At 35.7% G+C, this 72,089-nt stretch overlaps 4 protein-coding genes and 2 long non-coding RNA genes across 6 annotated transcripts in view; 2 read left to right on the forward strand and 4 right to left on the reverse strand.

Moving 5' to 3' along the window:
* Positions 1–1,632: 1,632 nt before the first annotated feature.
* LOC136800929 (carnitine O-palmitoyltransferase 2, mitochondrial-like) lies at positions 1,633–14,298 on the reverse strand. Its single transcript, XM_067057541.1, has 12 exons — positions 14,212–14,298; positions 13,673–13,719; positions 13,295–13,494; positions 12,573–12,632; positions 11,962–12,059; positions 11,129–11,262; positions 10,462–10,664; positions 8,179–8,449; positions 7,355–7,581; positions 4,134–4,261; positions 3,076–3,301; positions 1,633–1,966 (listed from the first exon to the last, which is right to left on the reverse strand). Exons 1-12 carry the CDS (start codon positions 14,266–14,268, stop codon positions 1,635–1,637), a joined length of 1,983 nt encoding a protein of 660 aa, XP_066913642.1. The 5' UTR covers positions 14,269–14,298; the 3' UTR covers positions 1,633–1,634.
* Positions 14,299–27,883: 13,585 nt separating this feature from the next.
* On the forward strand, positions 27,884–28,723 carry LOC136800930 (uncharacterized). The gene is made up of 2 exons (XR_010845776.1): positions 27,884–28,143; positions 28,510–28,723. It is a non-coding gene; the product is annotated as an uncharacterized lncRNA (long non-coding RNA).
* A 1-nt stretch (position 28,724) lies between these two features.
* Positions 28,725–29,573, reverse strand: LOC136800931 (uncharacterized). The gene is made up of 2 exons (XR_010845777.1): positions 29,462–29,573; positions 28,725–29,157 (listed from the first exon to the last, which is right to left on the reverse strand). It is a non-coding gene; the product is annotated as an uncharacterized lncRNA (long non-coding RNA).
* A 4,480-nt stretch (positions 29,574–34,053) lies between these two features.
* Positions 34,054–48,074, forward strand: LOC136800932 (uncharacterized). The gene is made up of 5 exons (XM_067057542.1): positions 34,054–35,052; positions 35,987–36,121; positions 43,135–43,230; positions 43,754–43,915; positions 47,125–48,074. Exons 1-5 carry the CDS (start codon positions 34,125–34,127, stop codon positions 47,877–47,879), a joined length of 2,076 nt encoding a protein of 691 aa, XP_066913643.1. The 5' UTR covers positions 34,054–34,124; the 3' UTR covers positions 47,880–48,074.
* A 2,481-nt stretch (positions 48,075–50,555) lies between these two features.
* LOC136800891 (putative ascorbate peroxidase) lies at positions 50,556–55,887 on the reverse strand. The gene is made up of 7 exons (XM_067057502.1): positions 55,864–55,887; positions 55,645–55,726; positions 54,926–54,976; positions 54,162–54,266; positions 53,099–53,211; positions 51,744–51,935; positions 50,556–51,314 (listed from the first exon to the last, which is right to left on the reverse strand). Exons 1-7 carry the CDS (start codon positions 55,885–55,887, stop codon positions 51,150–51,152), a joined length of 732 nt encoding a protein of 243 aa, XP_066913603.1. The 3' UTR covers positions 50,556–51,149.
* A 4,154-nt stretch (positions 55,888–60,041) lies between these two features.
* LOC136800933 (uncharacterized) overlaps positions 60,042–72,089 on the reverse strand; it is an 18,432-nt gene continuing 6,384 nt past the window's right edge. Inside the window, exons 3-6 of the mRNA XM_067057543.1 lie at positions 71,301–71,618; positions 69,654–69,830; positions 64,852–65,106; positions 60,042–62,472 (exon numbers count right to left, since the gene is read on the reverse strand). Of these exons, the coding sequence (XP_066913644.1) occupies positions 61,952–62,472; positions 64,852–65,106; positions 69,654–69,830; positions 71,301–71,618 (1,271 nt within the window). The 3' untranslated portion in view covers positions 60,042–61,951. The remainder of the gene's footprint in view (positions 62,473–64,851; positions 65,107–69,653; positions 69,831–71,300; positions 71,619–72,089) is intronic.

Raw genomic sequence — 72,089 nt, forward strand, 5'->3', positions numbered from 1 at the left:
AGAATGTCTGGTAAAAAGTAATAACTTAAGCTATGAAGCTTGTCAAATAGAGATTGTCTCACGTGGGGATTATGTAGAACAGTGCATTTTAAAGTGAAAACCTTGCCTAAATTTAAGTTCGTTGAGAGAACTGAAACCCTCCCCCCAAAGTGGATTATAATAATAAAGACCACCCTGGGGATTATAATAAAGACCACCCTGGGGATTAATTGCAGAATAGAGAATGCAGCTAAAATGTAGACCCCCCTGAGAAAGGATACGGTAAAAATATTCCATTATTTAAAAAAAAAATTTGAAAGTTTGTTTTTGTATCTTTGAATCTATATACAAGTAAAGCACAATTAACCATGTAAAAAATAAAAGTTGAATTTCTTAAATTATCTGAAAATGCTACGTCGAAAATTATAATTTTACTTGTGTAGAGAGGCAAGGGGGTACCTTAGCAAATTAAGGTAATGGGTGTCTCTTGCTCCGGGAGATCTTTTCTGAGATCATGAAGCTCTCCAAGTGTCGGAAAAAATCGACAAATTAAATTTCACTTTCTTTTCAAATAGCGCCATGGTCCTTTAGAGCCACAGAAAGTAAAAACTTGGATCACTAGAGATTGTTTGAAAGTATTCAATGGAAGAACGTATATTATATTGGACGGATTTTAAAACACCAAACTTCACTTCACACTTTCCTAAACTTAACTACACGCTTTTTTATAAGAATATCTTCTATAAGAATATTAGGGTGAAAGTTGGCCAAATCGTAAGAATACCCTAAAAATACCCTCTAGGGTGAGTTTCACAGAATATGATAAGAATACAGTGATTTTGTATTTGGTTAACAGAAAAAAGCTGCTTTCTTTGTTAGACTTGAACTTAAACTTAGAGGCAGAAATGCAATTTTAGCTCCAAAAGTTCATTCAAAAGTCCAAAACTCTCAAATTGATTATTTCTCATGTTTGTAAAAATTCAAGTCTAAAAAAGTAAGAATACGTTAAGAATATTTCACCCTCAATTTTAGCAATTTATTAAGAATACTTGACCCTCATCCAAAGTACACTATTCTTATAAAAAAAGCGTGTATTTTGCTTGGAGCAACGATGTAAAAACCGAAAGACTTCGATATAGCTGCGACTACCTTAAGGGAATAAATTAATGTAGAATTAATTAATGTGGAATGAATTAATGCGAATTTGGCCCTTTTCAGCACAATTAAATTCAGCAAAACTTGAAAATTGATAAGCATTAATAAGTTCCCCAAAATATTGCTGATTTTGACTCTGGAAACTGTAAACACCCTTTTCGGGCACTCAAAGTCAATCTTAATGTAATTTATACCGTAACTTGGTCTAATGTCGACACCCCTCCTCTAATTCCGACACCCTTTTTATCAGCTGAAATTTATAGGAAGGTTGAAACTGTTTTTCTTTGCTTAGTGGTCAGAGAGGAATAATCCTTTTTCAATCAGTGATTCAAGCTTTCATATTATCCCTTTCTCTAAAAAAGGGTGTCGGAATTAGACGAGGGATGTCGATATTAGACCAACTTACGGTAGGTACTGGATTACTTATCTAAATTGTGTGTAGAAGGGGCCCATAAAAATACTAAAACCTCTATAAAATAAATAAAAAAAGTTCATCAATTTTATGATTTGAAATTTCTGCCTTCCAGTACTGCTTTAATATCCAAAATACTTTGATGTACGAGTTCTACAAATTCACCGGCATTCGGGCTACCCGGATATGAGCTCGCATTACACCCGACCCAATCATCATTGACCATGTAACCGACACCTAGACCGTCGGGGACGACCGGTGCGAAACCGCCCATTTGAATATTAGGTGAGAATACGGTACTTGTAGAAAGAATGATATGGTTTATGTTAGCGTATGCAGGATCCTGGAAGAAGGGTACTGATTGGCCAGTTTGTTGCGAAATGTAACGCATAGCAAACAAATGACGATCGAAGCCTTGACCTGAAACGTAGGGCGAAGAAATGATGATCAATTAACATATCCTGTTTTATATAAAAAATATGGTTTGCGTTTATCAACCCAGCGATATTCATATTGGAAGTTTATCGTGGCTTGGATCACGAGATTTACGTTTGGCTACGTTTTGTAAGGAAATTTCTCTTGATAATTATGGGCAATCAGAAGATTCAGATTAGTACAAATAGTGGGGAAAACATCCTCCACATTGCCCGATGATGGGAGAAGAATTTCTTGTAGCCAAAACGTAAATCTCGTGATCCAAGCCACGATAAACTTCCAATATACCTTATCGGGGAAAACTTCGTCGGGGAAAAGTGACGAAATTTCGGCCAAGTGACGAAAATTTTCCCCGGCCTTAATGCGTTTACCAAAACCAGCATATTTTTCCCCGACGAAAATTTTCCCCGACGAAAATTTTCTCCGACGAAGTTTTCCCCGATAAGGCTTTACATTACTACGAATCGCCGTTCACATGACAAACAATTTAAAATCTCAAAACAAGTGTCTTGGTGATCTTGCACTTCTATTCTGCTTGCTAGATTGGCCTTTTTGTCGCATAAAAAACATTTCTTATACCTCTATATACGAAAAGTGATAAATCTCAATGTCAAATTAAAAAGTCGAAGTAAAAACCTTTGATTTTTTAAGTCTAATTTTTAGATTAAGCTATTAGTCATGTGAAAAAACGAAACGAGAATTCTTTAAGAAAACTTCAATACGCGTAGGCCTTTCTTAAGAAAATGATAGGATGCGGAGAGCGTCCCCAGTAAAATTCACGACAGTTTTACTTAGTTGTTGTATCCCTTTTTCACAGAGTCAGTAGGATTTATTCAAACGTAGGGGTAAATATGGGGATTGATATTCCAATATCTTTCTTGGCTGGAGGTTTGAATTCCATTCATTTCAAGCCAGAAAATTCAATCGGGATGGGAAAATAGCATAACATTTTGCAGTGAGGATTTGTTTAAAAATTGATTATTTTCAGCGGGGACAAAAAATTCCAGTATAGTTTTCCACCGGGACGATATTTCGGTCTACTTTTCCCAGTGGGAGGAGGTCCTACCGGGTCTGTAAGAAGGGGTTGTACTTACCCATGGCTGCATTTTTTGTCAATTCACCGTGGACGTTTGAAGTCTCTTGCAACAAACCAACCATCGTCTCAACGTTCGCATTGTTTCCTTTCTCAAACGCCTCACAAACAGCCGCCGTGGCGGTCGTACAAGGGCGCATCGTTTCTGTCCGCCCGTGTTTGAAGGCGGCTGTTGAACAACTTTCATACGTGGCCGCGTGTTTACCGTGCTGGCGATAATGTGCGAGCTACAAGCACGTGGAAATTATGAAAAATATTTTAAAACGAAAAAAATTAGAAACAAAATGTTTAATAAACTTCTCCCAAGGTAGGAATCTGGGACAACAAGATTTCTATGTCGGTGTTAAAGCTCAATCCAAAAGTGGCATCTAAACCTTGAAATAACCCATCGAACACGTAATTGTCACCAACTGGGGTGATATTGAAAAGCTAAGCTTTATTATCAAGTTTTTTTTTCAATTTCAAATCTATTTGAATCCAGATTTTAAATGGAAAAAGCTAAAGAGATTTAGCTTACAGTAGAAACTCCGGCATGGAAGTATACAAATTAAACAGCTAAAAGTTTGTAGCACGGGTCAAAACAAAAGGTTTCTGTTAAATGTATTACTGGTGTTAACAATTTCTATAAGTCGAACTTGTTGCTAGTCCCCGTCATTGAGAAACCCTCTTAATTTACTTTCTATAATTCTATTCACAGTTAAAATCACCAAAAAAATCACGATCTGTTTCTTATGTGCGTCATACTTTGGCCGTACAAACTTTCGCGAGCAGAAACTTTCACGAGGACGAAAAATCGCGAAATTCACGACATTTACTTTCGCAAATTTAACGGAAAAATATTTTTCGCGAATCAAGACGTAAAATTGAGAATTCTCACATGAAAAAATGGGTTAGAGGGACAAATACTTCTTGGATTGGCTTGAAACATTTGTTCTTTGACTTATTAGTCTTTTAGCAGGCAAAAAAGTGCTTTAAAAGTTACATTTTATTCTAAGATTTTCTTATTTTGTCAAGAATTTTTCTTTCGAACTTTCGCGAGCAAGTTGATAAATCACATACCTGGAATGATAACTGCATCATTGCGTCAGGACTCATTTTTTTGGTCTTCAAGAATGATTTGCCAAAGCCTTCAATTCTAACAGCATTTATACCAACTTTTGAGGTTCGATCTTTGAATGTATCCATAGCTGAGGAAAAAGAAAATTATAAATCGCTCAGTGATGGTCAACAACAAAGACAGTACATGTGCAATGGTCACAGGTAAAGTTTTTTGTATCAGACGGAGCTACATAATAATAATAATAAGCCTTAACTCGTGAACGAGCATAAATTAGTAATAATACATGATTATGGATTTAAATAAATATTAAAAATAGATATTCTATCTTTTTCTTCTGTCTTTCTTCTTTTGATATCGTTCCAATCTCAGAGCATTTAAACTTTCACAAACAGCTTGAATCTTTCACCGCCATAATGGGCAATCCATTGCAATAACAGTCCAATCGAGTAAATCGATTTTCTTTAAGAGTTGTTTACAGTTGTCTTTGTATCTCAATTTTGGTCGTCCAATAGAACGTGAACCATGTTCAAGCTCTCCAAACTAAATCATTTTTGCTGCTCTAACATTTTGCATTCTCCAAACGTGACCAAGCCATCTCAAACGACTTTTTGCCAGTAAAACTTCAATATCTTCAACATGAGCTCTGATCAATACCTGTTCATTATTTACATAATCATCCCATTTGATTTTCATTATGGAACGGAGGTGACGTTGTTGGAAGGTACGGAGTTGTCGAATTTCATAAGAGTAAAGAGTCCAAGTCTCACTCCCGTACAGAAGAATTGGTAGTAAGCATTGCTTATACACTGCGATTTTAGTCGAGATTGTCAAATTGTGGTTGTCAAAGACTCTGTGTCTAAGCCTACCAAAAGCACTGGATGTTGCTTGGATGCGTGAAGTGAGTTCGACTTGAAGTTTACAATCTTTGGTGACAAAACTGCCAAGGTACTTGAAACGATCGACATTTTGTAAGGGGACTTCATCGACGTAGAAGATTGCTTCTGGACCCATACATAGAACTTCAGTTTTGCCTGCATTGATCTTTAATCCAAAACGTTTGGATGCAGCATTGTAAGCATCGAGTAGTTCTTGTAGACCTTCGGCCGAGTCACTTAGCACTGCGATGTCATCTGCATATTGAGCCTCACGAATAAATTCATACATTACTTTGGTTTTGGCCTTCGAACGCCTCAAGTCAAAGAATTTTCCATCGGTGCGAAATCTTATCAGGATTGAACATCGGTGTTTGACATCTTTGAAACAAGGAGAAGAACTGCTGCATATATACCAAACAGGGTTGGGGCAAGCTTGCAACCCTGTTTCACACCGCTGTTGTATTCAAACAGTTTCGATAACTTACCATCGACGATTAAACGAGCTTTGACATCAGTATATAGGAGTTTGATGAGCTTTATCAACCCAGGTGGACAACCGATCTTTCCCAAGATTGAAAAAAGCAATTGACGATTGACCGTGTCAAAAGCCTTGGTGAAGTCTATAAAAGCAATGTATAAATCTCGATGTTGTTCCCTACTTTTCTCCATAATTTGCCTCACTGTGAAAATTCCATCGATCGTACCACGACCTTCACGATAGCCTTGTTGTGAATCAGGGTAAACTCTACGTGCAAGAGAAATCAGTCTTTGCAAAATCATATCGGCAAGAAACTTTCCGACGACACTTAGAAGCGAGATCCCTCGATAATTCCCACATTGACTACGGTCTCCTTTCTTAAACAGAATCGTGATGTTTGGGTTAACGAGGTCTGACGGTAGAAGTTCTGTAATCCAGAATAGGTTGAAGAAAGTTAGAAGGTAGTTTTTCAAAGCATTGCCTCCATACTTGATGGTTTCTGGTAGGATACCGTCTGGTCCTGGACTTTTTCCTGACTTCATGTTTTCAATCGCTTTATCAAACTCTATCTCCTTGAACGGTTCATCGAGTGATTCGTCAATTGGCATTTGATCGATTTCATTTAGAACGTCTATGTCTGCATCAGTTTCGATATTCAAGAGATCCGAGAAGTGTTCAGTCCAACAGTGATTGATCTCCTTGTCGGTGGTTAAGAGCGTACCGTTTTTCAGACGGAGCTACAATCAGCGCCATAATATGTTGGCAATTTTGGGTACTTTAACAAATTCAGAATCTAAAGCTCGGGCAAGGATTTCCAGTACTTCCACTTTGTTTCATTGTTTTTTTTCGATTTGGTAGGGGTATAGCTATATATTGTCAGCCTTTTTTGAACATTTTTGAGGTCTAATGTTAAAACTCTACTTTCCAACCGTACTTTAAAGCACTTAAAAATCACTTGCAGTTTTAAGGTTTTGAGGGAATTCACCTTTCGTTCCAAATATAATGGCGCTGATTGTTTACTACAAAACGAATTGCCATGAATATTTTTCATTTTTGCAGAATTTTGCTGACGATTTTGCTGAAATATTGGCAGATTAACACTGTCTATACGCGAATTTTAGCGGAAAAATAATTTTCGCGAGCATAAACTTTCGCGAATCAAGACGTAAAATTGAGAATTTATACATGAAAAACATGGCTTAAGGCGTGGTTACATTACATTAATTTATTTCTAAATTTCTGAAAATTTTTAATCAAGTCTTTATGATTAAAAAATTTACCCTCTTTTAAAGAAAATAAAGACGTATAAATTCTTGAAAAAGAAATTATTTTTTGCGATTCTTTACCATTTTTTTGGTAAAGAGTTTAAAGTTTTTTTCTTCACTTCTCTCGAGATCAAAGCCACCGACATGATAGTTCTGTACATTTTTTTCGATGTATGGATTTTCTAACGTTTGGAATTTTTAAAAGGTAATATGAGATAGGGGTGGAAGATAGGATAAGTTCTAAATAAGATCTAAATTCTTCTTGGTCACGTAGACGAAGTTCAGCAAATATGTTGTTGTAGGCACTTTTTTCGTCCCTAAACTTTAACCACTAGGCGTACCCAGCAAGACCTTTTAGCTCGACTTTTCTTTTTCGAATACTTCCTCTCAAATTTCCATTTCAAAGGAATTAGCACAATACGTGCTGCTGCCTTCCTCCTTCCACTCAAGTCATGTCGTTTGTTGAGTGAGAAAATGAGTTGAGAAAAAACTATTCCAGATTTGATACAACATACAAAAATTTCAAAAAGACTTCCAAGGGCAAATTTTGTCCAGGGAGTATCCATATCATTTTTACCCAATAAGTATCAACAAAAACATACCAGTCTTAATACTTGTCTTTGTGCTTTCATCCAAATCGAAATTCAATTTCTGTGCTGACATGGCACCGTCACTTGATTGCGCGGGCGTGTACGTATCTTTGGCGGACGTTTCACACACTTCGTTCAAGAAACGGACCACGGCAACCCCATCACCCCACGCATGCTCGAAATTGATCGCCATGCGTGCGTTAGATGATAAAGCCATGTGAAATGATTTATCAAACCAACTGAAAATGAAAATTCAGTACAAATTTTCGAGACGACACAAAGCACAGTTGAAAAATTGATCCGGGACATCTAGGATCGGTCCTAAATTCGTAAAAACTAAAGCCCAGTTGTTCAAAAATCAATTACATTAAATCCCGATTAGTACTAATCGCGATTAACTAAATCCCAGCGATTAATTTCCGTTGTTCGAGCGTCAGGTTAGCTAATCGTGGACATTTTGCCTGTGTTTTTAAAAATCCGAATCTTCGAATTTCTCACTTTAATGTAGCGACTTCACTTTTTTTGTAGAAAAAAGCTACTTAACCCTCGCTAATCCTAGGTCAGAGCAGGATTAAAATTTGGCCATTTTAATCGGGATTTAGTCCAGATCTTTAAGCCTAATTCTTTCGACCAACCGACGGTCCTGTGCTAATCGACGCTAATCGAAATTTAATCAAAAGTTAATCTAATCGGTCACTGATCCACTTTTGAACAACCGGGTCCAAGAGTCTTTTGATGAGACTCTATCCAACCATTAGAGACTGTTCAAGGTGGGTCTTTAATTTTGCTTATCCCAACCTTCAGAAAAAAAGACTTATACGGAAAAGGAAACTTACCGGCTATCACCTTCACCGTATAAGAACATTTCCGTAGCATCATTCTCGTCATTACAAACTCGGTCATCCAAAAATATTCCAAAGATGGCGGAATCAATTTTATCCAATAATTCCGCGTTGTTAGGATTGCTTATAAGATGTGACCGTGCGGCCGCCCAAGTGTCTCGATGTTCGCTTGTTAGAACAGCGAGCGGGTGATCGGCTTTAGTATGACTCTGCTCGATGATCGAGTTCAAGTTGGTATGAATTTCATCTCGGGTAAGGAAAGATCCTATAGACGAGAAACAGAAAACTTAGATTATCTTTTTAATAGATTTTGATTTTGAATTTGGTTACATTTGCAATATGACAAGCTATAATAAAATTGAGTTCAAAGCCTCGAAAGGGCTAGTAAGAAAACTCTTAGATAGGAAATAAAGACCGTGATTTTCACAGGAATGTTGAATTTAAAGTAAAGCCTATCATAAGATTTCGAAAAATATGTTGCTTAAAAATAAAGATAAGGGTTAGATTCAATCCGTCATTCTAAATGAGGCGCAAATCTTGAGGCATTACTTTTTTGTTTAAAAAAGGTTGATGATTCCTCTTTAGCCTTCGGCTTTAAACTCGATGATTCGACAATTACTTTTTACAGAAATTCCGAGGCGATTACTAAACATTTAGTTATTTTAAGTTGGAAGCCTAAGTAAGGAGGGAGCACACAAAAGATTCAACCTCTTCAGCTAGGACATACAGTGCTTTTTTCAAAAAGAATTCCAAGATTCAAACTCTATTATTCATTGTTGCTTGACCGCAGACGTGACACAATGAATGGATTCAATCGACTGGCTATGGCCAGGAGTCAAGACGACAGATATCTCGTATAAAACACTAGATAGACCTACTCTGTCTAAAGTCACGGCAGTTAAACAAAATAATCAACCATCTTTGCTTAGTAGACCACTTCACAGTAGTAGACCACAGTTCGGTACCGGCAATTCATTCAATCACAAAAAAAAAATGACATGGCGGGAAAGAGGAGAAAAACTTTTTGATAAATAACGAGATTGCTCACGGGAATTTTTTGACCCGCATCCCACGCGATCGTATTTAATCGCCCGTGCGTGTACGCTCTGTCTGCTGTATGGGTACTGTATGCAAGAACAAGCTCCTGGCTTCAGTCTTTTGAGACTTTAAAGGAAATTGGAGAGTGTCCTAACCCCATTAGATGGAAAATTTCTAATTTCATAGGCACTAGCAGGGTTTACAGCCCGTTTGCTGAGTCCCCTTACTGACTTGGAATAAGAGTCACTCTTCAACTAAAGAGTCCTGAAAATCTCGATGATTGATCGGCTCTCGCACGTTGGAAGTAATCTAAAATCATTTCTTTAATAAGTTAATACCTTTACAGGGTAAAATTATATAGGTCATATGGGAAATAAAGATATGGTATGACTAATCATTTTTGCTTATATTTTCACGGCTGTGTGGCCGAGTAGATAAGGCGTTGAACTGCCATCTGTCAAGGTAACATTTTTGAGAGTTCGAATCCTAAACGGTGCGTTATAGTATGTGTTATTTTGTCAGCATTGACCAATCTTTTTCTGGTTTTATGAGCTCTTATTGATATTTTTGAAAATTCCTGTTAGAATTTTAAGAAACAAAAATTTTCAAAGTAGTGTCACCTCAGTTTGACTTTGTTATCAAGTACTGTATTTCAAAATGGATCAGGTTGGTTAGCGGGTTGGAGAGGCAAGAGTCATGACTTTCCCTTCTCTTGAAAATCCAGTATTCCAAAACTTTCAACTAAAAGAAATACATAAAATCGACTTTCGTCTTTTTTTGCTATCTTACAAATACCTTTTTCAGAACCACAAGTGACTGAATCCGACTGAATGTGCTGCTAAAAAATGATTGACAGGCGCGGGTTTGCTCGCGCGGGTTAGAAATTCCCGTGAGCAATCTCGTTATTTATCAGAATGTGGAGAGAATGGTATTGATCTATTCAGTAAAGATGGCCTATTTTGCTTCAACCAAAGAAAGAATATATAGCTCTATCTTGTGTTTTATGTAAGATATCTGTGGTTGAGATTGCACATTGAAATGACCTTGTCATTAGATTTCACACTTACCGTTAGACTGGCGACGTTTATAATGCGTGTAATACAGTAGTATAGACGTTATTATGATAATACGATTATTGTTACGGGATTTAGTTTGTATAAAAAAATTGACCCCTCCATTACTTTTTGCTTTATTTCTACTATGTCTGAATTAGTCGTCTAGCTTGCTAGACTAACTTACCGTCCGCCTTGATAGCGTCAAAGGTGAAAATGTTTCCATTACGAATCACCAAGATATGTCTGCCATCTTTATTCGTCTTCAATATATCTTTCTCCGGTGCAGGTACACGCGTCGAGTTGAAAAGTCGTCCATACTGCGACATATCAAGTGGGAAAGCCTTCTGGAGATAAGCAGTGTACCACGATAGAGCACTCGGAGTCATTCTGAAAATAAAAGTCAATCTCTGATATTAAGGAGATAAAATTAAGGCTTGGTCAACCATATCATACCCTGTGGATAAGACCTTTAAGAGATAAACGGGTGTACCAAGATAAAGTCAGCTGTGGGAAAGTGGAAAGCAGTCTCATAATTTAAAGGAGTTGCGTGATTTACAACATTAAATCCTTCATCATTCATCTCAACCCAGACTCGAGATATATTTTTTCCTATTTTGGTCAAGTCATCGGGTCTAAAAAGGCGAACAAAAGAAGTCAACAGAAAGCCTCATAGCTCCCCTACATCAGATTTCTGATCCAATGAGAGGTCAAGGTCCTCTCAAATCTTTTCAAATTGACATATCATTTACCCATAGGTCAACAGTTAATTCGCAAATTTCCAAAATTTTGCTGTCTAAAAACCATACAGGGTTTTTAGTAGACGGCGTGCACATTTAACAAATCTTTCTCACCTGCACAGCGTGCGGAATCGATCCGTATCACTTTTCTTTGGGTTCAAATGGTAAACGTCAGGTTCCAGGTTACCTGCTTCTAAACTCTTCTTGAAACGTAGCGCCGCGTGAATAAGTTTGGTAGCTCGCGTCAACTGTAAAATACAACACAATCAATTTATGAAACTAAAAAATTCTAGCTGAGTACTATATAATGCTTTATCAAATTTTGAAATCGAAAGTTTAAAAATCTCCGAATAAATTACATTTGAGTCCAGCCATTTGAGTCGACATTCGGCTATATTGCCAACTCTAATGCTGAAGAACACAGGAGTCGAATCGAACTAGAAACGACTCAATTTATTCATAGTCATAAGAGGAGTCATAAAAACCCCAGTCCTTTATCAAAAATCATAAAATAAAGGGACCCATCTTTAGAAAAAAAATTGTAAAAGGAAGGGTAAAAGGTTATCTACAAAAAAGCATGTAACCATTTCAGATAAAATAATGTTTTACCTTGAAGGTCTAGTCTTATTGATCAGTAATGAAAAATTTTTTAGTACGTGCAACCATATGATTTCAGGTTATGACATTTGCTTTTGCATGTGTATAACATTTTACTAAGAGGCTGTTTATTATGGAGGCGGGCTGGCCCAGCTAGTCGAGGTAGGATGGATTTTCTAACGTTACGTCAAAGTTTTTGACGGATTAAAGTGGCTAAAAATAGATCACGTGACGTTCGAAAATCTATCCCACCTCACGTCCTAGCCGAACCATCCGTATGAACAACCCCTAACAGTTTGAAAATAGACAGTTTGATTTGGGATGTATTCAGCTTTTCTGAGAAGATGTACCTGGTCTGTAGTGTGGGGATCATCAGCAGTCAGAATGAAAGGGTTGTGGTTCAACACGATGGAATCTCTGTATTTCAAATACATATCAAACCAAGGTCCTGAATTGGAAAACATAATTCTAAGTTAATAGAGCTCGCAATAGTAAGGACTATGAAACAATTTTCCAGCCTCATTTTTGTCTTTTCTGCTCATCTTTTTAGTTCTTGTAACATACTTTAAATACAATTGTATTATAGCAGTTGAACTCATAAGCATGAATTTTCAAGGAATATTTCCGAAAATATTATTTTCAGGTCATTGGAATAGTAGGATACTTTTTTTTTAGCAATTTTGAATCAATGCAATGTTCTTTAGTAAATTCTTTGTTATACAGTGGAATCTCTGTAATTCAAAGCCCATGGGACAGCATATAAATTTGATACAAATTTGTTTGAGTTAAGAAAATCTCAAGTATAAGGCATTATTAACTGAAGGGACCAGAAAAACTTGTTCGTGTTAAGGACAATTATAGAGGTTTGAGTTAAAAAGAGACTCAACTGTAATAGAACGAGACCTTTCGAAAGACAAGAGAAGAAGAAAAAATTCTTTTCATGGAAAAAATCTTAAAATACCTGAGATATAACTAGTGTGTTTGTTCTGTTTGTCCATGGCAACCAGTTCGTCATGAAGAGCTGAAGAAGAAGAAGAAAAAGAAAAGAAAATCTAAAATTCATTTTCTGATAAAATATTGGTAGCATACATATTGGTATAATAGCATTTTCAGCATCAGGTAAATAAACCTGTCAGGAAATTCTGAGCAATTATCTTTTTCAATAATTTTTTTTTCTCCAGTAAGACTAGCTGGTTCGATTGTTTCGATCTGGTCTGAACTTAATTCTATTCTAATTTGATTTTAAATAGTAGGGGGCAAACCTTCAGGACCCGTGATATGTTTTATGCGATGCAACCAAACCTGGCCCATTTCAAAGAATGAAGTATTTAAAGAGTTTTTTGCGCGGGGGTTTCTGCTAAGGCCTAGGAAACTTTTTAGGACTCACAGGCAAAACCCCTTGACACAAAAAGTTTGACGGTTTGATGGTCTAGACCATGAAGACTGGTGCAGATAAAAAATTCACTCTATTAAGAATTTAATCTTAATAGTTTAAATACTACACTTTAAATTTCCGACTCTCCATTTTAACGATCTACTCTAGCCTTGAACTAGTTTTAATCTAATCTAGCTTAAATTAAATTCAGAACCATGAATAGAGTATCAAGATTTTGAATGAAGGTAGTGTTGCATTTTGAGAGAGGTTGTGGAAAAAAGCCTACTTTCAATTTTCATTGTTAATACCTTTTCCATCTCCCTTCATAAAATCATCAGCAATTTTCTGAGTCTTTGCAAATTCATCTTGATTTAAAAGTGGTTTTTGAGATTCCATGTACCGTGTCATTGTATCCTCGAGTTTAGGGATTGCAAGCCTTGGTAAACTTTTTTGGAAATGCATTGTGGGTATCTTACTGTTTTGTAAGTATTCAGAGTCGCTGTGTGCCCTAGATAGAGAAAATGATTTTACAATGTATAATATAGTATTTTGGCCAATCACGGAATTTTTGTCTACATTTTGTAATTCTTGAAGAAAAAAAAAAATACTACTTTTAAGGATTGCACTATCTTCTCACACAGGGCTTAGAAAACCTCTAAAAACTATTTAAAGTATGTCTTTCTTACCATCTCAAGGCTGTAGTAGTTACTCTATTATGATGATTGACTGCTGCCTGTAAAAAAGAAAGAATGGTTTCAAGAAGTAGACATAAAAACAGAAAGTGGGGACATGATTTTTCTAACATGTTCGAGAAGACTTTTATTTCCAAAAGTAAATGTAAATGAGGGTTGAAGTTTGATAAACATGCCTAACCTGTATCTAAGTGAGGCAAAATGTTTATGAGAATTAATGGGTGTCCCAGAATGAAGTCCTCTTGAATTCTATGAACTTTTAAGGAAGCAATCCTTTTGCATTGGAAAGAGGAAGGATTGAACTTAGGGATAGGTATTTAGGGGAGAAACAATTTTGGCGAATTCAGCAAATTATAACAAAATAAACTAAAATTAATTCCCAATTAAAGATAGATTTGGCTTATTACCAGTTGCTCCCAGACTATATATTATTATCAAACCCTTATTGATTAAAATCGAGATCGTACCTGATTCTAATGCTGTATTTAGCCTAAGGTAATTGTTTTGAAATGAAATAAAGGCTAAAGGATTACCTTAACATTCTTGGTAGAATTCAATATCAATTGAGTACTGCCCTTCAATTTAAACATGGTTATGCGAAATGTTTATATCATAGATAATCTAAAGGTTATGAACAGATTATAAAGATTTTAAGTAGATAAATTCAGCAATTTAGATAACTTTTTAATTTTTTTTTAACATAAACGGTATAAATAAAATCCACAGAATTCCAGCAAAAGAAGGTAACTGAAAGACTTTTTAATTGAATTTTACTACAAAACTCATGAATTTTTAACAATATGACAGAAGAAAGAAGGGGCTTTTTAGCTTTTCTCACTCAAACCCTAAGAAAAAAGAAAAAGCTATGTTTTGAGTAATCAAACTTGGATCTTATTTATTTTAATTTTCATTAATTTTGTGTTTTTATTAACACTTCATTTTAGTGACTTTGTTGATTATTTTGTTTCATAAATTTAATAAAGCACAATAACATATTATCGGCTATTTTCATTAACTCCCCCCTACCTGGCAAAAAAAAAGATTTTTAGGCTGGAAATTTCATTTCTAGCTTACTTTTCCCAATTTCAAAGATTATCAATCGGAAAATTTTATACAAAGAAAAAAAGCCATATCCATTTTTTCCCTCAGCCTCTGTTGAAGAGGAATACCTCAGAAAATCTGGTTCAATCCAATCTGTTATAGCAAAGATTTGCGTTTCTATGGGTGTTTCTATTTGGTTGAGTCGCAGGAGGAATTCAATTGTTGAAATGGTCAAACACCGGACCCCACGGGTTGAGTGAGCAGAGAATTTGCTGAAACACGTCAAAGGTAATCAAAGGTAATGAATCAACGGATCCTGCACTAATGTACTTCCCAGTTTTCTCAAAGGTAACGAATCGAGTGGGAATTGAACCTACGACCTCTCGCTTGCCGGGCGATTGCTCTCCCAACTGTGCTATTGGTTCGTTGCTATTACACTAGTTCGTAGTAGACGAGGGGAGCGACGTGCTCAATGTTCACCATACGGTACCTGAATTCTATGAATCAATGGAATTGCCACGAACTGAGACACAGCTAGTGTCCAATCTCCAACCAACCCGCTAACTTTGAGAGAACTGTTAAGCTATGTACATTGGGGAGAGGTAATCAAAGGTAGGTAGGAGGTTTTTAAGGCCCATTTTCGCAACTATAGACACTTTCAATGATCGCCCGTCAGCACCTTGAACTGACTACCCAGTTCCCCTCATATGGCATGGGTTGACCAGGGCGAAGGTTCATTCACTTGCCGCTGCGAGTGAGAATTATTGAACCTCGGTTGCCTGTGTAGCAATCAAGGTCAATGACCACTATGAAAGTCAGAAGACCGATCTAAAACAAAAATTTGACTTCAACTAGACCCTTGTATATAATACCTTACCAAGATAAATACAATTTTCAGGTATTTTATAAAATCGCTTGGGAAGTCACATATTAATTATTGCATGTTACAAAATAGAAATTTTATCACTCTCTATTTTATAAAGCTGTAGAGTTTACAAAAAGTGTCAATAATCTTATTAATTCTGAAGGCGCTGCGGTATAGTGGTCATTGACCTTGGTTGCTGCACAGGCGACTGAGGTTCGATTCCCACTCGCAGTGGTTCACTTGGCAAGTGATGAACCTTCGCCCGGGTCAACCCATGCCATGTGAGGAGAATTGGGTAGTCAGTCCAATGTGCTGACGGGGCGCTCATTGAAAGCGTCTATAGTTGCGAAAATAGGCCTCAAAGCCTGCAACTCCTGCAACTCAACCAAATAGAAAAAAAAATAGAAGTATACATTTTATTATAGACCTTTTTCTACACAGTGTCATGTTGAACAATAAACTGGAACAGTGCTCACATCACTGGATAACGACCTCCTTAAATTTGATGAAGAATTCATCGGTTTAGACAACGATCCACTTCGACACTCTCGTTTGCGTGATTTAACTTGAAAATATGGATATTTTTTACAAGCATTGCACTTATATTGCTGGAATTTTGTGGATTTTCAGTATTTCCAAAATTTGTGTTTTAGATTTAAGCATCCCCTCAAGCATTTTTCAGCCTTATTAAGCTTTGAACCTAAGCATTTCTGAGCCTGTTTTCGGATTTTTGTATGCTTATAATTATAAAAAAAAAACATGTATAAGCTAAACCACTGTGGCAGTTCTGCTATGTTGCTTGACGAGATCAGTGATTTTGATGACCTAGTATATTTTGAGTCGTTTAATCACTTGTGGTTTGAATCAGAAGCTGATAAATACTTTAATAAGTTTTTTTATTTACTTAACATTTATCTCCCTAGCGGGGCGCCACAGCATGTTTTTCATCTATTCATGATTAACATTGTTATCTCCGAAAAAATGCTTTTTTTATCTCCGTAGTAAAACGCCACACATTTCAGAAAACCAGCGATTCTACAAATACCTCAAATTTGTCTCAGCTGCTCAAACCTTTAACCGACAAAATTCTGCAAAACGTGCAAAATAGGCATGAATGGGCGAGTCAAATTTTAGAATATTCAAAAGGATAGCACAGTTGTGACAAATTTTGAATCCAACTTTTTTACCCGTATACAGCTCGGAAGATTAACTGCCTTCGGCGGTCGGAAACTCCATCATACAATAATGAAAGTCTTTTTTTGCAAAACAAGCAAACACATAAAGAACACAAATAATACTGATAAATTAATTTGAAACTGCCGGGAGGGGGGAGACAACGTAATTACGTGTGTAGTAGCGCTATAAACTTTGCAAAGAACCTAGGGGAAAGTTGAAAATTGTACAAAGATTTTAAACTCATGAAATAAGCTGCCATTCACATTTACAAACTTTGGAAGCCCTACAACTTGCTATCATAATTACAATTGCAATTGAAGTTATGGTGAATTTCTTTGATCTTTGACTATAATAGTTGCTTTTGTTCTATGCTGTAATTTTTTTTAATTGAGCTTTGAATTGCACTCACAGTAACTACTGTTACCATTACCAAGGGACAAGATAATTTATCCGGCTTGTATTGGCTGAGTATAATGTGTGTTGGAGCTATTTGTTTTTCAATAGATCGTCACGTTCTTCTATTAGCTACTACACTGTGAGATCGGGTAACTTGTAATCAGTTGGATGGAAACTTGTATAGCCATCAAATGCCTGACCAACCAAAGCAGCAAAATTAAAAAATACTCCCACGGCAAATACAAGATTCTAAAATGGTAGAGTAGAGCTGCAAGCAAATGGCAGAGCTGCTAAGCTGCCTAATTCTTGCACTGTTGCGTTTGTTTTGAAATTTTACTGCTTTGGTTGCGGTCTAGCATTGCTATTGGACGGTTCCAGTTATAGTCCGTTACCCCCCTGCCTGTGGATGGTGGATGACATGAATTTCTGTAACAATTTACTTTTGATTTTGACCTTTGAGGATTTCCATAACATTCAAGAATTCTTTAAGGAAAAATCTTAGATTTTCCGATACTTATATACAATAGCAAGAAAGTAGGGCAAATTTTATGATACTGTACAGATGACCAAAAAATTAGGAAAATCCTGAATTTTCCAGACAGTGTAGCTCTAAAGCTCTAAAACAGCATCTAATAACATGAAAACCAGAATATGATTCTTCAATGGGAATCAAAACTATAAAGTGCACTTACAAACATCAATTTGTCAGATCTAACAAAATTTATAACAGCACTGTCATCATTGACAATAAAACAAACAATATTCTGTCAAGAGCCTTGTATCTTGTAAACATTCCAACAACTTCCATCGAAATGATCTATCACAGCTCAGTCTACCATTTTAGCGCGGTCCGAGGATTGAGCCGAGAACTCTCGCAGAGCGCCCGAGCTCCCGCGGGGATGAAAAACTTCAATCTGTCAATCATTTTCTCAAGCGAAGAGTACGCGAAGCGATTCTAGCTTTACGATAGTGCCGCGGATCATCAATGGATAGTATTCAATTATCATTATCCCTTTATTTTCATTCCTATAACTTTTGCAAAAAAAAGGAAAAATAGAAAAGTTGTATTTTTTACTGCTCTATTCACATACTGAATTTGAAAGATTTTCTATTTGGCGTTTTTTTGCAAACTTCAAAAAACTGATTTTTGTCCCGTCTTTGCGGGATTTTGGCCCAAGTGCTTGAGTGCAGCATAGGGTACAAAGTCCAAATATGCGTTTCCCGTAATTTTTGTATGGAGAGTTAGGTCTACACTGCCAGAACCTTTTTCAAAATTTCTCAAGAATTCCAGTGAAAAAATTCCAAAAAACAGTGTTGTCCACAGGGGGGGGTAAAGTTTTTTTTCTGGAACTGCCCATTTATTTGATGGCTATGCAAGTTTCCCTCCATTGATGTAAGTTAGGTATATCCAGACGATCTCAATCGAACGGAATCGACAATCGAACCAATCGAACCAAATCGAACGCAATCAACCGATTGAAATTCGATTGTCGAACGCAATCGAATCTCAATCGAACGTCAAAATTCTGGGTAATATTCGATTGATTCGATTGTTGTTCGACTGGTTTGATTGACTGGTTCGATCGTCGATTCCGTTCGATTGAGATTGTCTGGCTTTATTCTTGCAGCTTCCCATAAACATTCAAGCTGTCAAACATCACAGCCGAATGATATGAAATAACTTTCGATTTCCCGTAGAAATTATGCGATGAACAATCCGGGGGTCAATGAATCGACGATCGAACGCTATCGAACGCAATCGAACACAATCGAACATCAATCGAACGCAATCGAAATATCAATCAAATCTGAAAATTGCGGTAATATTCGATTGAGATTCGATTGCGTTCGATAATTGAATTTCAATCGGTCGATTGCGTTCGATTTGGTTCGACTGGTTCGATCGAAGATTCCGTTTGTTTGAGATCGTCTGGGTATATACCCAATTTCACAGTTAAACAATGATGACAATGAAAAAATTAGTAGTGATATATATAAACTCAAAATAATTTGAACTGAAGTGAAACTGATATAAAAAAGTCTAGAAAGTATGAAACCTTTAACTATTCATTCCCACGTCCCCGTTCTCAATTTTGCCTGATCTGATTGTGCCTCCATCCCCAAAGCAAAAGAATCACAAACAAAATAAAAATAAATGAACAGCCAAAACTTCTATCAAAATAATGCCTTTACTAAGTCCAGCATTCAACACAAACTTTGAGCCTACTCTGCTACTATACTGGGTCTTTCTGGACCATGAAGACTCAATTCTATATAAACATAAAGTAATGAATTGACTGGTTATATGCTATAAAAGTCTATAAGTCTGGGTGCACTATACGACTACAGACACAGAAAGTCGAACTTTGAACTTTTTGCGAAGCGAATGTACATGAGCGAAGCAGTTTTGCTATCGTGTGTGCGTACCTTTAACTATCTATCCTTTCGACTCTCTATAAGGCAGGGAGAGGGGAAAAACGTTTCGTATCCCCGAGTCGCGCGACACCAAAATATTTAGGGGATAAAATATGAAGGATAATGGGGGAAATTTGATATAAATTACCTCCGTCATATCAAATTTGACGTATACGTCAGAATGATACGAAGAACGAGTCAACCCTCCGTGACCCGTGACGTCAATATTAAGGAGATAACAAACGTGAAGAACATCCCGGGAAATGATGAAACAAATTACCTCCGTTATAGTAAATTGTTATATTTGAATTTATTGCAAAGCGAAAGTGATGCCATTATGCTCCCTATCCTGTTTGACGTCACGGCGATAGAGTTATCTTGACACTGATTGGTTCTACAGATTCGTTGTCATGGTTTCAGTTTATCATCAAAATGGTTATTTTCTTTTTTTTTCTCCGAATTTGGCTGAATCGCAATTCTGAGAAACTGCTTTGGCTGTTTTTTTGAATTTTTATTGAGTCATTACTTTCTGTTATCATCATTACAATTTACTATAATTTGTCCTGTTTTTCTTGGCTTCGATCCTTGATTGGCATCGTTCTTTTTTGGTCATGGGTTTGGTTTCGACTTTCATTTCAATCAAATCGACAGCAAAGAAAGAAGGCACTGGCCGGTTATTGTTCATTGTTGTTTGGTTGGTCTTCAGATCAGGGAAGTCAATTTTAAAATTTATTGTGCTACAAATTACTTCTCATTTTTTACATTTGGTCTTCGAGTATATTCTCCTTGCTTGCCTTTCTGTTTAAAGATACCGTATATTGAAGCAACTTTTGTTTGCCATTCAACCAAATTAATTATTTTTTGCTAGCCGTGTTTACTGTAACGACCCTGGCGGTGCACCCGACAGTCTGGTGCTGTTGCCGGGTGTTTGAAGTTAGAAATTTAAACACCCGACAGTCGGGTGCACTTTTGTCGGGTGCTACTTTTAAAAACATACTACTAAACCATATAATATACTTTTCTGCTGAAAGCCTATGATGATCAGGGCTACATGATGAGCTGGTCGACGTTTTAATTTTTTACTGTCATTAATAATGCTGACGTCATGGAAATCACCATTTTTCGGACTTTTTTATCTTGGGCGCTTTTAAAACAGCACCCGACATGTAATAAAGTTAGGAATTTTAGCACCTGACTGTTGGGTGCGCTATTGTCGGGTGTTTTTGCAAATTTAAAAATTTCAGCACCCGACAAAACACCCGACAGCACCTGACTGTCGGGTGCACCGGCAGGGTCGTTTACTGTACTGCAAAATTGATTATTTTAATAATATGTCAGCTTCTCCAGACAGAATTTGTTTTTTCTGGAAAGAAAACTTTAACAATGTAGTCACTAAAAACTAATTAGCATGCTTTTATTCAACGGAACGAAGATATCCAAATCAAAACAACATTTTGCACGCGAGGAATTTTTTAGTAGACCTTTTTACCGTGAACCGAAAATAATAAAAAGAGCCCGGTTTCCTTTTGAATTTAATGTGACCGCCATACTGGCCATCACGGCGTGCGGCCTCTTAGCACCTAGAGCGTGTGTTTTCGATAAATAAGGAAGGGGAAACCAGGCTAAGCGCCCAAATTATTTTTATCATGTGACTTGAAGCGTAATAAAGTTGTAAGATCTTAATGATGGACACGAGAAAGTTACGAGGAAGTTTGTTTTTTTAATTGAATGAAAGGATTGCATTGTTTATTGAACTTCTAGTTTGATGGATGAACTTGTTTGATAAGAATGATACCAAGAATTTCATGCAAGGTCTGTTTTGATTATTTTACAGATCCGGTGTCGACTTTAGAAGACGCATGTTGATATTAGACGATTCTACGGTAGATCATCTAATCCTTCCAGCTCACCCAAATAGAGACTTATACGTATGCATAATTTTGCGTTCTTTTAAACCACATGTAGTAGTTAATTCCTGTGACAAACAATGATGAATGAATCTGTAGGGGTGGTACAGTCACTTTCGATCGAGGTTGTGGGACGACAAAATATGTTGTTTTTTGATAGTTAGGGTTTGTCGTTCTTTTTTTTTTGTTGCTTTTAAATAGTTATTTGTTGTTCTTTTTAGATAGTCTGGAAACGTTAGATTAAAACAGTCTCTTTTCTCATTTTTGTTTGCATACTTTTCAAATGTGGAAAACTTGTCATGAACTTGGTACCGTGAAGTCTGGTAACTTGCATCAGTGGAGGGAAACTTACATAGCCATCAAATGACTGACCAATCAAAGCAGCAGAATTTCAAAACAAATGAACTCCACCATTTTTGTTTTGATTTAACTTTGTATATTAATGACCAGACAGGTCATTCATTTGAGGGCTATGCATGTTTGCCTCTACTGATGCAAGTTACCTGATCTCACGGTATATCATTGCATTTTAAATGTGGAAAGCTTTTTTTGTCAATTTGGAAACGTTTTGTCTCATATGGAAAACTTTTGTTGTCGCCTTGAAGTTTTCTTCCGCATACGTTTTTCTTCCCTTTGGGCATTCTTTCAGATTACAAAAATGTTTCCCAAAAGATTTTTTTCCCTCCTTGCAAATTGTTGGAAATTATATCCTTATTTAACATTAGTTATATGCAAAATGACTCTTTTTTTTAAATTATGAAATTTTCCTTGGTTCATTTTATGATATCCTCCTTTTTGTAAAGGTGAAGCGTGACGCTACAGATCAAATCTGTGTTTTGACTGGACTCACCAACCTTTATGATTATAAGGGTACAGTTTGTTTTTATTTTCTAAATTCAAAATGCCCTGAGTTTGTTAATGTTTTCATCTTACTTCTTATATTGTTGTTTCTTTAAACTTTTTGCTATTTATTTTAGAAAATGAAAAATAGAACGGTTGAAGCTTCATTTTTCATCAATGAGAGATAATACTACACTGACTACAGATGTCATTTTTATAGAGAGGGACTATAAAAAATTTGCAAATGATAGGATATTCGGAAAGACTAGAGCGAATGTAGGAAAACTGCAAAAATGTTGTTGAATATACAGTGTTTGTGTGACTAAAATGTTTTGCTTGCAACTTGCGAATTGAGGGAGGCTCTGGATCGCTTCGCAACTTTTATACATATACGGCTTGTTGCGAAGCGAATATACATGAGCGAAGCAGTTTTGCTATAGTGTGCATGTACCTTTAAATTCTATATACCCAGGGGAGCGCAAGACGAAAACGAAAATTTAGTTCCCATCTGTTAAATGTGGGTTAAGTATTCAGATCCCGGTTGTTTTCGTCCAGGTAAGAGGCGTTACAATATCGGTTTGGTAGATTGTATTTAGGATGGCTTCGTCGAGAAAAAGAACCACTCTACGGCGCCGAAAATCTCCGAGTCAGGGCAACTCCCATAAAAGATATTCCGTCGTTCCCGTACATTTTTAGCTTCTTTACTCCCGCTTCATATCAGAAAGCTGATTGGTTCGGAAAACCAGCGCGCGGTCGAAGCGTTCAAAAAACTCAAACTCTCTCTCTGCTCTCATGGTGCTCCCTTTTAAGAAGTCGCTGCATTGACTCGAGCATTGAAAACACAGACACTTTCGAACCTTCGAATCTTTCCAATTTCGAATGTTTACTTTTTTGTGAGAAATAAAAATGAAACGTTGAATGTTTTGAAAAAATTGAAGAGGTGTAAGATGTTGGTTGAAAAGAAGAAGCTGAAACTGTAGCAAAGAGAAAGAACAGAGGAAAATAAAGACTAGATTTGATATCAACATTTACATGTAAAAATCTTCGAAACCATTGATACTATCATCGAGTCACCAATCATTTACTGAGGAAAGTCTGTCTACCCTTGAATTTTAACAAATAAAAAACTATTTATGGCAGGGGGGATTCGAATGTTTGTTTTTCTTGAAACATTCGAAATTCGAAAGATTCAAAAGTTCGATTTTCGAACACGAGGAATTTAAAACCGGAAGTAAAACGAGTCAAAATAAAAACCAAAATTAAAAATAATTTACTTTTTAGTTGTTTAGGCGGAAAAGCTTTCCCGAACAAAAGACGCGATTTTAAAATTTTCTTCGAATATTTTTTACTTACCTTACATGAGTATTAGGAGACGTGTAATTAAGTGGGAAAAGCTGGAGTTTTTACAAGCTCTTATTTGATTTGGTTGGTCGTTAAGATGTAATAAAAGAATCTTATTACTTTTTTCTAAAGAACGCGTCATCTCTATCACTTTAAATGACCAATTATTGAAGTATCTTGTAAAAACTCCAAGGCATCTCAATTAAGTGAATTAACACACGAATTGTGAAATTTCATGTTAATTTCAAGGCCGTTAAATTCCATACTTACATTCATTGAATAAGGTATAAATTATTTTTGTTTCGTGAGACCACTACAGGGTGTCCCTAATAAAAGTATCGAGTTTGAACATGCGATTGAGTAAAAAAGTTTGTGTGTGTTATCGCTAAAATATAAGAACGTTCTCCATCACATAGGCTCATTACAAAAGGTAGTTACAACGTATAAATTAATCAATAGCCCTTTTTACTATTCCCCTGTTGCATAAATGTACGTCTTTAAAAATCAAAATTAATAAAAATTCAAATTCTCTCGGGGTAGTAAAAATTAGTTAATTGTTGCGTTTTTCTCATGATCGTGATTTCGTTGCATTTAAACAGGCAGAGTATGTTTTTATTGTTACGTAATGACAAAGAAAAAAGAGGGAGAGCTTAAAATACAATTTTGTGAATACACACTTAAAACTTTTTACTCAATCGCATGTTCAAACTCGATACTTTTATTAGGGACACCCTGTATAACGTTAGAAAAAAGAACTTATCGGGCTCATTCAATACTAATTCAATACAATAACCCTGACTTCTATCTTTTTGCTTGCAACTTGCGAATTTAGTGACCTGCCTCGATCGCTTCGCAACTTTTATATATATACGGCTTGTTTTGTTCCAAAGTCTAGTCTAGAACCTAAGAGTAACACTCTTCCATTTAAAAACAGCCGACGGAAAATTTCACTTAATTTTTCCCATACATTCAAACCGCTTCACAGAGACCTTAAAGATGAAACGGATCTGAAAAAGTCTAGAGAGCTCTCCGCAACAACCAAGGAAGATGATAAAAATTGACCGTCAGTCGAACATGGTTTTTTTTCCGATCTACGATTTTGTGTTTCCGGGGGTTTTGTTGTTTCGAATTGATTAACTAACAGTTAGGTAGGGTCAGGGTTGGTAGTAACGGCTTGTCACTGTGCCGGGTGCATACTCGGCGCCTTGGGCCCCGCAGGGTTGCTAGTAACGGCTCGAATTTCAGTCAGGTTAAAAAAGGGGCAATTTTACCCATATTATAATAACATTACCCCCATCTTTTTAGTGATTCTGTAAGTATTTACAAATTGTGTGTTTTGCTGTGCGAGTGTGGCTTAACGGATAGCGCGCTGGGTTTCTGATCAGAGATTCCTTCATTTGGTGGGTTCGAATCCCGGCCGGGTCGATATTTGGAGAAAGTTTGAAATAGGTATCAAATTCATAGAAAAGTCAGTAGAAATCAGAAAACAAGTCTCAGAAAGTCAGAAAATAGAAAAGGAGATAGAGAGATAGGAAGTAGAAAAACAGAAGAGTGATGTTCGATTGACGGTCAATTTCTATCACCTTCCAACAACCAATGGCCTCAAAGACGAATGTGTCCTTGATAGTCCGCAATGAAATTTCTAAGCGTCCATGCAGTTGGAAATTTGAAACAGGTGCAATGCAACAACATGGTCATAAAAGACGAAAGACATATCTGGACTTATTTCGTATTTTCCTGTCTCTTGTTCGTAGTTTTTCTGACTTTCTGGGACTTTATGAATTTTTTCTATGTTTTTCAACTGGTTGAATGACTTACCGAAAGATTGCCACCAATAGACCAGACAGTACTAATTAATGTGTAATTGAACGTTCAATTGTGATCGAAGTAATCAATACCAGACCCCCGCGCTCGATAGGATCGATCATCGGAACGGCTCGATGACGGATCGATATGTGATCGATGGATTACTTATCGATCAGTCAGGATTAACCGCCTAAATAGGAACAAATTTTTCGATTTCACAAATATTCTTATCTAGGATATAGGTACTTATCTAGGAATATTTTTTATTCTAAGATTAGAATATTTTAGAAATTTTTATTTTACACTAAAACTAAAAAAAGTCGCATGTATCAATTATCATCTATGTTTTCATTTAGGTATTTTCTAACTGTGTTCCAAATTTCAGAAAGATTCATCAATGCAGTATTGAGTTATTGCATTTTAAAGTTTCCAGGCAGATTCCACTGCTTATTAATGGTCTATTTACACATCAAATCCCGTTTTTTGGTAAAGAGAGCCTTAAAATGTTCCTATTTAAGTATTTTTTAACAAAAGCTAAGATTTTCCACCCTTCCACCCACCAAAAGTGCTGATTTTTGGAAGAAGAAACCACTTTGTATTATTACATCTATTAGTCATAACTTGAACATGCGACTTTGTTTTGAAAGGAAAAATTTGGAGAAGAAAGAAAATGTTCCTAGCTTAGAATAAAAATTATTCCTAGATAAGTACCTATATCCTAGATAGGAATATTTGTGAAATCGAAAAATTTGTTCCTACTTAGGCGGTTAATCCTGACTGTCGATCCGGATAGGAGATCGATAGAAGATTCAACCATTAAAAAGTCTTGAGTATCGATCCTTCGTTGATCCATTATCGAGCTAGTATTTCAATCGAGTATATCGATTCGTCATCGATCGTTAATCGATTCGTCATCGATCGTTAATCGATTCGTCATCGATCGTTAATCGATTCGTCATCGATTATGCATATTGTTAATCGATTCGTCATCGATCGTTAATCGATTCTTCATCGATCGTTAATCGATTCTTCATCGATCGTTGATCGATTCGTCATCGATCGTTAATCGATTCGTCATCGATTATAAATCGATTATGCATCGATTTTAAATCGATAGGTGTCGATAGGTAATCGATAGGTGTCGATAGGTAATCGATAGCGAGAAAGATCGATTAATATTAGAGCTCGATTTTTAGAAAGAGTCGATAGGGTCGATAAGATCGATAAAAGATCGATGATAGATCGATGATAGATCGATGATAGATCGATAACTAATCATAAGCTTAAAAAATATTGAGTATCGATCCTCTATCGATCTCCTATCCGGATCGATAAGTAATCCATCGATCACATATCGATCCGTCATCGAGCCGTTCCGATGATCGATCCTATCGAGCGCGGGGGTCTGGTCAATAATGATCAATAATTCTATCGGTGATCGAATACTCACTCAACTCCAAATCATATTGAATACCTTCAATTTTATCAAATATGTTTTTAGTAGCAGCGCGTCAAAATAATCTGAAACCAAGTTTATTTCAGCCAATTAAAACATGTGATTCATGCGCGAAAACCACTTTCTTTTTCTCCAACACTGATAGCTTCCTGGTGCTCCACGAGGACCCTCGAACACGCCCGGATGCCGCCCGGAATATTCCGGGCGTAATCCGGGTGTTCCGGGCGCTAAGATCTATTTATCAAAAACGCCTGGATAGTTTATCTGGGCGGCATTTTTCGAAAACTTTATTTTCGATGTCTCAGCCCTCTAATTCACTTTAAAAGTCATCTGGGACATCTCTTATGGACCTCCTTATTTTACCTTGATTCTTAACCAGTCTCTATACTTAGTATAAATCCTTGCAATCATTAGCACGAGGTTTTGGCGCCCCGCGATTCGTTGCAATTGCACAGGGTGTTGAATACGAAAATGACGTAAGATTTTACTGAAAACAACCGATATTCAAGTGTATTTACAAGACCATAAAGTATTTAAAGATTACCATCCAGATCAATTATTTACCTAAAATACATTTATTTAATTACACAGAAATTACTAGCAGTCAGTCAAATCCTACATTTGAACGACGGGGTGTGCATTTGCAACGGGTTTCCCGACCCTAGAACGCGTCAGGCAAATACGCCAATTTTAACTTTAAAAAAGTAAAAACGGGGGAAATGAAGATGAACAGGGCTTTCATTTTTTCTATACGAGATTCTTCATTCGTTAATAAAGGATTGTGTCCATTGAAAAAAAATTCCACCCATTCAATCTTTTTTAATCAAGCAAAATATTTTTGATAAATTTGAGCATTTCTAAACGCCCGCGTCTTACTCGATAAATTTGCATACGGAACCCACCCTTACCGCTTTCTTTATGCGAACGGCCTATTGCGTTAGGTCCATATAGAATACTATTCAGTGATACTTGACAATTCTAAATACACCCCTGCATCAAATTCATATTCATATATTCTCTTCCCAAAGATTAGACTTACTAAGCAGCTTCACTGCTAACCAAAACGACTGATCCGATTATTTCAATACTTTGAAAGATCCAAGTTTAAATAATGTTTTTACTTTCTTTTTATTCAGGAAAAATGGATCAAACAAAGCGGAGTCAATTTGTCAACATCACAATCAATACGGACTGCTTTCACTAAACTCAAGAAGTGTGCAGCGTAAGTTACATTGTTTGTATGGAACAATTATCTCATATGTTGAAATCTAGATCGATTTTGTGCTTCCCATCAATTAGTGTGCGTTACTTGTCACTGTAACTTTGGCAATTTATCTACCGTCTCTTGAGCGACAGTAATTTTGTCTAGTTTCAAGCTTTACAAAATCTACCGTACCACTAGCCTCGATCCCTGCGTATTATCATCGTTTTGATTCTGACTGGGAGCGCTAGATAATACATCAGGGTATTCTCTTGCCTCGATCAACAAGAACGTAAATAAAGCCTGGGATACACAGGGACGAGGTTGCCGTACCCACGGATCTTTACACTCATATAATAGTAACTTTAATTTTCATTATTTATTTAGTGTGCCACCGACAATGTTACCGATTGTTATCATTATGAGCTGCTCAGGGAGAGCGTGTTGCTTGAGAGTCACGGAGAAGAAAATAAGAGCCACTTTTTTATTAAATTTAGCAATGTATAAAATAATATACGCTACGAAATACATACATTAAAAAATGTGGCCAAAAGTAAAAATGAGGCCATTGATCATTAAAATCAAATTAATAAAATATAGAGTTGGTCTTTCTTTTTGGTTTCTCTTTCATTCTGGGCGTTGTTTTCATTCTCTCAAACACACACACCACTGTCAATGCCACCCCGGTGGAGCTTTTTCCTTCAGTGTAGATGGAAATTTCTATCTAATCGTAGTGTCCTGATTAAGATAGAAACTCTATATTCCAGCTCGAAGTTTACAGTGGGAATGGTTTTGCGGTGCAATTTTTCCACCATACTGAGGGTAAAATCATTTGGTTCTTTTCAAGTGGGCGGGTTAAACTTTCAGGTTATTTTCTCCACTGACGACGATTTTTTTGCTAAATTTTCCAGTGGGGCGGGGGGCTCTACTGGATCTCTAGAGGGCTTCCGAATTCTCGCCCTCGCCAATGATAATGAATGTGTATCATCATTACGATATTACGACGGTGGAAAATGTAGAAAATACACGTCTCACCTGGATATGATCGCAATTGTGTTCCATGAAAAATGAAAAAAGAAAAAGAAGAAATAGCGAGAGAAGAATTGTTGTGGTTCATCTAATCTAGACCACCGGTGAACTAGAAATAAGCACGGAGTTCGGAAACACCGTTTATCTCAAGATGCCCGTATTCTAAGTTTTATGTTCAGCATCCGAAAATCGAAAGTATGGCCGCGCGAACGAATTCCTTTGCCACAACCTTGCGGCTGTTACATCAAAGCATAAGAAGAACGATTCTTGTTTTCCAAATTAGAATACAAAGACAATAAAAAAGGATTACCTGGTACATCTTATTGAATTTGATTCATCTTCTTAATATTGATTCTAAACAAAAAGAATGGTGTTAATTGATTGTAAAACCATATTGAAAAATCTTAAATTTTCTGATTTTCCACCCCATGCAAATGCACAGAGTTCCAAAAAGACAGTGTATTTACACCGGGTTTTCGCCCTACTTTCGATTTCAACCCGTTGTAAATGCAACGTAGCGGACCCCGTGCAAATGCAAGGATTTACCTGACTGACTAAAATGTTGAATTTTACCTAAAATGCAGTTTTACTATTAAAATAATTATGTTTAAGCATCAAAATATTTCAAGTTTGCAAATTGCCTTTTTTAGGCGCCCGAATTTTAGCCGCCCGGACGCGCCCGGAGAAATCCGGGCGTGTTCGAGGGTCCTGCTTCACGGTGCTCCTTAGCAGCTGTTTATAAAATTTCCACCAATGAGGTTGCTGCATTTCAAATTGCCCTTCCTTTTGGCACATGTGGCCTCTCAGTTTCTTGCACTAAGGGCAGCTGTAAAATCCCACCCTTCGTATATTTTTTTGAATCTGTGATTCTACTGTAACTGTAGTAAGGCTTACTGTAAGTTTTCTCTCATCTTCAATTTACTGAAAAAAGCGGGAATTTGATGCGAGAGTTCTATTGCCAACAAAGTACCGTAAAAAACCATTGAATAAAAGATTAAGAACTTTAAATCTTAAATATTTTCATTTTGAAAAATTGGTGCAAAAAAGTGTAACATGGAAAAGTTTCATTTTTTATTGGTTTAGTTTCATTTTTTATTGGTTTAATTGAAATAGGGGATTTGGAAAACTTTCTATGTTTGGTTTTTGCACAATTCCCTGTAACTATAGGCAAAGCACCCGATTGCTAAGATGTTGGCTTGAAATCGAAAGTGAGCTATTATAAGCAAAAAGCTCGTACTGTACCCAAAAATTTTAAAAAATGTCAAAAAATGAAGGTCTTCAAATCTCTCTAAAACCTATTTTTATGGGAAGCTATGGTATTTTGTAGCAAAAAGCAAAAAGAAATAGAGCTTGACCTCGCTTTAGAAATTTTTTATCGCATTTTTTAGGTTTCTGTAAAATCGCAGGCCAAAATAGGAGAAAAAATCATCAAGTTTTGCATTTTCTTCTCATTGACTTCATTTTTAACCCCTACTTTTAACCATTTTTGAAATCTACATAAAATTTCTGACAATTTGATATTTAACATGCATATGATCCCGAAAAATCAACATAGGCTAAATCTGAGCCTGCTGCTACGGTACTGAAAAAACTGCTTTGGAATGATGTCCTTATTACAGGGTTTTTTTTTCAGGTATAGATTCAAAAAACTAACCAAAAGGCCTCTTTTGCAAGCTGAGTCAACTTTCTATAGGACTTGGACTGGTTAATCTAAGATTTGAGGCTTTCAAATCCATTTTTTCACTGACTAGTACTAGGTCAAAGTTTTTGTCACGCCGTGACGGAAAATTTTCAATAGCCTGTAAAAATCTATGAGAGTGGAATCAGGTCTTAATTTTCTCCATGAAACATCAACCATATAGTGTTAATCAGAAACCTGAAATAGAAATTCAAAAATCAACCCTCAAGATTTTCTGTAGCCCTTTTTAGTTTTTGTCACGCCGTGACGGAAAATTTGGGCCTATGTCAAAATTCCCCTATCTTTTCGTCAATTATTGTACTTGAATTGAGATTTCTTTGCTTGAAGATTCTTCAAATAGGTAGAGTATATCAGAATATGCAAAAAATGGAGTCAAAAATGCAGAATTACAATGAACTAGAGGTCCTGCAAGGTGGATTTTCTCATTTTTGATCAAAATGTTTCGTAGGTTAATTTTGGAAAAACCCGGGTTTTTTTAGGATTTAGCTCATGTTTTAACTTTCTAAGTTTATTTTTCTCATTCTAGTATGTATTTCTGACAACTTTACATTAAAATTATAATATTTCTTACAAATTCAGGAAAATAATCACCTATTTTTCATTTATATGATTTTTACTGTTTCATCACTTTTTTGGCCAAAACTGGGTCATTTTTAGGCCGAAATCCAAAAAAAACGGAATATTAACTTGAAAATAACCCTATCATGTTATATATCAGTGGAAGCGGAATTTTGAGTAGATTTTGAATATCCAAGTTTCATGTCCTGAAAAAGAACTCAACTCAAATTGTTATGCTTTAACAGCTAGAAATAGACATGGGTACGAGCTTTTTGCTTATGGCTAGTGAAACCATTGAAAACGAAAGTAAAATCGGCCCGTACTCAAAATCCTGTAATCTTGATATACAAGTTTAAGTCTATACTGTTTTAGAACAATAAAAGATGGAATTTCTTAATCCAAAAAGAAATATTTACAGAACAACAAAAACGTTTTAGAAATTTGTTCTTAAAGACATAGCATATTCTGTTTTCATGCCATAAGAAATTCCACAAAGACGGAGTACACACATCAACTTTCAAAACAAGCAAACTGAAAGCAGTAATTATGACGTCACACATTCAGCGGCTTCAGATCAATGTTTTGACTGTTAGCCAAGTAAGGATTATTTTTGCATACTTTCTAAGGGAATTTCACCATGGCAATTCGGCCACCATAATTTTTGCATACAATTCAATATAGATAGGACCCTCCGCTCCCGGCGCTCCGGAAACTTCCAGAGTTTTCCAGAGCAGCTAAAAAAACACCATTTTTCTCTCCGGAAAGTTTCGGAGTTCTTCCGGTGCTTCCAGAGCAAGTGATTCTTAACATAGTTTCCGGAGTTCTGGTGCAGACCAATCGCCAAAAATCGTGCTTCGGAACACCAGAAGTGCTCCGGAATCTTCTGGTGTTTTGAAGCATGAAAAAAACCGGCAATTTGTGCTCCGAACGCTTCCGGAGCGCCGAGAGGGTCCTATGGCAATATGTACATCATGAGGGTGGCGTGGACGGCGGTGGATTTCCAAAGTAAAATGTTTTCTTTTGAAATTCCTGGGATTTCCAATACAAAAGCAACTATTAAACTTGAGATTTCAATCTTTTTCTCAATTGAAAGGCATTCACTGAAAGTGCTGTAGCTTCGTGTAATGTCAACATACCTTGTCTAATTCCGCCATAGCAACTATCTGGTCTGCAAAGTAGTTAAGAGTAGTATAATACGAAAAAAAACAACAAAAAACGTTATAACAAAATGGAACATAAACTGGAACATAAAATGGAGTTTTGAGCACTAAAGGATAAAGAGTTGATTTTTTTCTTTTTCATTTTTCACTTTCATTTTCATAAGTTTTTAGAATGATTTTTCTCAAAAATAATAGTGCCCTGAATTGTCCTTTAAATGGTATATAATATCTTATACGTTTAAAGCATTTAATTGTAAAGTTTGAAAATGGCAAGCAAATAAAAGATTAGTGCAAAAGCAAACAGACTTTAATAGAATTTTCAGAGCAAACTTGAGTTTTACTAAGTCTTACTTGATGTCCCAGAAAAAAGACCCCTCTTTGAAGTGGATTTATTCAAGTTCTATGAATTTAGAAAGATGAATTCTTTTGCATTGGAAAGATGGACTTAAATTTAATGGATCATTTGTCAAATTTTACTGAACCCTGAGTGTGTTTCTTCAAGTAAAAACGCATCTACCAAATTTAGGAGGCTAGAATCAAGGTTTTATAGGAAGAAAGGGGACACAATATTTAGTGACTAAGTAGTGCCATAGGAACCATTTTGATATTAGAGGGGACTTTGCAAGGGCCATGGTTTGGTCCAAGGGGGTAAAGGTAAATTTTTGAATTTTGTAAATTGCTCCTAATTCGATGCTTATATATTATTTTATTTATCATGATAATGTGATGTTTTTGACTCTTGTCATTGAGACATTTTCTTTTATTATGGTCAAAATTAGGCGAGGCAAATTTAATTTGTTGTTTTACGGGTCGATGGATAAAATTAAAAATTGAACATAAAATTCTCAAAACTTTGGAAAAACTACCGAAATTTTGAAAATTTGGCAGTCTGTAAAGCAATGAAAATAGAGGTGTATATACTGCCAAAATCAATTTTATTTTTATTTGATTTTTGGAATGCCCAGGTATGCCAGGGTTGGTCGGCCCCTATTTATTCTTCTATTTGCAAAGAAATTCCTAGAGATAGAATAAAACTGCTAAAACTACTTTACGAATAAGTCAGATTAGAATTAAAACTTAACCGTTACCTTCAGAACACTGTCATTTGTGGAGTCAGCTATGAATGACTGCAAAGAGTTAAAATCTTCAAAAAGAGAACCTGTATACATTTTTCAGGAAAATTTAAGAATTCTTTCAGAAAACCTAGTTATAAAATTAAAATGAAAGCTTTTTTTTTTAAATGAAAATTGACAATGACTTAGGGGTATTCCTTTTTTTTGAAATTTTGAAAAGGCCAATTTCTAAGTTTTGATTTTTATTTCATCTAAGTTGAAATAACATGTCTCCTTAACTCGAACAAGTTTATTGGTCCCTAATAATGCCATATTAACCATAGCTCAAAACTTCCTTAACTCAAACAAATTTATATTTACCGTGTGGCTTCGAGTTATGAGGACTCAATCATTTATATACATTTTAATTGTTTGAATTTTTTTTATTTCAGAAAAGAAGAAAGCAAAGACCATTATCAAAATATATTGTTAAATTATTTAGGTATGAACGCAATGTTAAGAAATATGAGGACAGGCAATTACATTCAAGTTCAAATGAAAAAATTGTTCATTGTTTGCCTTTTGGTGATTTTCATAATTGGTGTCACATTGAACAACTATCTTAATAACATAGAAATGGAGCACGCCATACGTACTATGATTATACAACGTTATTACCAGCGGTTCCAAATGCGACATCATTCTTCATCGCCAGTATCGGAGAGCCGTGAGAAACCTGGATCAATGTGTAAGATACCCGATGTAAATCCTTTTGGAGTTGAAAGATTGAAAGCATGGGTCTTAAAAGAGAAACAATATTGTACCGTGCAGAAATTTGGTAAAATTGTTGATAGTTGCTTTGAAGTTGATAACAATGCTGGGGAAATTAAAAATGTCGAAATAAGTTATGTCATTAGAGGTCGGAAAAGAACAAAAGATGGTAAATTAGATCCTCCAAAAGTATTTACAAGACACATGGACAAACAGTTTGACTATTACAAAGTATTAAATGATGATTTTCACATCCATTTTTCAACAAATCATATATTGGAATATTCAGAGAAATTGAAAAAGTTTAAATCTAATCGGTTGGAAGGAGATTTCTTTCAAGCTAAGATAACGAAAATGAGTGGTATCAAAGTTAGAGAATACCATGCCACTATATCTAATCGTTCACTTGTATGTCAAAAACATGGCCGTGAATTGAATCCGAAATCCGATTCTGGGAAATTAAAATCTGATAATCAGGAAAAATCGGGATTACCTTACAATATACACATGGTGATGCTGGATGCTATATCAAATGCAAATATGTATCGACAATTACCAAAGTTTATGGAAATTTTGGAAGATGATGAAAATGCGATGATATTCAAAGGTCATGGAATACACGGGGATGGTACAACTTGCCAATTGATGGCTACTTTAGCTGGTAGGTCATCGTTTATCTTGTTGTTTTAATAAGATTAGAGTTTTATTAAGAAATAACACCCCTTCTCACAGACCCGGTAGGATAAAAATTACGGACTAAAACTCGATGGGGATTGATATTCGCATAATGTTTTATGGCTGGGGACATCAATTTATTTATTTTTAAGTCAGATAGTTCAGTGGGGATGGGAAAAATAGCATAATACTTTTCAGTGAAGATTGGTTTATTTGATTATTTTCAATGGAGACAAAAATAGGAGGATAATTTTCCACAGGGGACAATTTTTGCAGTGGGAAGGGGTTCCAGTAGGTCTGTGAGAAGGGGGTGTGCAATACAGTGTGTCTGGGGAAAAGCAGAACAGCAGATTTTACATAAAGTGAAACCCACAAATTCGTTATCTCCTGAAGTTTAGAATAATTAAAAAGTAATAGAATTTCTTTGTACAGTCAGAAAGATGATGAGATTTGATGATTGGTAGGTTATATAACTTAGCAACCTGAAAAAACTCCTATGTCATATTCCTCCTAAATTTCCTAGGCCAAAAGATTTATTTTCAAGCTTTCTTGATTCCTGTTTATTGATTGCACTCAAGCTCTTAGTAGAATGTTATTAAGAGACAATATTGATTAGGAATTAGCATAGGGCTGAACTTTAAAAATAACATTCTATACTGGACTTGTTGGTTTGCCGTCAGCCGACAGACTGTTCTGTAGAGAATGTAGAGAATTTTTTTTCTTCAAGAATTACTAAATTAATCCCATGAATGACCAAAATTAAATTTTCCGACCAACCCACCTCCAAAATCTGGAGTCGGGTAACGGCAAACGAAGAATTTTTTAAGTCTAGCATAGATTTTTTTTTCGGACTATCAACTAAATAATCGGTAGCAGCAAATACCAATTCTCAATTTCAAATTTTCATGTCCCCTTTTTAGGCTATATGTACAGACAGGAGGACAGTAACCCTTGGCAACTACCAAACAATAACAGCTGTGATTCAATACCACTTATTTTTAAAGATTTCAATAAAGCAGGTTACACCACTCTTTATAATGAAGATTTCGTTGATGGTGAGTTTGTTTATTCTTTTCATTTTTCATTCACTTTCATTCTGAGTTACCAACCATTTGAGATCGATCCTCCCCTATCTATGGGAGCGATGGCCAAGTGGTCAAAGGCGTCAGCATCTCAAACCAGGGATTCGCAGCTCGAATCTCCGCTCCTTCCAATGTTCCGTTCAGTTCATAGATAAACGAGCCGGCTGACCGTGGACCCCGTGAAAACAATCGAAAGACTGTCTAAAAGTCCTAGATTACTGGGCTTTCCACGTACAATATCGACTCTATCTATCTATGGGTGCTATCAAATGGTGTATGGGTCGTGGAACTCCTAGGTCCCTACAGGCGGTGTCCAGCCAAAAATGAGTGTGACGTAGCGTTCCCCTTCCTCAAGAATGACCGAATAACTAAACTTATGCTGAACTGCTTTTAAAGCCATTAAGTGCCACAGGCATCATATGACCTATTTTTCCTACTCTTAGGTTCCAAATAAACGGGGGGGTTCGAATAAACGGGGGGGTTGGAAAATTTTCTAGATTTTAATAAACGGGGGGGACTTAATTGCCGGGGGGGTTGGAAATTGTACTTCTGAAACCCAAAAATAAGGTAAAAATAGGCTAAAATCAGGCTATTTAGAGCAAAATAAGGGGCCTTCTCTTTGACAGCTGAAAATATTCTTAAAGATTAATAAACGGGGGGGTCCTAATAAGGTCCGGGGGGGTTGGAAAATTTTCGAAAAATTAACAAGCGGGGGGGCCCGTTTATTTGGAACCTAAGAGTACAAAAATTAGAATTTTGAGCTCAATTTTTGGTCAGCCGAAGCTGAGCATTCAAATAGGTAAAATTTTCCACCATAAGACGGCAAAAAGAAAATCCGATTTTCCGATCTCACTTTGATTTCTAAACTTTCTTCCGATCAGGTTAACTTTTTTGGGTACTTTTTAGCGTGCGTTGTTTTTACAGATCATAATGTAGTGTTTCAAGATGGCGGCTCAAGCGATAAAGTCAGATGTGATAAGTCAGTACAGTGTTGTACCAAAGTATTGCCAGTGTAAATCTGTTGCAAGCTTCAATTTCTGTCATTTATTTTTTTAACTCGGCAAATCAAACAGGATTTTCATCAAGGGGATTCTTTTTCTACATATTTTGAAGGTTTAAATGTTAAAGCCGTTTGCTCAAGTTTTTGTTTATGTTGAATTTTCTGATACTTTTTATTGCTGCTTTTTAATAGTTTTTGCAATAAAAACATATTTTTCTTGTTTGCCTCTAGGGGGATTGATGGTGTTATAATGTTATTGGAATTTGATAAAGTTTACAAAAGTACAGCTACTGTATAAATTTGATAAAGACCGGATGCAATCGTGCTTTTTGGACCTACCTCCGGGTACCCCGGTGGAGGTTCTATAAATTAACCCATGTCCGTTCGTTCGTTCGTCCGTCCGTCTGTTACCAGCTTTTCTCAGGATTGGCTCATTAGTTTTTTCTGATTTTTTGCACAATGATGCAAAATGGCAATGCCCAGAACGTGACGGAGCCCGATTTTTGAGAAAAAATTTATTTGGGCAAATTTGGGCCAAAAACTACCTAAAAATAGGGTTTTTTTGGACTTTGTGCAAAATCCTGTCATTACTTTTTTCTGATTTTTTGTACAAAGATGGAGGGCAAGATTCTCTAAAGAATGGCTGAAGTGGTTTTTCCTGGAAAATTCTTATTCGCCTTAAAAGACGGATTTTCATATTTTGGGGAAATTCCCTTTAACCAAAATAAGAAAATATAGCTTTTCTCAATGTTGACTCATAATTTTTTTCTGATTTTTTGCACAATGATGCAAAATAGCAATGCCCAAAATGTGACGGAGCCAGATTTTTAAGGAAAATTTTTTTGGGCAAATTTGGGCCAAAAACAGCTTAAAAGGTTTTTTGGGCCTGAATGGTTTAACTGATTTTCGTATTTGGGGAAATTCCTTTTTACCATTTTACATTATTCAACACGCAGGCTTTATCTTTCCATTCTGAATTTTTGTACAATTATTGTCACTTTTTTCTTATTTTCATCTGATGTTAATCATTAGGTAGGTCCACTCAGCATGTTGCTTGTTTGGACTTGGACGTGTTTGTGATAAGGCGAATCGCAAAGAATTGTTTGGTTCCCGTCATTTTTACTTTAAAAAGTGGGAGTCGTTCGGTCGGTCGGTCGGTCGAAAATATTTTTCGGTTAAGAAGCAGCTACATCTTGTTGAAAGGGAATCCATGGTCTTTGGAATTTGATCATTTATATTAATATTAATGTATATAGTTCTTGTTTAAATTGATCAAACTATTTTTCACGCAGTTCCGGACGCAGATTGTGTTTTTCTAACCTTTTCTAACCTTGGCGCACGTTTTGACTGAATGATGGAATGGAATGAATGGCGATAACAGTTTATAGATATCTCTTATCAGACTTGCAGAAAGCGGGCTGCCATCAAGTTACACAACATGCACACTCTCGTCACAACTTGCACAGCCATAAAAAACAGATCAATCTGGTCTTCATTTAACATTGTTTTAAAGTTTAAAAAACACTGCCAGTGCTTGGCACAGAAGAGAGGACTCCCAGTTGAAATTAATTGCTACACCGCTGCCCTGTTGAATTTATTTATTATGGTCGTGTGTTTATTCCGCCAAGGCGGTAAATCAATCGCCGAAAATCATGGACCAATCAAAAGCGAGTTTAAAGCAAAACGGGGGAAAAATGAGCTTCCCCGCATAGTTATGAATTTTAAGTTTTGCTTTCGATTATCATTTGCGACCAGCAAAGTTTTCAAGATGGTTGTGTGCATGTTGTGTAACTTGACGGTACTAAACTACAAAATTTATTTACGCAGACTGGAGGGGCCATCCATATAGTACGTACGCAGTGAAGGGGGGAGTGGGGGTTTAGCAAAAGCGTACATCTATTGTTTAAACGAAGTCATTTCTATTGTTCTCTGCGTACAAGGGGGAGGGGGTGTCAAATATTTGGAAAATCTTTGCGTACGTACTACCTATATGGACGGCCCGTGATGCAAATTGTGTTTTTCAAGATTTTATTATTTTGCTTCAAGTGCAAAGTAGGACAATGATCAGTCACATTTTTTGACCTAGGCGGTCATCGAAAAATTGTTCTATTCGCGTCACCCGCCCGCATCAAATTTTCCGCTGATTTTCCAGTGCGGAGATGCGGAAAAAAATCTAGGAAAAGCAATTTGTTCTTTTAAAGTATATATAGCTTTTTTCTCAATCGCTCTGACGACCATCGAAAAATAGTTTTGCTCGCGTTACCACCCGCCCCTGAGTTACTGGCGTGATTAAAAAAAAACCGGGAATCTTTTTGACCGCCCGTCCGCCTGCATGCATTTTTAACACCTGTCGCGACGCGAACAGAGTATTTTTTCGATGACCGCCCTACCTGGAGGTCCTATAAATTAACCTGTGTTCGTTCGTCTGTCCGTCCGTTCGTCTGTTACCAACTTTTATCGGGATTGAATCATAGGAATTGTTCACGTGTTCATTTTTCATTCAGGTAGGTCCATAAATGTATCACTTGTTTTTAATGGAATTGCAGAAAGTTACGACCAATGGCTTTTTGACTTTGAATAATTAAAAAAACTAAACAATTTGTTCAACAGTTCTGGACGCAAATTATGTTTTGCTGACCTTGCCAAATTTTGGCTTTGACTGAATAGCAGTCAGTTTTTACATACCTCATTGGCCTTGCAGACAACTGACAAATGGTTTCTGTAATTTGACCAAGTCTACCAAAATACAGTTCCTGTTGAAATGTCGGTAAGTGTAAACCGCAGGTTACAGGTTGCAGGTTACAGGTCACAGGTTACAGGTTACAGGTCACAGGTCAGGTTAACAAAACACAGACCGGAAAACTGTAACGCACTCGTAACATACAATTCATAACATACAACTTATAACATAGTTCCTGAAAATATTATATATGTAATGGAAATGTAATATCAAAATATGTTAATAATGTTATTTAGAAGACTTAAACGACAAATCATCAACCCCAAATATTGACAACAAATGACACTTAAATTATGTAAATAATGATGTTATCTCAAAGTATGAGGTTTTGTACGCCATTTAAAATAAAATATTCTTCATGCATAATAGGATGCTGACGCTGCAAGTGGATATAGATTGACAGGTTTTGAAAACAATAAATACTCCAAGAGAGCTGTTTTAGAGAGATGAAAAAGGTGACGTCATTTTATCAAAAATACAAAGCAGGGGATAAAAATATTGAAACATTTATAAAATATAATCCCATTGACGCTATTTTCATCAATTCTTGTTATCATACCCAAGGTGATGCAGGAGATAAAATGAGATATGACATAGTGATTGTGAAATAGCTATTTTCCTGTTAGGGGGCTGTTTAAAGCAAAGGTGAGATCGATATTCGAATATTTCTTTATTCTTTGTATATAACATACGTAACATGCGTATAACATTGAAAAGATAATTTTTTTACATGTGTGATATAGATGTAATATATAATACAAGTATTACAGGTCCGTGTTATACACGGCATAAAACGCGAAATCACATGGTCAGCACGTGGGTAGATTTTTAGCTTTAAAATAGTTCTAGATCAATAAAATACCTTTGGAATTATATTTTTGACATTAACAACTGTTAACATTTTCTTTGTGTTTTACAGTAATTGAAGCTGACCAACACTGACCTGTGACCTGTAACCTGTAACCCGCGACCTGTAACCTGCAACCTGTAACCTGCGGTTTACACTTACCGTTGAAATGTTATAAATATGAACTACGTTTTGCAAAGTTTTTGATGCAAATTGTGTTTTTCTGGAGTTTGCGCTTTGTGACTTAAAGTTTGTAGCTTGTTAGTTGAAAGTGTTATTGGAGTTTTATCAAGTAAAACAAAAAGTACAGTTTCTATGTATATTTGATGGATATCTTCATTTTGGTTCTGACGTATTGGCAATTTTCTTATTTATTTCCAGGGCCGCCGAAACCGGGGGGGGGGGGGCTAGGGGGGCTGTAGCCCCCCCACTGTTTTGCAAAAAAAAAAGAGTGAGAGAGAGAAAGAGAGGGTGAGAAAAAAGACTTGGTTACGTTCAACAATGAAGCCAAAACGGTTTAACAATCTTTCTTTGTTCCATATCCATATAAAAATCTAACGGATAAACTTGATTTAGATGAAGTTGGTAGAGAGTTTGCGTCGACTCGAAAGCATTGCTTTAATTACTTTGGAAAATTTTAATTTTTATTACTGTTTACTTACTGTTAAAGTATACTCTCAATCTACTTTTACTTATGAATTTTGAACATGTAAAAGTCCGCTTTATTTACTTAAAGGTTTCATTTTGTTATTATATAGTAGTATATTCTTTGGTGATTATCAGTATAAAAAACGTCTAACTTTTTTGATTTTTTCATTCCAATAATTTCACAAAAATTAAATTTAGACCACTTCTAGGCCATATAGAGTACCATAATTTCAAAAATTTTCCGGCCCGTCGGCCCCAACCATGGTGGGGCCTCCTTAGTCACTATATCATTTAGCCCCCTCACTTTTAAAACCGATTCGCCGGCCCTGATTTCTAGTATAACACTTTGGTCAGATATGGATATTCTCTACATCCAACAGAAAAAATGTATCATAACTGACTGGAATGAAATTAACAAAAAGTTACACTATGTTTCTCTTTTATTTTGTAGTAATGAACTATAGCTTAATTGTTTGATGTCATAAAAACAGTGCTACAATGCTAAAGAGAAGTATACTTTAAGCTTCTCTTGGGGGGGGGGTTGGAGGAGCTCTCAGGCTTGTTTTAAATAATTTTAAATCAAGTTATCAAATGTTTCACATTTTGTACATTATTCAACATTTTTAGTCTACTCTGTTTCAGTACATCTCTTACATCTGTTAACCCACTTATTAAAGCTATCTAGCTAAGCTCTATTGGCTGACCTTCCAGCCTCGGCTGGTTTATTGATATTTTATTCAAATTCCTTTTGCGTTTAGGAAACCCTACTAGAGGGGAGGACTAATCGTTCGTAAAACCCGAATAGCCATGCAATATTTCATCATTAAAAGGGTAATCTAAGGATTCAAAATTAATAAAAATGAAAGAAATCGGCCAAAAGTTAGTTTTAACCAGTTTTAACTGCAAAAATATGTTTCGTCATAAGACACTATTTTCATACCCCCTGTTCCACGAAAATTAAATACCTTTAATAAGGTATTGGATTTTATCCTACACTTTAAAAACGAATATTCGGCATAAGAGTTTTCAGATTTGGAGGCTCTTTAGGGGGGAGGAGTTTAGTTGGTGCCTGATTCCACTGTACGGTCATTAAAATTAAAATTCCGTCAAACCGAAAATACCTTCGAAATTCCCGATTTTCGTCAAAATATCCGGAAATGTAGAATATTTTTTCCAAATCGCTTAACTCCGACCGAATTTTTAGCCTAATTTCGTTTTTCCACTGAAACAGACCAAGTTTCTACTCTGACCGAAAAAGGCATTATTTCGCACCCCGCCAAGCGTGACCCCTCTCTTTAATTTGAACCTATATGACTCGATCCAATATCTCCTTCACTTGAACAAGATTTATGACCCCCTTCAGTTACCAATGTCTTATAAACCTTATTCCATAACTCGAAATTTTCTTAACAAATTCGCGTTCCCCGTGCGTGTTCAAGTTATAGAGGCTCAACTGTATCAAGAAAATCTTTTAGAATAGACCTTTTCATAAATTACGTCACGAACATCACTTAACCTCGTATTCAAACAATTACCATGGTGATTATGTCTCTTGAGACATTAAATGATTTTTTTTTATGAATAGGAAGTAGTTTTAATAAAGTCCGCCGAGAGGTTTGGCAATAATTTCATTTTCGTAATTTATGAAAAGGTCTATTTATCGGTAAAGAAATTTTTCGATTTTCAATTTTCACCTTGTAAAATTTCTTACCCGCGAAACTTTCATCGTACATTATTTTCATATTTTGCAGGTAGTACATTCCACTACAAAATGAATGGCTTTGATAAACCACCTGTTGACTGGTACCCAAGACCTTATTGGATCGCCGCTCATGAATGGGATGAAGGTATTGTTTCTAACACTACTCTCACTGGAGCGATCAATGAAATAAGTTTTCTTTAAAACTAATTCTCTGGCCTGGTAGCTCATTCGGTAGAGCATTTTCCTAAAGTTGTTCTAAAGTCAGTTTGTTTTTTACCATCGTGTGGAGAACCTTCTGAATGTGCTAACCCCGAGGTAAAAAAAAAGTGGAGTGCATACTGACTGAAAGCGGATGGACTTTAAACCTAATAGAAACAAAAGTATTCGTAAAGTAAAGTAAAGTATTTTTCATCTGGTGGCTGTCAGCGACATCCGGGATTTGGGAGTTTATATCTTTATTTATTTTCGCTAGAGGTAGTGCATGAATGCATGAATGCTGAGGTAGAGCACCATACCTACTCTCAGCTCCCAGTAACTTACTGCCTAAATCAGCTATTCATTTGCTGAGGCGGTGACAGGGAATCGAACCCACAACCCTTGGATTGTTAAGGCAAAGGGTCTTATAAAGATTATAAAGGCTCTGATAAAGTAAAGTATCATTTCTACAGGTTGTGGTAAAAAGCCTTGTATCTGTGAAGATCAACAGATGATGAGCATACTAAAGACCTTTACAACCGTTTGTGAAAAAGAGAAGAAATTCTCTATACAAGTGACAGCTAATGCACACGATGATCTTAACATGCTTTTCCAAATTGAAGACGAAATTCGAGGTTGGTGTTTGTTTTTGGTTTGTTTTGTTTTGATTTAATGTCCTGATGCTTTGGGGCATTTTATAAAGTCAATAATTTACTGCTGTAGAAATCTGAGACTTTTAGGAAATCGTTCCGGTTGTTTTCACTAGGGCCCCAGTCAGCGGGCTCGGTAATTTGAAATCTTTTCACTGGGCTCATAGCCAGCTGGTTCAGTTATCTATCAACTGAATGGAACATAAGAAAAAGCGATGATGCTTTGTTAATTTCGCTTAGCGAAAGTATTACGATAGGCTTCCGTGTATGTATGTGGCGAGACATTTTTTGGGGCGCAAATTATGGCGTGGGCATTTGGCTGCGGGCGTACTACGGCCAATATTCTAAAGGTGGACTCACTCACAAAGATAAAAAGTGATAAAAAACAGGGCTTTTCTTAATAAATAAAATACGCTAGTGCAAGAAGTGTAACCAAGCCTTTGTAAACATTCACTGTGAGAACTTTTTAATGGCTGCTTGATTGCACATGCTTTTGAAACTTGCTGCTGCTGTATAAATTTTTATCATGTTTTCTGGTCTTTTGTAGAGTGTTTAAAGAGGTTTAATATTTGTTTACTACTAAGTATTTTATGTTTGTGTAGTAGTGAATGCACCAACTAATTGATAATGCTCAGTAATTAGTACAAAAAGAGTTAATTTTCCAGAACAACAACATTAACCCTCTCTTCTCTTCTTCACCAAAACTACAAACAGCACATAGGTATGATATTTTTTTCCTTTTTTCACCAGATAGTTATGTGTTAATAGTGAAACCAGTTGTGACAAACACTCAGTTTTAGCAAGTACCGTGAACTGAAGTCGGGTAACTTGATTGCATCAGTGGAGGGTAACTTGCATAGCATAGCCATCAAATGACTGACCAATCAAAGCAGCAAAATTTCAAAAAAATTGAACTACGCAGCTCCGCTTGCAGCTCTAACCTACCATTTTTGTTTTGATTTAACTTTGTATTTTAATGACCAAACGGGTCATTCATTTCTTGAGGGCTATGCATGCCCTCAAATCTCCTGCCTCCACACTGATGCAAGTTACCCGTGCCCATCTCATGATATTTCTTAGAAATCATGTCAAATTGAAATTCAGCAATCATTTTTGTATAGTCGAAACGACCCTGCCAAGACACTGCCGTACATTGTCATTGTATGGTGATTTACGGTGGGTAAGGTGGGTGTACAGTACAGCAGATTTCAAATTAACCTATTTTCACCGCCGTACAAAGGACATTTAGATCCAGCCCACCATACACCACCGGACAATGTACAGCAGTCCCTCGTTAATGATGACAGTTTTTTATCCGATGAAGTTTGATTGGTGTTAGATGAGTTTGGTTAGTAAAAGTTCCAGCTTTTCCTTCCCGATGGGATGATATTGGCTCGTTTTTTAAGCTTTAGCGTGGGCCTCTGCTAATAAGCCGTCGGAATGTAAAAAGAATGGGCAACAAGGTAATAAATCAAACTAATCGAGCCTCAATCAAACTTCACCGATCTTGATACACCTTTTGCTAATTAGGATTTTCATTTTGAATCATGGTACCGTTGTTTGTATAAGATTCCCATTTCCACACTACTTTTCTGGATTCTTTCCTCTATATATTTTCCACGGGATAAACGGCAAGATATTGGGAAGGGTTTGTTTAATGGGATGCAGTTTAAAGCAGTTATGAAGGAGTCAAAGTTTAATCTCAAGGAGTATTATTTCTTTAAAGCTTAAAGTTGGCTAGTTTTTACCCTGCAATTTTCTAGTCCAGAAGCTAGAGCTCAACTACTCAACTGCTTTTTGCCTTTAATTGGCTCTTCCAGAAAATTACCGTATATGGGGGTGGAGGATATAGTGTCTGGAGGGGGATAGTGAAAAATCTACACAATTTGTCTTGTCCTGGGGGGGGATAAACTTGCTCTCGATGGGATCAACTGATGCTTGTCTGGGGCGGGGGGGTTAGACCTGTTGTCCGGGGGATCAAAAGTCACAATGTCCAGGGGGGGGGCGGGTTTCCAAAAAATGTTATACCCTCCACCCCCCCCCCCATATTAAATTTTTTTCTGGAAAAGTACAATGTGAAAGCGAAAGAAGTCTTTATCACAAGCTCCTTCAAAGCACAAAACGAGGTTTCTAGCATCAAAGAATGAAAAGTTCATTTTTTCTTCTTCATTTTCAAATAAATTTGAAATTATTTTTCTCATATTGCAGTTCTCTGAATTATTCTGAATTGAAAGATTTTGTTTACGCTTTATAGAATGAAATTCTTTAGTCGCATTTTTGAAGGAATCTTTTTTTTGATGGATTTAGATTTTTCATTAAAAAAAAACGGGTATCTATGACCTGTGTGTACAATACATTGTGTATATTTTCTGTAATGCTTCATTCAAAATGCATAGCGTCTTCGTCGTTGATGTTCGAGTATATTATGCGAAATTTTCGACTTTAAAGTCGTCTTGTTTGTTTTGATTTAATGTAACGAGTTCTTAGGCACAATTTCGCGGAATATAGTATATATTGTTTAGATTTTTCAAAGACACAAAATCGCGAAATTGAATACACTGGAAAACTTTCAACAGATGGCAAAATCGTGAAAATTTTGAAAATAAAAAAGATAATTTTTAAGGAATCAGTGATATTTTTTTATAATTTTGATACTATTTTAGTACGCTGTGTTTCAAGCAAAATTAGTCTTTTTTCTTATTTTAACCCTTTTCTTTAAAAAATATACAATTTGGTGAATCGCGAAATTTAATATGTATGAAAAATTCCTAAAACTGGCAATCGCGAAAATTTAGTACCCGCAAAAATATATGCGCAGGACGATTCGCCTGTTAACCGGTGTAAAATTAGAAAGGATTTATTATCAAAGGCAATGAAAATGTTTCATATTTTTTGGCTGAAAACTATTTTGTTTACCACTCATTTTTTCATAAGCAACTCCAATTTTCGGGTCAGGTCGAGTTGAGAGGTTGCTTAGCGTTTCAGCTCATTTTCTGAAAGAGTAGTTTTCTTTGACCCCTGATGTTATGTAGCCATATTTGAGCTAATTAGGGTCAAGGGCTTTTGTTTATCATGTTTGATCAGATTCTTTTAAAAGCTTATACATTAGGAGATTGTGAAAAATTGCCTAATTTGAGGCTTCAAGCCATAGCAACCTGGTTTCTTATAAATAATGTGTATTTTTTCTCTTTTAGACATATACAACTTTTTCAAAGCTAAGGAGAGAATCAACAATACCATTTTAATTCTGTTTTCGGACCATGGCGCTCGTACAGGAGCCGATAATAATTTCCGAAACACGAAAGAAGGTCGTCTAGAGGAGTACAACCCGTTTTATTCTATTATATTACCCCCGGAATTTAAACACAAATATAAGGATATGTACCATAATATCAAAGCCAACACGGAGGTATTAACCTCTCATTTTGATGTACACTGGACGTTAAAACATATCATTTCATATCCTAACATTGAGGCGAACCGAAATTACGGACAAAGTTTATTCACGGAGATTAATCCTAAAACGAGAACTTGTAGCCAGACTGGTATCCCAAGCAAATATTGTTTCTGCTTGAGCTCAAAAAAATTAGACACTGGTTTACCAGAAGCGAAGCTCGTCACTAACAAAGCTATACAATTTATAAATTTGAAACTGGATTCGCATAATCAGACTAGAACACTATGCTCTCAATTATCTCTCAAGACGATTATTAGTTTAGAATATGCCATTGATGAACAAACTAAAGAGGGAATGTATTACGTCATTTTTGAAGTAGCCCCTAGCAGTGGCACCTATGACGTCCGAGTTCGGAAAGATTTGAAGACGGGAACCTTGTTTGTGGACCCGGAAATAAGCCGGACTAATCGTTATGGTGACCAACCGGCCTGTATTAAAACGACACATCCGAAATTAGCTCCGTATTGTTATTGTAAATCACTACTCGGTTAGATAGTGGTAGAGCTACAGTTATCGGTCTCTAATTCGATTTTCAAGGGGATTGTATTTTTATCGAATGAGGGAGTGTATCGAATAGTAGATTAACAGTATCGTAGGAACATTTACTTAGGAGAGCAGATTTAAACCATTTTGTAATTATGTTTTAATACCACCATGGATTTATCATAGAACTCTGGATACACAACGAGCTGGTTTTTCAACGATTTCTCATGTTCTAGCCTTGTCCGCAGTAATGACATTATTGTTCACCCTCCTCCATTCACTAATAATTTTTCGTAAATTTTTTTATTGCATTTTTTCATCAAAACACAGCTATACAATTCCCAAATGAGACTTAAAGATCTCTCAAGAGAGTCAAACATTGAGTTTAAAGCCCGAAGGGCTAGAGTTCAATCTCTAACCTTTCTCATGCAGGCAAGAAAAAGTGAATCCTTAGAAAATGCGCCGCATTTTTGACGACAGATTGAATCTAGCAATTCCTTTGTTTACGATTGATATTTTTTTCGAGATTTAGCGGTAAATTTTAGTTTCAATCTGTAATTTGTGAAAGAACCAGGCGAGCCGCTCAAGGCCGCGTAACTTTGGTAGGATTTGTTGGCTTTTCATATCACTATGAAGCCAAGATACTCCAGTCTAACATATGTCAATCCTAACTCTTCCTAGGAAATAATTGGAAAGATATTGCCAACCTTATTTTCAGCGTCATTCTAGGCTTTTTACTCAATTTTTCTTGTTTGATGAAGTTTTTTTCACATTTAATTTCATAAATGTATTCGTTAAGCTTTCTTGCTTTCATTTTCAAAGTTGCAACCGGTAAATATACAAAAACAAGAAGTTACAGGACTTTTTTAGAAATGGGACAATTAATCATTTTTCAAAATCAGGGACCTTCGAGCCGCCATGACAGTTGTCCTTTGCGGACAAAGCTAGAACATCAATTGTTTTCTGAAACAATGGAAAGACAATAGTTCGCTCTCCACCGTTTTATTTGATGTTTATCCAGAGGTCTATGATAAATCCATGATACCACAAATAGGTAAGTGGTTTGTTGTAAAAATCTGCTCTCCTACGCAGATCGTTCTTCACCCCTGTCTACGCTATTACTGAGTAGCCCGAAAACCTGGTGATGAAAAGCCATTTGCCTGAATAATCAATATTATTTTTTTATAATTGCGATGGCTTTAGCAACGGCTTAGGTAGACAGAGCACACTTTTCTATACTCATACTTTGATTGGTTAAAACATCTGGAGAAAGCAAATATTTTACGCTCAAGCACTTTTGGAAATTCTTGACGGGTGTCACCAAAATCGAACATAAAAATATCTTCAAATTATAAACCAAAATGCTCTACAGAAGAAATCGTCAGCGATTGGGCATTACAGTACATGTTTTGTTTTTTTATAAGCAAATGTATGCCCCTTGGTCAGGCTCGTGTATGCTTAAGTTCTCAAAGCATCCAGGCAATGCTTAAGAATCATGCTTAAGTTCATGCCAAGTTTTTAATGAAATTTCTGAAATTTTGTAAAAATTTGTTCAGATTTTGGGAGCAGTGGAATGTTAGCTTGCCGTGGAATGTCTTATTTTTTACTTGACCTCTACAAAACCTTTTTAAACAGATAAAAATGACCACTTGAAAAATATTTTAGGCTGACATATATGCTCATGTTATGCTTAGGAATTCTGCAAATTTGAGCCTTCATATGCTTATAAAGCGTTATGCTTATATAAAAAAAAACATGTAACAGATGATGATGAATGATTCATTTTGTAAAAAAAAGGGAAGTCGAACTCTATTAGCTTTAAAGCTAGTACAGATTTGTACACATTTTTCGACTTTAAAGAATTTATACATTAACATTAACATTAACATTAACATTAACATTATTAAAGAATATATATAGATGGATTATATTGTATTATATAGATAGATATTAAAATTTACGAATTGATTAGCTTAGACAATATTATGATAGGTGGTGAATTTTAATATATTGGATGAGATTTAATATATTATAGATGAGATGCTTTAAGAAGAATCTTTTTAATGCCCAACGTCATCAAAAGAATTTGTTTGTTACCTTACACGACAAGGATCTTGTGTTGCAAATTTCATCCAAAAAGACCCACTAGATCAAAAGTTAAGGGGTGGTACAGGAAAAGGCCCAACCCCCCAAGGTGGGGGTTTGCGGATTGTGGCTTGTGCAAATGGGACAATAATATCTTCAAATTTTTACTATTCAAATTTATTACCATAAGAGAAAGTTTAAGCAAGAACAAAAAATTGATTACAAAGTAATAGTTTTGATTACTAATAATTTACACATAGACATTATTTAGAATACCCCTATCACAGCCTCAGCATGATGTCTCACCCCCACAAGCAGTGTCGTAGGAAACATTTTGATATTAACGGGGCCTAAGTTCAGTAACACCGTGATGGCCAACCATGGTTTGGCCCTAAATTGGCTAAAAACACACTCAAAAAACTAAAATAATTCGAATAAAATTTTAAGGTAAAATACTAGTCTATTAAATTGTTTACTTGGCCCCCACCTAGAAGGGGGGGGCAAGCCTGGGGTCCCGTGACATCTTTTTTACGACCTAGCCATTTTTTAGTCCATTCCAAAGAACAGTAAATTATAAGATATTTTTGAGAGGAAGGACGCGGATTAGGCCCGGCAAAACTTTTTATGACCATGATAGTGACGCCATTAGCAAAACTGCAAGGGGAAATGAGGGGTAGGAAAATAGCTATCAAAAACAATGAAAATCAATTGCTTGTAAAATCATTATCCCATTATCCCAGGACTAAACATGCTTTTTTAATAAGAACACGAGGCAGAATATTTACCAAAACCTAAGAACAAATTAAGAATAAGCCTCGAAGTTCAGAAATTACTTAAAGTACTGATTTGAACAGTTTAAACAAAAGAATTTTAAGTTTTAAGTAAAGAAGCTAACATATCTAAAAATTGCAAAAAATTAAGATACCGGGAGGGGGGTATTTAGGTAAAAATGGGTGACGGGTATGTGCGGACGGTAAGGGTCGGTTTTTTCACCTTTAAAAGTCTCTCTAAGCGCTGCAAAAAATCGGAACGTTTTGAATTAGTCTCTCTCAGGGTTTGAAGATTCACAACATTTAGGAAATTTGTTATGGAATATTTCTTCAAAAAAGTCTCTCTAAGGGTCGGTTGTCCTGTCCGCACATATCCTTCATCCCTAATTAGTACCCCCCCCCTCGGGTGTGATTGAAGTTCTTCTTAAGCTTCCAACAATGTTTCAGTTTCTTTACTTTCCACCATTTTCTCAAAAGCGATTTCAAAAGCGTTGATGAAATTCCCATTGTTTCTTCTGTATCGATCAAAGAGATTGAATCGAGGTGAATCTGGACATGTTGGTGGTGTTGATGTTGTTGAACAGGCAACCTAGTACAAAATAAAACTTACATTTAGAGTCGTTGCATTAAGAAAATCCAACTGATTTTAAAGATTTTGGGTGTTCTTATAAGAAAAATAGAGTATACACTTTTTTTTTAATAGGGGCTTGAGGCTGAAGATGGTCCAGAAAAAAAGGAATTGTTAAGGAACAGAGAATTAAACCTGATCTTGCTCACATTTCCAAAAACCTACAAAAATATCACAAAATATTGACGAAAAAAACATTCAATAAACGTTTTTTCCTGTACTTTTCGTCCATTGTTATACTTATACAAGGGTTTTACACTTAGCAAATCCAATCTTAGTAGCTTAGTTAAGTAAGGAACTTGATAAGGAACTTTGAGGCTGAAATACTCTGGAAAAATAAGGAGCTCCAGGCTTGAAGCTAATAAAAAACGTGTAAGGTATATATCTTACTTCTCCATTTTGTGAGTTTGGTGTTCCCAAATCCCATCGCAAAGCCATATCGACATTTAAGAACATGTTTACTTGACGTGGATCTCTTCGACGTGTCGGATTTAGTGGGAAACCTTCAGCATCCAGAGGCGCTACAGGTTGCTCAATATCGTTTTGTTGCCATTGAAAGTTACCATCGTCAGCAAGTTGTATCTGAAGTGTGAAGTGGGTCATACGTTTTTATATGTAAGAACAAACTTCAACCGTTGACAAAATATTTGAGACAAAGGGGATTTCCCTGCAAAATTAAAAACACCACATGGCAGACTCTAGAACACCCAATTTTTTAGGAAATGGCACAGACATACTCACAAAATGGTGAAATTAAGAAGACATTAACCTTTTAAGTGCCAATGTCGTATATATCAGACATTAGGAGGGCGAAGGTGTAATGCCCAGTTTGACTTAGAAATCTTTATTTTTGGTCTAACTCGTAGGAATTAGATTGGGCTTCATAGTCAAACAAAAAAAAAATCAAAATTGAGTCTTTCCAGCAGGATTTTAAGCCAAAAAGTAAAAAAAAAATGCAAAAAATTGACAAAATTCCACTTTTTTAAGATTTTGACCGTTTTTTGACCATTTTTGGTCAACAAGTGATCCAAGAACGTCCAAATTTGGCTTTGTTTTACTTCCGTTCTACAGTTTTACCATTGGGCATCCATCATTCAGGCAGGTCTGTGCAGCTATGAACAACCTTCTAGCTCCTTCTAGATCTCAAGATATAAGCCTTTATTAAAGTTTGAACTAAGCGATTTTCATTTAAAAACTTAGAAGAAAATGACCGTGGCACTTAAAGGGTTAAAGAAAACATTTTGAGGTTTAAACATTTGAATGCTTCGAATATTTTAGATGCTCTTATAAAAGAATATGTATATCGTTAAAACATTTGAAAATATTTTATTTCATTTGTAAAATCCTCTCCATATTTTTTCAGATATTGTACAATCATGGTCGAAATATATTGAGATTTTGGTGTAATTTAAAGTTCGGGCGAGAATTGCTATTTTAGCACTTCCACTTACTTTCATCGTCGATTTCGGAGGGGTTCGGTGGCTTTTGGGTTATATTCCAAGCCTTATTGGAGCAAATTTGAGCTTATAAATCCTGAGATTCTAACCTAAGTATTAAGTCTCATGTTAAACTCAGAGCTAAGACTTTACAACTGTAGTTTAACGTGTTTAAAAATCATTTGCGGTGTTTGAAATTTCTCAGGAAAATCCCCTTTGTCTCAAATATTTTGTCCATAATTATACATAATGTTCAGTGAATTTTTTACAAAGTTAAGTGAATTTTGTACTGGGAAAATGGAAACTTACCTGGTTCCAGCCATCATTATTAATTTGTCGGTAATAAAAATTGTCCAAAACGTCTGAATGGGCAACATTAGGATTACGAAAACGAAATCCATTGAGCCATTTACCTTCATACCCTAGATATTGAAATAAAAACTCATTAGAGACACCCCTGTGAAATTTTTCTGGATCGCCTCGATGAAAATTTCTATCAAAATCCTGAATAGGGATAGAAATGATATTCTTCCCCAGATCAGAAAATTCAGTAGCGGTCGTTTAGGAGTGCAATTTGGTCTTTTGAATTTCAAAAGGGGCTGAAATCAAAGACAATTTGGGGCTAGAAGTGTAAGGCATTATTTCCACCACAGATGGAACTTTGGCAAAACTTTACAGTGGGGCAGAGATCACTGAGTCCATGAAACGGGAGTGTTACGGGGCACATTGTACAATTCTAAGTGATTGAAATAGCATAATAGGGATTAACATTATTAACGTTAACCAGCATAAATTATGACAATGTTCTTACAGCCCTGTAAGAGTTGGAAAAATGAGATAACTCAATCTGAGTTCTGTCGAAAAAAAAGAAGGGAAATTTCAATTTTTTGCCCCTAAGAACATTGAAATTTGGTCAAATTAGGCCAAATAAGGGTCGTTAGATTCACAGAATCTTTTCTCCTTTTAAGTCCTGCTAAGGGTTTAACGGTCGAAAGCTAGTCGGCACACCCGTCATCCTGTAAACCTAGTACCCTTTCCCCTGAGGAAATGCTGAACCTGCAAGGAACAAATTAGTGCACCAAGAAAAAGATTCCCTTTAAACCCTTAGCCGCTTTCTTTTTTTGAAAGAACCAATTTGTTCTCAATTTTTCTACGTTAAAAAAAACTTCAAACGGCGTTTGTGGATCTCAAAAACATTTCTGCGCAATTGTATGAGTACCGTTAAGCTGTGGACCTCACCTTTCTAAAACAACCAGAGAAATTTGTCTAAAAATGCAAAGATTTTGAGTTATGTACAGTCTACGGAGGGTCGGTAAATCGACCTTTTTGAAACGCACATATACGTATTCTGGCCAGTAAAGGTAAGTTGTACCTGAATTTGAAGTGTGAGCTCTACCAAGTGAATGAGCACCAAGGATTGCCACAACATCTGCTGGATCAAATACGAAACCGTCGTTCTCAAAGAAATCTTCAACAGCTGCAGATAAAGAAAATACACGTGCCATTCGAGTTTAGAGTGGGAGGAATCATTTTAGCTTTCTCAAGCAAGACAATGCTGTAAAACATTAAGATCTACACCTCATTAAATATCTTCTACAATTACAAATAGAATTTGTGATTTCCTAATTTCGAGAAACTCTCTATCCTTTCAAGATATCACATTGATATTCAAGGTACAGAGAATCTGTTTGTTCAAATTATAGAAAGATTCGAATTACATAGGGAGTTTTCTGGTACTTTCGAGTTACAGAAAGATTCGAATTACAGCAGGAGTATTCCAGTAGTTTGAATTACAGAAAGATTCGAATTAGATACCCCCTTCTCACAGATCCGGTGGGATTTTAGGTGGGGGTAGAAATAACGGACCAACACTCGATGGGGGTTGAAATTCCCATGTTTTTTATTGCTGGGAATTTGAATTATAAATTGTTTTCTAGTCAGAAAATTCAGTTGGGATGGAAAAAATAGCACAATTTTTTTGCAGTGGGGATTTGCTTATCTGATTATTTTCAAAAATCAGAGTATAATTTTCCAATGGGGACAATATTTTGCTAAATTTTTCCAGTTGGAAAGGGTTCCCAGTAGCTTTGTGATAAGGATGTGTAATTAGACAAAGGGAGTTGGTCGTTTATGTACCATTTAAGTTCCATTTAGCATCAGGGAAATTTTCATTGGCCTCATCTTCATCTGGGAGAAAATGGATGAATTCTATGTTCGGTGTCTGGACAAAAACCTAAACCGTTGGGCTCGACCAGTCCTCAGTTGCTTTTCAAGAGCAACTAACAGCTGGGCGGTAAAAAGCACTGACCAGGTTGAGGAAAATGGTATTATTTCATCAATGATGGTATATCTGTGTAAATGAGAAATTTCATTACAATGAAAGTAGCAATCTTAGAAAATCTTAATAAGGCATCAAAAGTAACCGATAGTTTTAGGTCGAATTATACACCCTGTCTCACAGCCCGGGAACTTCCTCCCTAATGGGGAATCCATGGGGATAGATATGTCTATTGTCGTAGGTCAAAATTAACGGATTGTTTTGAGGGAGCAATTTTCCCATTAAATTTACGGGGATGAAATCAAGGTCAAAAGTCCAGTGGGGCTGAACCAGTTGACACACAACGTTGTTTGATTTCCTCAAACGTTATATGGACGTTGTGATAAAAAACTTTAAAACAACATTGTGTGTTGTCAGCTTGGGAAGTTGCAGGGACTTCACCGGGGACAGAATTTTTGTTCACAACTTTTTATTTGAAACAAGTGGAAAGAATCCAATGATAAAGTAAAAACTTACTTTGATAGTCCACGGTTCGCAGCTAATCCATGATTAATGCAACCATCACATCCACCATTACCAACACAATCGTGAAATGCGAGACGTACTAAACCAGCAATGAATGGTCTCTCATCAGTATTCTTTATATTACCGTCGATCACCTATGGTGTTAAATAAATAGAATAGAAGAATTTGGCGGGAAGAAATTTGCAAGTTTCCTGTTAGCAAACTATAAACTGATAGAAGTAAAAGTGAACTTGGGAAAAAATAATGCTACCATAAATTGCGAATAACATACGGGGATGGTCTTTAGCGCTTCCATTCAGCGGTGGGTAAACAGACACTGCAAACCCAGATTCAGCGAGCAAAATGATTGAAGATAGTAATGTCACTACTTTTATGAGCGTCATTTTCATAGTCTTCTCTTAGACTCATGAACTTTTAGCTGAACTTTTTAAACAAAAAACGCCAGTCTTCTTTCTCATATACTGGAATATTAAATCATTTATTCCTTGCAATGATGTGCGGTTTGAACTTTTAATGTGTCTTGGTCCTATTTATACCATTTTCTTGCTGAGGTACGTCTGTTAACATACATAAAAGAATTACTATTTTGGAAAAAGGGGGTTTAATCGTTGTATAATTATCGTATTATTGCACAATTTGATTTGTATCAAACTTCACTCAGAGTTTAAAAAAGTCTTCCTTTTCCCGATATCTGAAATCTTTTAACTATTAAATCATTAGATTAAATATCTAAATGATTTAATTATATATTACAATTATGGATTAGATGACTTTAGTTTCGAGAGTTTTAAATATTTTTAGTCTTTATCAGTATCGGGTGAGGGCAACTTTCGTTTCTCTGAAGTAATTGGTAACAGAAAGTCTTCCTTTTCACAATGACTTCAATATACAGTCCCGGGCTACTCTTGTCTCTCGAATAGACGGGGGGCTTCGAATAAGCAGGGGGTAGGAAAATTTTCTAAATCTAATAAGAGGGGGATGGAATAAGAGGGGGGGTGGAATTTGAACAGAAATTTTCCTTAACTGATATCATTTCACAACAAAAGGAAACTTTAGCAAATGAAGAACGTAAATAAGAACCAATACGAACAAAAGGAAAATTTTAACATTAAGTCTTTCTACACTGGAATAAATATTGAATTATTCGAATTTCATTAGCAGGGGTCCTTAATAAGAACGGGAGATGGATTTTTTTCTCTTAACAATTAGTGGGGGGGGGGCGTCTGTTTTTGGGGACAAAAAGTACCATTCTTGCCAATCGACGGAGGACTTTTTAGTGTGGATGTCTTATCTGGCTGCACGCCTTCTTCTGATATGTTGTGACAACCCTGGTATTTTCTCCACAGAGAGCTTTCAAGGACCATTTTTACAGTCTCAAAAGTCTTTCTAAGGGTTAAAAAACAAAATCAATCTCTGAAAGGGTCCAAAGTTCACGAACATTGAAATTTGCCTTTCTCAAAGGGTCGCAATTTTCAAAAATTTGGACAAAAACTTGATTGATAATCAACAAAAATTTTAGGAAAAAAAGTTTCTCTGAGGATCCCAAAAACATTATTACTTCCCTCTCTCCAAGGGTCAATTTTCAATTTTTGCTTGGTCTAATATGGTCAGTATCCTAACTATTGTTATTAGCAAGTGATTAAAGCCTGGGACGAGCCAGCAATAAAATTACATGCACTAATATAATTTTGTGAAAATTCTGGAAATTCTTCCTTCAAAAAAACCTTAGTCAATACATTATTGCACTAATGGTTTCGATAATTAAAAGCAGTTTAAATCATTTAACTACACCTTTTTTCTACACCTACCAACCTGAAGTGAAGTAATGTAAATCGCTTTCGACTGGAGAAATGACGGAGATTGATTGTTGGGGGGAGGGGACTGGATACTAAGTGCGTACTAGATCTGAAAACTAATGTATGTAGCCCCCTCAATATATTTTTTTTCTGGTAGATGCCAAATTTTCAAATCCCCCCTCGGGAATAACCATGGTTGGCCATTGCGGTGACACTAAATTTCAGCCCTTCCTACGGCACTGCAGAGAATATTTAGGACCTTTTAAGGTTCAAAATTTTTGAAGCCTTCCGATGTTCTTAACTTTTTGAATTTCAAGCCTAAAAATGTTCTTGTTTTCTCCATATTTTATGTAGTCAATTTTCCTTTAGCTGTCCGCGAAGCCTTAAAATGATCTTAACTTGTTCTTAACATTTTGGTCATCAAAGCCTTATTTTCTTATGTGGTTTGTTCTTATATAAAAAAACGTTTATCATTAACAATGAGTCTAAAAAGTAAATTACGTTCTACTAATTTGGTAAGTACGGGACTTTGAGTTTTGTTTATAATTAATGTGAAATAGCTCTATGTGCACCTTTAAAAGTTCTTTTCTCTGGGAAAATTGTCCAGTTACTTAATAAGACATTAATTAACTAAATTGAAGTTTATCAACTGTACGAGAGAGGAAGTTTATAAAGTTGTGATACTCAGAACTTTGGGAAGCTTGGAAAAAATACCCTTAAGGACCACCATATACGAAAGGTCGTCTACCTTGAATCCTTGAGTGCCCGGGTTTATAAAACATCGAAAAAAAAATGAAGCCTTAATGTTCTTGAAGCCTTAATGTTCTTAGATGTTTGAGTTTTAAAGCTTTAAAATGTTCTTAAAATGTTCTAATCTTCGAATTTTTTACAATTCTCATTCTTAGAATAATCTTCTTTTTTGTTTTTTTATTATCTACACTTTTTTTTATAAGAACCAGTAAACTTTTGCTGAGGCTCGGCTGTTCTTATTTTTTTGGCACTTTGAGCCTTGAATTGTTCTTATTTTTTCTAAGGTAAAAAACAAGTTTTGGCTATTTTAGATTTTAGAAACCAGTGATTCTTTTTTGCTATAACTCTTTAACTTCATCCTCTACACTGTTCTTAAATTGTTCTTATTTTTTGGCATTTTTAAGCCTTATTGTTCTTATAAAAAGAAAATTGTATTGTTTCATACTGCTAGCATAACAGGTTAGCACTCTCTGAAATTCAAACTGTAAAGACAACCACTAAGCAGTACCCTAAAAACGGGAGGGGGGTGTACGGGGTTTGCAATTTCCAAAAATACCGAAAAATTTTGCCAACATTTCCGAAATTCCGTAAAAAAATACTTGCAATTCCGATACCGATATTTATGGGTATTTTTCCTCGTTTTGACTAATTTTTCATATAATTTGATTTTTCATATATGAATTCCGAAAAAAAGAGGATAAAAACTGCATAAAATCGAAATTTCGATGCAAAAATTCATGAATTTTCGATATCGATACAAATTCAGAATCAGAAAAATGAAATACTGAAGGAATTTTGCCTGATTTCCGAAATTCCGAAGTAAAAAGGGTCGATTTCCGCAATTCCGAAAAACCGTACAAGTACCACAGCGTATGTATGAACATTACACTGCAAAGACATGTAACCATTCTATCCAGTGTTATGCTATGGCAATCATCCAGGACTTGGGAGTCAGAGAAAGAGCCTTTATTTAAGGATTAATTTTCTCCTTAATACATTATAAGCTGTTCAAGTCCTAGAAGAATTGTATTTAACACATACGTAGATGTATGAAATTATGATATAATCTCTTAAGTTGATTGAGGCATGTGCAATGAAACCCTTTTAGTCTGTCATCACAGGCTAGATTTCAAGGAAAAGCTAAATCCAAGGCTTAAGGGCTCTGGTCATAGTGAAAAATCAATTTCAGAATTTGAAGATAAAACCTTATGTTTTCACGTCTTTGACATGTTTAAGAACAAACTGCTATTGAAAAAATGAATTTAAGTATTTACATCATGAGTAATTAAGGAATAAGTGTGGCATGGACCTTAATAAAACGTCAGAACGACGCTATTCATATTCTTTTCATAAAAAGCCTAATTTCCTTGGGAAAATCATTTTATTGTTTCAAACTTTTTTTAAGTTAATGAAAAATAATTTATTTATTTAGATTTTTTCGGAAAATCTTTCTATTTGGCTACATCCCAAGTTATAGCTGTTTTTGTATGGAAATATAGTGGAGAAAATTCCCAAAAATAAGGTTTTTTGGAGATTTTAAAGGAAAGATAATTCCACAAAAATTTTCCGAAATTGTATTCTTAGATACTAAATAGATACATTACCTGAACCAAAAAAAATTCCAAAATATTTGATTTTCACCGAGATTAGGGCTTTGAAAGAAGAAATACTCTTATTCAAAAAACTCTTCGTTTTCTTCTTCATTTAATTTTTTCATTTTAATTTTTCGATTTTTAAATTCTAAAAAGGTAGGTTTAACAGGGCATATAATAAAAGTTATGCATTAATCTTTTTTTAAATTCAGAAATTGCCATTTAAGTTGGTGTAAAAATCGAAAAATTAGGTATGTCCAGAGCCCTTAAAATGCTGAAAAATAAAAGTGCAAATTGACGCCAGGAAATAATTCATTGAATAGTGAACATAGAAATGTATTATATAATTGAACAACAAAAATTTTACGTCTAAGTACAAAATCACCAGTTCATATGGAGAAATAGTCTTCCTCAAATACTAATAGTAAGTGAAATCTCTTAACTTTAAAGGAGGTTACTGTACCACGAAATTTTATCTTAAAATATACTGTAAAATCAAAACAAAATTACAAAATTTATTATAAGTTTATTATAAGTGATTATAGAGCCCCCAGTCACCTTTCAAATCACACAATCACATAATAAAAATTTCCGATTCACGACGAGTTAGATTTCCTTTCTATCACGATCACGTTGATTTGGTTCCTCCGATCACGCAATCATGCACTTTAAAATCAGAAATCAGAACTCACGAACATGAAAAATCGCCAATCACGCAATTACAAAAACTGCTGGGGGCTCATTATATGTGCAGATTTTATATACAGTTTTATAGAGGTTTAAATAAAATATCCTTCTTGACTTTCTACAAACTAAAGCAAAAAAAAAATATTAAAAATACTTAAATTTTTAAATATGGTTAAATATGGGCATGGTTGAATAAATCTGCACGGAATAGATTGGTAGGTCTTCGGTCGCAGAAAATTGAAACTGGAATTTGTATTACTTCTTTAATCGCTGGGTTAGATGTTCGCACGTTGACGGAAAAAATACGCAGCGATTCTCTATTTACAATTATCACTCAGGGTTTTACTCTGTACCAGAGTGTATCTCAAGTTTATTGCTTCGTGACTCTGTGACTCTGACATTACTCGACTCTGACTCATTACTCCTCTGACTCACTCACTCCTCACTCCTCTGACTCACTCCTCTGACTCACTCACTCCTCACTCCTCTGACTCACTCACTCCTCACTCCTCAATCCTCAATCCTCTGACTTATTCAATCTTCTGACTCACTCACTCCTCACTCCTCTGACTAACTCACTCCTCACTCCTCTGACTCATACAAAAACTTCATCACAGCCATTCGGTTTGAAAAATCTCGAATGAGAAAAGACAATGACAACAGACCATTGAGTTTCAAGCCCGAAGGGCTAGAGGTCAATCTCTTTGGTAGGATTTGAAGCAAACAAATCCTACCAAAGTTGCGCGGCCTTGAGCGACCCGCCTCGATTTTACACAAATGACAGATTGAAACTAAAATTTACCACTTAATTTTGAAAAATATATCACTCAAAAACAAAGGAATTGCTAGATTCAATCCGTCATCAAAAATACGGCGCATATTTAAAGGCTTCAATTTTTCTTGCCTGAGAAAGGTTAGAGATTGACCTCTAGCCCTTCGGGCTTGAAACTCAATGCAACAGACCGTCTATGGCAATGAATTTTGAAATAAGCCGTAGATAATGGCTTTGTGTACAGACAACTCGGGTTTTGAAGGACTTCGTTTAACAGATATCTTATACACTTGCTTTAACAACATCTTTTAGCAAAAATCAACTCTCTTCTTTCAGCGCCGCGCGAGCACAAATTTTAAGAATATCTTTTGATTATCCTGCTTTGTCAGCATTAGAGAGCCCCTTCCCCAGAGGACCCTCAATTTACGCAATCACATAATTTCTTTTCGAAACTCACGCATTCATGCAAATTTTTCTCGAATTTCACGCAGACCTAATTTTCAGGAACAATCGGGGAAACATACTTGAAAATCGGGAAAAATTGCACAAAATTGTTGGAAACAAAAGGATAAAATTCACGTATTCACACATAAAATAGTCCAGATTGAAAGTTAAACCTTTCAATCAAAATATGCAACTTTGAAAACAAAAAAATGGCTATACATTCAGTCTGTAATTCTAATTGCGGCCCAAATCTTCACTTTTTTCTGGCTTGAGAGAGCTTATAGATTCCTCTCTAAGCATCGGATTTTGGTTTGGTATTCAATCATCTAATTCATTTACAGCATAAAAAAATTCTTTAATGTGAAACTTTGCTGCGTCGTTGCCTCCATCTGCAAACCCAAGCTTAACATTGATAGGTCCCGGTATATTTGCCGATTCAAAATCTAAACCTGTTTTAGTCGCTTGATTAATGACGACTCCATCCATTTTTGTTGTCATAATATATGAGCCGTCCTGTTGGATTTTATGCTCGAATTCAAATCTGTACCATTGGTTGCTTGAGATCGACGGTGTATAAAAATGATATTTGTATTTAGGATTGAAGCTTGAATATCTGGTATTGAAAGAATACAAGACAGTAAAGTCATCTTTAACGAACAATGAAGGAAATCTGTTATTGTGACCATTTGAAATGTCCACAAATTGGAAAATATTTGCGTGACGACTCAATGCAATACCATACTGCTTAATTTTGATGTGTACATAAAAATTGAATGACCATTTTGGTAAAGTTTGCAATGTCAATCGAGGATATTTTTCAACATTGGTAACAGCTCCATCTATAATACAAAGGAATATATTGGAGAAAAATACACGTTTTTTATAAGAACAAACTATATAAGAACATAAAGCTTTGATGGTCAGAATCTTATAAACATGTTAAAAAACATTTTGAGGCTTCGTAGACTCTAGAACACCCGATTTCTTAGGAAAATAGGCAAAAATTGCCCTAAAATGGTTAAAATAAGAACATGTTAAAAACATTTTTAGGCTTATAATCCAAAAAGTCCGAAGGCTTCAAAAATTTTGGATGTTCTTATAAATGAAAAAAAAACGTGTATGTAGAGAAAACATAGATTTTGATTAAGATTCTTGCTTGAAAATAAGTTTTGTCAGTTACCTAAAGGGTTTCCTCCTCCATTTCAAATTAACTGGGGAATAGATTTTGTCGAAGAAAATCTTAGTGACTAGTCCCAAAAATCTATTTTCGATTTTTCAATCATGACATATTCATTGAGCTGTTCCAAAAAATTTCCATACAGGGGGATGGGTGAACCTTTTCAAGGCAAATAAAGATTATTAAGAATGTGTGAATACCCCCTGGAAAATGTTAAAATTTGAAAAAGAAACCCTTGGGAAAATTCTTTTCATACCTTATAAGTGAGGGTGGATTAAATAAAAATCAGTCTTTCACCCCCTGGAAAAATGAAGTATGCTTCTTTATACCCCTGGAAATTTTTACCCCGTTTGAATATAAAATGGAATTGCAATGACCCGTTCTGCGCATATTGCGCTCTACTATAAAGGGAAGTGATATTCTGACATGGTTCTTCAGCCAAACATTCAAAACTGCGTTGCCTTTTGCTTGAAAACGAAAGCGAAAGCGACTGGGTTCTATAATATTCCCAGCTGGCACACAACGTTGTTTCAATGTTCATCTAACGTTATACGGACGCTGTGAACGTTAGATAAACGTCGAAACAACGTTGTGTGTCAGCTGGCTTTATGATTGGTTTTTGATTTTTTTTACTTTAGGGAGCGGTCATTAAGTATAGCATATACCGAGGTAGAAAGGGATTGGACCGGGGTATGAAATATCTTCTAGCAATTTTGTTGGGGTTTGAAATTTTGGTCACAAATTTTGTGGGTTTATGAAAATATTATTCCCATTATTGATACCCTGAGTATCAGAAGTTAAGTTTTCAGAGAATATAATCAACCTCTGAGGACCAATAATAGAAATGTTATCGCAAATGTCAATCTAATCACTGTACAGGGAATCCCTAATTAAAGTATCGAGTTTGAACATGCGATTGAGTAGAAAGTTTTATGTGCGTGTTCACAAAATTGTATTTTAAGCTATCCCTCTTTTTTCATTGTCATTACGATTAATTTATACGTTGTAACTACCTTTTGTAATAAGCCTGTGTGATGGAGAACGTTCTTATATTTTAGCGATAACACACACAAACTGTTCTACTCAATCGCATGTTCAAACTCGATACTTTAATTAGGGACACCCTGTAGAAAGAATCAAAGATGAAGAGCAAATATTACCATATTAATGTCTAGCAGACTGTATCAGTATGCAGTTTACTATTTACAACTTCCCTAGAAACCTCCAAATGTAATTGAAATGAGTTTCTTTCAAAAAAAATTTTCTACATATTTCCCAAATGTATAACAGTAATTACTAAACTAGCAGTTTTGGTAATGTTACTTTAATGGAATGGAAATAATAGGCAAATCTTTGTGTTGTGATTCTCTATCATTGACTCTTTTTAAAAAGCATTGATGATATATTTGAGTTGTGTTTTCAACAACGGGAATAAAAATATCAACTTTGAACTTCATCCAAGATCTTGGATGGTCGCCATGGTTACTTTTCTCTGCGTTGATTGCGCGCTGAATAGAATCTCGATTGGTCGGCACAGGTCAATATATGATATCGGCCTGTGCTTTTCGCGGTAGGATATCCTTCCTACCCACGACACACTTTTCAGCCAAAGCACAACATCTAGAAGATTTTGAAATCTTATTTCACCCACTGAATACTCTTGTCTCCCGAATAGACCCCCCCGCTAATTGTTAAGATAAAAAAATACATTTCCCCCGCTCTTATTAAGACCACCCGCTAATTAAATTCGAATAATTCAATATTTTATTACAGTGTAGATAGACCTTAAACTTGTTAAAATTTTCCTCTTGGTTAGTATTGGTTCTTATTTTACATGTTCATTTGTTAAAGTTTCATTTTTATTGTTGAAATTGATATCAGTTAAAAAAATTCTGTCTTCAAATCACCCACCCTCTTATCCCATCCCCCTGCTTATTAGAATTTAGAAAATTTTCCTACCCCTTGCTTATTCGAGCCCCCCCCGTCTATTCGGGAGACAAGAGTACTGCGGAGAGTATCAGAATCTGAATCAGAATCTTACCATTTCTCTTTATCTCTGTATATGTTCCAGAATCGGGACTCAAATAACAAGGTTCGTGGTAATCGCTTGGCACAGTTGCTTTAGTTACGGCTGATAAGTAACAATTGTGAGATACGAGGTTATAGTCCATGCTTACACATTTGGAGTACTTTTCACATAGTTCTTTACATTGATTAATAGTCGGTATGTTCCCAATTACATCCAAGTTGTTGTCTTGTATGCAAGCCATTTTAGTCGTCATCCATGTATGAGTTTCTTTAAATAAAGAAAAAATTATCATAAGAAACTTTTAGGTAAGACAAGAAGTCGAAGAGATGACGGGAAGGTCCAGTGACATAGCAATAGTCGAATGTTTGTTCGCAATGCGTACAGGGTACCGCTTCTCCTAAAATGAACTCACAAAAAGTTATAGTTCCGCGAAAATCAACTACAGTTGGACTCATGTAATTCGAACTCCTAGAATTTAAAAACTCACTTAATTCGAACAGATTCTGTGGTCCCCTCAGAATTTACCTTGTAAACCTTACAAAAAACTCCTATAGTTCGAACCCATGTAATTTGAAAAATCATGTAAATCGAACAGATTTTCCGGTCCCATCAAGAAATGTTAATCATGTAATTCGAATTTTCGAACTTTTTGAGTTTTTGAAGCTGACAAACTCGACATTTTTAAAATCCACCCCATCACAAAATGAGATTGACGACGCGATCGAGACCCTAAAAAAGATAACCCTTTTCAAATCATCAAACGTCATCCCGCTGATTCAGAAGATCTCCAAAGAGATTTCCAAGAAACGAGAGCAGAAAATGAAACAATCAAAACAATCAAAGACTATTTTGAAAAATTATGAATTTAGTATGTATTTCATTATTTCAACTCAAAAATACAAAAAAATGTTCAAAAGTAAACCTGGGAAAGACTTTTTTTGTCGAATTAGGTCAAAATACGAAAACTCATCTAGTTCGAAACTCATGTAATTCGAACAAAAATCTCGGTCCCTTGATAATTCGAATTACATGAGTTCAACTGTACATGTTTTTGTTTTAATAAGCAAGTCTCTGCCCCTTATCCAGACTCGTGTATGCTTATTCTTTCAAAGAATCCAGACATAGCATATGCTTCCCAGCTGACACACAACGTTGTTTCAACGTTCACTTAACGTTATATGGACGTTGTGAACGTTAGATAAACGTTGAAACAACGTTGTGTGCCAGCTGGGTTATTATATGCTTATGAATTATACACCCCTGCCTCTGTGACCCAGTGGATCCCCACTCGTCACCCCAGTGAAAAATATTCCCAAAAATTGCCCATTTTTTCACCCCAGTAGATGAATCACTCACCCCACTGGAATACTATAACTGAAAATGATCCCATTGAAAGATACAAAGAATCCACACATACCCCACTCAAAATGATTTTGACGTACCCCAGTAGAATTCTCACATCAAAAGGTTCACCCCACTAGAATCTCCCTTTCTCTTATGGAATCAACTTTTTGAATTAACGAAATGCACAAAAAGGCTCAATTTTTTTGCTCGCTTCGCTCGCAATCAAAACTGTATAATTGTCCATATCACCGCGTCGTCAAAAGTAGTAGCAAGTTATTATCTAAACAGATGGTCTAGAATATATCCAATATGTATGAAAGTCCATATCTTTAATAAAAAGGCAAGAGCTAAATGTTTTTCCGTTTTTCAGTAAAGCTTTTCTCAAAAAATAGGTCGGTTGTGGGTCGATCATTCAAGTTCGTAAATCAGAAGCGAAAATAATGATGACCTTCAGGTAGGCTTGATGACTAAAGAAAAATTGATGAATATGCAAGTTGCTGGGTTAAATAAAAATGAAGCATGAAAGCTTTGATAGGACATACTAGTAAATAAATTAGTTGAAATTTTTTTTTTTAAATCATTTTCAAAGTTGCAAAATTCGTAAAAAAGGAGTGATTTTAGCCTACACAAGAGAGTCAAAAATCGAAAATTTTCCCCGTCGGCGCAAACCATGGTTGCGCCTCCTTAGTCACTACATCTTAAAACACTACATTTTAAAATCAAGTTCATAGTCTCCATTACTTTCAGAGAAATGTTCTTACAGACTCCACTTTCACTTTATCCATAGAACATACAAGTATGAGAAAAATCCTTTTCATTTATGCAGTTAATTCTAGTCAGTAGGGCAAAGTCTCCCGATTGGGAGACAATCATGCATCAAACTCTGTGGTGATACTGGCTCCGTGAATTCGCGTAAAAATATTCTTGCTTTGAAAAGCTTATGAAAAATTTTCAAAGTAGAATATTTTATCCCCTTTTGCCTCAATTTCCCCCCTTTTTCACTTTAAGATTGACGTTGTATGGACGTTGAATGAATGTCGCTCTTGCAAAATCGATTCCCCTTCGGGAGACATCTCCCAAACGGGATTCGCGTCTCCCGATGGAGGTATATTGCCCTATTGTTAGTAATGGATGATGTTTCCTGTTTTTATGATTAAAAGTCTTATACCTCACCGTTTCAACGCAGTATATTCCTTATCAGTAGCCTCAGATAGTGTAACAACGACTCCGCACTACATTTTATAATCTAACATTTGACTAGCACTGCTAGCTATTCTACCTCAGAATAAACTTTCAGAAAGATTTTCTTCACCCCAGTGATAATCAAGCAAAAATTGGTCACCACACTCTACTTTTCGGGAAATATATTGCACCTCAGTGAATTTCAGATTTTTTACATCCCACCCCACTGGATATTTCACACCCACTGGGGCACAGAGACAGGGGTGTAATTATAATGTTTATAATTCACCCGAGTCAAGTTTTGATTGTAAAATCTGAGAAATTTTGTAAACATTTGATTCAAATAGTGTTCAGATATTGGGAGCAGTGGAATGTGGCTATCCCTGGAATGTCTTTTTGTTTAAGGCCACTTCTAAACCTAAACCTAAAAATTGATGACTTGAAAAAGTTTTGCTTAAAAAATCTGCAAATCTGAGCCTTCATATGCTTATAAGTGTTATGCTTATAAAAAGAAAAAAATGTTATACCATAAGTCTCCCCGTCGCTTTTAAGTAGGAGTGGGCTATACAGGGTCATTTTCATTTTTTTTGTCAAATCATGTAGTCTAGCAAGCTAGACGACTAATTTATACATAGTAGAAATAAAGCAAAAAGTAATGAATGGAACAATTTTAGTCGTCTAGAAACCTTTGTGCACTAACTCCAAACAAAAGAAAAGTGTCAATATTGCAATTATAATTTTTCCTGCTCAAAATAATTCTTGAGAAAAAAAATATGTGTGGATTTGTGTATTGAAAGTTTTTCATTTGAGTTGATTTCGTTTTGAGATTTTGTTGTTGCTTGATAAATATTGTTTTCTCGCTACGCAAGTTTCTGCGTAGCTAGCCCCTGTATCTATAAGGCTGGAACACCGGATTCTTCCAGTCGTTTATACAAACTAAACCCCGTATTATTATTATTAGTATTGGTATTATTAGTATTACACGCATTATAAACGACTCCAGTCTACAAATCATGTCAAACTAAATTTTTTTTAGCTCCGTATTGCATATCTAGGCAGGATCAAAAAGAATTTTTGAGATATTTTAAATATAAAAAATGTGGGATCCCCTTTTCTGGCCCCCTATTAGACTCATATAAAGTATGACAAAAATATTCCCAATTTGACCTGAAAACCTTAAAAATCATTCAATTTTGCTGCAATTTGGTACAAGTCCTCCTTGAATAACAATAATAGCATTTTGTCAGTATTATTTAAAAGTTTTCATTATCAGACGTTTTTAGGGCGTTGCCAAACTCCAAAAATGGCAAAAAGGGCATCTATCATGACGAATTCTGAGAATATTTCCCAAAGTAAATTCGTTATTTCGTAAATAATTGTTTCGATGTCCGTAAAAAAAGGGGACGAAATATAGACGGGCTAGGGCTCATTCATAAATCGTATAATTCAATTGAAATTCCCTCTAGAAATTGTTATTCTTGATCCAAGAACAGTTTTGAAGCCTTTAAGAGTCGAAATTAATGTAAAAGTTTCAATTTTCCGCTTTCAGATCCCTTTTTACGTCTTCTGGACTTCACTGAGGTAGTGCTAAATTACCCAGCTGGCACACAACGTTGTTTCAACGTTTATCTAACGTTCACGACGTCCATATAACGTTAGATGAACGTTAAAACAACGTTGTGTGCCGGCTGGGTAAGGAAAGTGTTGTTATCACATAGAGCAAATTGTCGGCAGTTCTACGAGAATTTACATTATTTCAGATATAAAAGAAGTGCTTACAATTCACAAACATAAATTTTGATGGATTTTCTGTTGTTCAAGATCATAGAAATAAAAGGTTGTCAAGTTTACACTGACAAATCTTCACCTGAAGAGGTAATATGCCAAATTTAAGCAGGAAAGAATGTTTTCTCACCTTTATAGTCAAGCCTTTCTCTTTTTTGCCTGCGTAAAGCCTTTGGGCTACGCCCAAAATGTCCAAAATTATATTTCTCGAATAAATGTTTTGATATACTTTATTTCTGTCCCTGAGAAGTGAATGTGCCAAATTTGAGCGGAATTCAATCATGGTGTGTCTCATTTCCAACATAATTTGGGTAGTTGAGTAGATGGAAAAATATTGATTTGAGGACACAAATCTTAATCTACAAAAAAGCTTCCCACATTTTTTTTCTTCATTTTTGTTCAACAATGCTATTTGATCCTGTCTAGACTTAAAAAAATTTAGTTTGACATTTCTTGAAAAATCGCCCTGTATATAGCCCACTCCTATTTTAAGACATACTTACCGAACTGTTCAAACTTGAAATCTTTCAACAATACTTTTGGTCGACTGTTTGGTTCAGAGTCATGGTAGAGCCGGAGCTGTTCTTTTACTGTTTGTGGCTTTTCAACGTCAATTCTGTCAACCAAGATCAATGGGCTGTTGGATTCATTGACAAACGCATACAGGCGGTAATTCGAACCTTTTTGAAAAAAATATGAAAAATATTTACTAATAAATGCCTTATTCTCTATTACTAAACCCAGCTGGTACACAACGTTGTTTCAACGTCCATCGAATGCTCACAATGTCCATAGAACATAAGATAAACGTTTAAACAAGGTTGTGGTGACAGCTGTGAAAGGCCAAAGTTTATAAAAAAAATACCAATGACTTTTACTTTTGGTGGATGCACGTGTTTGACGGTGTGGCCATATTAACCCTTTTTTGTCGGTGGTTTATATATATATATATGTTTGAAAAAAAAGAATTGACACTATATCGGTGTCAAACAGGCCACGTGGTGACAAAATATGGATTCTAGCATTTTAGTGTCGGTGTGTTGACGGTAATAAAAACTGCGTCACTATTTCGATACATGCGACCCCCAAGTGCGTCCGCTCTTTATAGACACTCTATTATATATGAACACCCCACAGGAATTTGGGGCATGTGGGGGGGGGGGGGAGGGCAAAACTAACGGACTGGAATTCGATGGAGATTGAGTTACACATGCTTTTTTATGACTTATAGATTTGGAGTCTATTTTGTCTTCAAGATAGAAAATTCAGTGGGCACATAGAAAAAGAAGCACAATATTTTGCAGTGAGTATTTGTTTATCACCTTATTACATGATTAGTATAGAAGCTCGTTTGGAAGTTTTTAACGGCCTTGAAATTAGCACGCAAAATATTAACACACATTCTATTGCTTTATCAAGAGGACACAAAGGGTCATTTTAATTAAAGGGGTTTAACATGAAATTTCTCAATTCGTGTTAATTAGACGTCTCAATATTCACGTAATAAGGCATTTCATTGGGATAAAAAATTGGAGTATAATTTTCCACTATGGACAATATTTTGGTCAACTCTTTCCAGTAAGTAACTCTCCCACCGACTTATTTTCCATATACCGCCATAACGCCATACCACCATATTTGCCTGCCTCTGCTATCACTGTAACAGACAATAGGGAGGTTAAGTATCAAAGATGAATCTACGCGGCGAACGGACCTTTTCTCTGCAAGATGGTAAGGGTAGCAAAGTAGATGTTATATCTTCTTTGTTTAACAACAAAGATTTTCACGGTTATTCGTTCTAAGCTGTTTTAGCCTGGATTCTAGAAAATGCAGATTCACATGTTTACTGCAGGTTGCGAGTCAAAACCCGTCCGTTCGTCGCGTTGATTTATCTTTGAAACTTAACCTCCCTAATAACATCGTCTAGGCGAAGGTTAGGATAGCACCTCTTAATTATCAAGCCTTTCACCAAATACTGGTCTAAAACTAAGAAGGGGCCGTTGAATTGGCTCTTGGTAAAAACAAGACCACCGAAAATAAATTTAAATAAGTTTTCTCAACCCAGCTGGCATACAACGTTGTTTCAATGTTCATCTAATGTTCACTAGATGAACGTTGAAACAACATTGTGTGCAAGGTGGGAAACATACCTTCCATTTTCATCATTTTGAAATGAACGGAAATCCAATTTTGTTCACTGATCGCTTTTACGAAATGTTTCTTCTTCAATGTCAGAGCTACCACACTTCCATCATTTGTTGTCAAGTTCGCCTGGATAATATTCTCTGTCGAATCATCAAATTTTAGAATAATGATACTGAAAATGGATTTCCTGGCGTCTGTTTGGAACGTGAACAATTTGGCGTCAAAAGCTGGCTGCTCCTTAATTTTGATTTTGAACTTCATTGACCATGCTGTTGAGAATTCAGGTATCTTCCAAAGTAGTTTTTCATAGTTGGGGTAGAACTCTAAAATTTTCAAAATAAGTAGAATTACTTTTGAATGCTATTGCGACGAAACATCAAACATTATTTATTCTACATTCGTTTGTATACACCTAACTAAGAACACTGCATGAAATATATGTCTTTCCAGTTTCTTGTCCTTGAAAACTTAATGTTTTCGAACGTACGATTGCGGAAATATCGATTTTTCCTTACAGTTTTAAGAAAAGATTCTTTTTCTTTAAGTTCTAGAAAAAAGATAATCTTTAAATATTTCTTGCTTCGAAAAGGTGGATAATTTCTTTTGTCGTTTTTCATTAAAAAGGAAATCTTTCATGTTTCCAGATTGACTATCTTTTCTTCGTTTGTATTTCAAGAAAATATAAAGTTTTCGTCTTGAAATTTAAACGAAAATATTTTTCATGAAAATATCAAATTTTCATGCCAAATTTATCGAAAATACAATCATCAAATACAATAAAAAAAGGTCATAAT

Source organism: Clytia hemisphaerica, unplaced genomic scaffold (assembly GCF_902728285.1).
Source record: "Clytia hemisphaerica strain Z4C2 unplaced genomic scaffold, Clytia hemisphaerica genome assembly, whole genome shotgun sequence".
Classification (NCBI taxonomy): domain Eukaryota; kingdom Metazoa; phylum Cnidaria; class Hydrozoa; order Leptothecata; family Clytiidae; genus Clytia; species Clytia hemisphaerica.

Bases quoted from the DNA above. Each gene is read 5' to 3' on its own strand.
- LOC136800929 (XM_067057541.1), bottom strand. From the start codon at position 14,268: ATGTTTAAATTGAAGGGCAGTACTCAATTGATATTGAATTCTACCAAG. The intron at 10,665-11,128 runs GTGAGAAAGATT...TTTTATTTTCAG, and splicing joins CGATTCCGCACGCTGTGCAG to AATGACTCCGAGTGCTCTAT. The intron at 4,262-7,354 runs GTATGTTTTTGT...CTTTTTCCTCAG, and splicing joins AAAGACAAGTATTAAGACTG to CTATGGATACATTCAAAGAT.
- LOC136800932 (XM_067057542.1), top strand. From the start codon at position 34,125: ATGAACGCAATGTTAAGAAATATGAGGACAGGCAATTACATTCAAGTT. The intron at 35,053-35,986 runs GTAGGTCATCGT...TCCCCTTTTTAG, and splicing joins ATTGATGGCTACTTTAGCTG to GCTATATGTACAGACAGGAG. The intron at 36,122-43,134 runs GTGAGTTTGTTT...CATATTTTGCAG, and splicing joins TAATGAAGATTTCGTTGATG to GTAGTACATTCCACTACAAA.
- LOC136800891 (XM_067057502.1), bottom strand. From the start codon at position 55,887: ATGGAAGCGCTAAAGACCATCCCC. The intron at 54,977-55,644 runs GTAATGGTGGAT...ATTTTCTCCCAG, and splicing joins CGCATTTCACGATTGTGTTG to ATGAAGATGAGGCCAATGAA. The intron at 54,267-54,925 runs GTACATAAACGA...CTTTATCTGCAG, and splicing joins TGCTAAATGGAACTTAAATG to CTGTTGAAGATTTCTTTGAG.